A 72,089-nucleotide genomic window follows, 5' to 3' on the forward strand; every position below is an offset into this window, starting at 1 on the left:
TAATAAATAATATTATTAAATATTTATTTACTTATTTATATTTTTAATTATATTTGTTTGCAAAACAGGCTCTAAAATGCATACAATAAATCTCAGAATATCAGCTCACCCAAAAAGAAAATATGAGCTAGATGTACGCAACCTGTCTTACTTATCTTGGTATCTTGACGGCAATGAGAAATCTTTAAACATACTGAACATAAAATCATTTTCCATACACGTGTTATTCAGGCAAACAAGCAGTACAAACATTCAATTCTGTCAATCCTGACATAGAGTGACATAGAAGGAGGGGAGAATAGAGAGAGTAAGGCAGACAAAGAGTGCTCCTGGCATGAGGAGCAACAATTTTTTGTGGAGAGGAAAGCCTGGCTGAGCCAGATGGGCCGGCCTGTGATATGGAAGAGCAGCAGATGTCCAAAAAAGCTTTGGCATGGCACTCATACAACTGCAAAGCCTCATGGTCCAGCCTGCACATGGGCATCACACACCTGAGCCACTCCAGATCTCTCCCACTAATGACATTCATGGCAATGCAAAGCTCTTGTTCAGTCGGAGTATAACTGTTGAATTTTTATTGAAACTAAAAACAAAAATATACTGGGACAAACAAATAACCAAATATATCATCTAAATTATCTAAACATACCCCATATTATGCTGACATTTCAACAGTTAAACTTAAAAAAAAAAAATAAATGCAGTAGATCACCTAACCCTTAGCAGAGACAAGAGTAGGTCTACTTGGTTTCCCGTGCCAAGTGTTATTTCCATACTCTTATCTAACACACAGATGCAGAGAGGGGTCAGGGCACTATTGTACTATTGTAGACTGTAGAGCAGATGGGGATTCAGTGCATTGCTCAAGGGCTAATAATCAGAGGAAATGCCCTGAGTCACATTACATCACGGCTTTTATCATTGCACTACCCCTCACTGCATTTCTGCCAAAATCCCCCTCAAGTATTAAAAATATTGGGTGCAGACATCCCAATGCCATCCTAATGTGTTAGCCTTAAGACTGATATGATAAATAAAATGGCTTATTATGGAGTGGATACCGTACTTGTATCTTTTTTGTTGTCTTTTGATGTCAAAAACTGTGTCCAGTTAATCTCTACTTACTTGCTCAAAATCATCTGTCGTTTTGTAAAAGCTGTCCAAATTAGAGAAATTCCTACATGGACAGGTTGCGTAGCATCTCCTCTTTCTCAGGAACCATGAGCAAAACAATGCAAGGTGAAAGATAATATGACCCAGTCCGCATTAAATACATATTTACCAACGTTTTGTCCCTCCAGGTGTTCTGTGGAATGAATTACTTGCTGCAGATGTTAATATTTATTATTATAGTGTGGTATGGTATGTTTACTACATGCTATTTACTGTTCTGAGTGTCATTCCAGATGATGGAAGCAGAGATGCCTGTGGATCCTGATGCCTACGAAGGAAATGGGCCTTTGTTTGAAATTTGGCTGGTAGGAAGGCAGAATTTAAATTTTTTTTGTTAGCATAATACTGTTAAAATATTAATTTTCAGAATGAGAATTCTTGATAAAATGCACAACGCGTTTTCTCTTTAGTCGAGTTTATAAAAGTGGTGAAGTAGCGCCCTCTGTTGAGCATCTCAGAGCAGCGCACCAAACTGTTTTTAGGTGCAGTGCCGTTTCTGCTCCAGATTTCTTTTCATAAATTTACCTTTAAAAAATCTGTCCATAAACATACTTAATAAATTGAACCAATTCCATCATTATTACCCAGAAAAAAAATATAATTTGCTTTTGCATACTTTGTAATAATATGCAACAACAATAGTGGGGCATGTTGTCACAATAGGAACCCATCATCTAGGGCATTACAGACACATTTAACGAAGAAGAAAATATAAAACAGAATATACAAAGATATAAAACCCCTACTAAATATACTTCTATGTAATATCATTCAAATTTGTATTATTCTTTCGGTAATGACTTTTTTTCCAAGCACAAAAAATCCCTTTAGTTAGCAATTATTACTAATATCAAGGTTTTCTTAAGGAGTTTGTTATAAAACATGCTCAAATCGTAATTTTACAGTGTAGGTCATTCTGAAAAAAATGCCTTTTGTCTGACAAGCATGACAGCTGCAATTCCTGGCAGGTCGTAGCTAGTTCATATTTACAGAACACTATCATATTGTCATTTACAGAGATAAGCAGACTACCTTGAGAAGCTGAACTTGATTAAAACCCAACACAGTGTAACAGAACAGAATCCCTTTATTCAAGTATGAAAATGTAAAGCACAATTTAATTGTAGCATACAATTCAATATGTAATACAAATCAACATAACTATAAAGGCAAATTATTTAATTTGAACAATCAGTCATCTGAAGAGGTCTATTTCATAAATCTGATTTTGAAGTGCATAGAATTTTGCATGACAGAAACACTTAAGTCCTACAAATCCTGATTGAATTGGTCCTTCATAACATAAAGGTGAGAGTAAGAGAATATGGTAGCAAAACAAAACACAAATCTGATACTATTTTCTGTTAAGTGATACTGTAAAACATAAGCAACCTCTAACAACACACACAAAAAAAACATAACACAAAGTAAATGTTTTGGTTTGTGCAAAACAATTTGAGACCTGATCAACGCTTTTGAAATTATGATGCATTTTGCGTAAAGCTGAAAGACTGCTATAAGGTTAATGCTTCATATTGATCAAACACTGTTGAACCAATATCAACAAGTAATGAGTACCGTTAGTTATAACAGGCTGTGACCTTTAGCAGAAGGCACAATAACATTTCAATGAGAGAAATACAAAACAAATTCGATAAATCTGCTTCATGGACCACAGCAGCCTAGCATACAGTATATTTAAGATATCTGGATGAATCTCACAAAACCTAGGTCATATCTCCCAACAAAATCAAAGGAAAAAAAAATAAAGTTAATACATTAGGCTTTTATTGTGGGTTTTGCATGGTATCATATATTATAAATGTATTTCAAAAATGTTATTTTTAGCTATTTCAAATGAAATGCAATTATTTAAATTAAGTCTTTAACTTGTGCTAAAAATAAAACAAATTAAGTGCATTACTGTTTTACCGTAAAATGTGTTATAGTAAAGAAAATTATAATTGAGAATAACAGATATAACAAAAAATAATTATTGAAATATGGAGGAAAATTTATCCCAATTGAATCATGAAAATATTATCAGAAAATAATGTTACATGAAAAAAATAAATAAAAAAAAATCTTAATACAATCTTAATAAAATTTCTCTTTTTTCTTTTTGATTTTGGGATTAAATGTGACCTGGACGTATTTTTGTGAGTCATTTGCTGTGTTACTGAATTATTTTCTACTTCAGCAAATTTTTTATGGACAATTTTCTTCAAAATAAACTGAGTGCTAGGCTTTGCTCCAAGTCTGAGGCATAAACATGATGGTTACAGCAAAGTTTAGAGCTATTACATTTTAGTTTGGTTTAAGTGGTTTAACGCCCTTTCGTTTTGACATCATTTTTTATATATATGTGACAGAAGTTTAAACTCAAAAAACAGCCTAAAAATACAAACTAGGGAAAACGGAACCCAATAAACATAAAGCAAAAAAAATATTACTTTTTATGCACATCATACTGAAATAAACGACAAAAACGAACATTATAAGTGATGAAAGCTAGGACAAACTGAAATCGAGCTTATAATCAGAAAAGCCCACAAATAACCTCTCTAGTTCCTGCACTCTGGAAGATCAGGCAGAATCCACTTTAAATTCTCATAATAAAAAGATTACCTCCATCACAAAGTGCCTCTTAGTGCTGATTACTAGAAAAAAAGGTTGTATGGGATTGTCCCAGCTGTACCCATTTAACTGTGCTATGCCATTTGTCTTACCATTAGCTGTTCTAAAGGATAGTTTGGATGGAACAAACTGAGTTAGAAGAGGAAGGCCAGCAGCCTAGTGATTCTAACCTGAAACAGGGTAGAGGAGGCTTGTACTGTAGACGAGGAATTGTGTACACCTTCATGACATTCACATTTTAGCAGTCCAGTGGGTATCTTAAACTCAGCTGAGTACACTGAACAATCTGTCTCAGTAAAGTGCACCCCAGGTTTGTACCAAAGAAAATAGTGTATGTGAGAAACACTGCCTACACTCAAGTAAACTAAAGAACAAAGCTAAACATAAAGACTGAAATGAAACATTGTGAAACCGCGTCCTGATCAAATCAATGCTGCAGCAGATGACTGTGGCTTGACTCGACAGTGTGTTTGTGAAGAGACTGTGGTCAAGCGCACACGTTTGCCATCCTTTTGAAACTTCTCAAGTGCTCAACACAAATCAATCAGCTGTTATTCCTTTCTCTCGCAGTTCCTCTGTCACCCGAACAAGGTATGTAGGATCTGGATAACCAAAGCTGAAAAAAAGTAATATTAAGTTAAAGCGAAAGTTGAAGTTCAGCTAAATGTTTCTCTGGCCTTTTCATATAAAAATGTATTAAATAAATGTATAGAATAATGTATGAGTGTACGATACGAAAAGTTTAGAGTCAGTAAAATAATTTTGTTTTGTTTTTTTCAGCAAGGAAGCATTAAATTGATCAAAAGTGGCTGTACTATAGATTTCCATTTTAAATAAATTATGTGAACATTTGAACATTCTTTTCCATCAATAAAAAATGGCTTCCACAAAAATATTAAGCAGCACAACCGTTTTTAATACAGATGATAAGAAATGTTTCTAGGGCAACAAATCGAATGATTTCTGAAGCATCGTGTGACACTGCAGACTGGCTGCTGAAAATTCAGCTTTGCCATCTTAGCAATAAATGACATTTTAAAATGCATTCAAATACAAAACAGATATCTCAATTTGTAATTATATTTCACAGTATTACTGTTTTTACTGTATTTCTATCATGGAAGATTTTAGCATGGTAATGGATATGACATTGTTTATGTATTTGGTCTTGGTGGAATAGATCTGCAACGCTGCTATTGGTTATTGCTGTAGATTATTATTGCTGCTGCTGCAAACAAGTACAGGAACTGCTACTACATACGGTGATACAATGCTGTGAGTATTTAAGACACACTGTTGCTGCACAAATAGCATATAAAATAACCCGTAGCAGATCTATACAGGTGGAGCTGGGGAAGGAGGAGGGTTTCTCTGAATGCATGCTGCAAAATTCTCAAGTGGATGCTAACCAGTCATTTAAATGTAAAGCAGTAAACTCATTGGCTGCATATGCAACAAGAACCAATCAGTCTGTGCCAAGTCAGTTTACGCTGTAAATATCATCAATTACGTTAAGAACCAATCAGCCAGCTCCATCTAGAGTTTCATGAACAAACTTGCCATTTTTGATCAATTAATGTAATGGGATAACTCCAAATTTTGACTCTCACCCAAACCAACGGCTTTAAATTTTAACGTTTTATGCTCAAGTCAAAAAACAATTCCAGGGAAGAGATGCCTGTGGTATCACTGATTCCTCAGTTATAATTTAGCAAGCAACTATTAAACTGCATACCATCGTGGTCCGCCCCATATGGAGGTCTTGTGGTGAATATCATTCCAGGTAATAACATTATGCATGCCGGTGGTCATGGAGGTGCCTATGGTGAAGATGAGGCGCTGCTCAAAGGCCCGCCGCAGCATACGGAGGACACGGTTTCCCTCAGGGCTGTCTGGCAGGTATGCCACTCGGTCTGTGCCTGGATACCTCACCCCAGGGTTTGGATGCTCTCTGAAAGAATTTTAAAACATAACAGTGTGTGATTATAGATTCCGTGTGGAATTTTTATGCGGAATATAATGAAAGCTGTTCTGTGGTAATCTGAATGCAAAACACGCTGCTGTTATCTGCCTGTAAGCAGTACTTACCGCTTGCAAACCGGGAGGGAAACTGTAAATAATGCATATGCAGCCATAACCTTCATGGCCAGGCAACTCCAGGTCTGGGTCTCTTTCAACCATCATGGTCCCACTGGCCGGTTGGTTACCAATAAGCTGTCCATATACCAGCCTGCACACAGGACACGCTTTTTTGACCTGAAATGCCTGTTCTAAGCAGGACCGACAGAACGAGTGGCCACACTTGTCCAGAGTTGTCTTTTCCACGATTTCACCCATGCAGATAGAGCAAACGGTGCTCTCTTCTTCACGAGTGATGGCTAATTCGGCGCCGGTCCTTGCTGCGGCCTCATGTTGCATGGGTAAAACCATACAGGTGTCCATGTCTGCATTTTTCCTGTATTTCTGCTGTTGCCTCTGCGAGCGCCGTGGTTGAGGGGGAGGCGGAGGCAACAAGCTCCCTTCCCCGTCGGGTTCCATTGCCGTCATGCATGGTAACAGCGAACGTTTCCTTTTAGGAGCCGCTTCTTGTTTGGTCATCTCTTTCCGGGCACAACGGCATAAGTCTATGAAAGCTTTCCGTGTAACAGGAGAAACTGGCCCCTCCATCATTCCAGCCCTGGCCCTGCTGCTGCCCTCCACCGGGGAGAGCCGCACGGCACAGCAGCCACCACGCTCCCCGCGCCGGATGATGTCCGCACTCAGTCCCTGCTTGTCCTCGAAGTCGACCAACCAGGGTCGTCCTGCGGCTGCAAGGTAATCCCACACCGCCTGTGACACCAGCACCTCGTCACTGCCCTGCCCCGCTCGCACGCTCATCTCATCAGATGAAACTGTGAGGAAAAAAGATCCGTTTGCAAGAGTCAACATGAGGCCACCATGAACATTAAAAATTGCGCAATTATTTAGTATATTGCTTATCTTCTTGTGGTAAATATGCTACATTTGACACTATACCAAACCCCCAAAAAATAAATAAAAATAAAATTATTAGTTACTTGAATTTTTTGGAGTATTTTCAGACACACAGTGTAAAAAGTAAATAAAATATTTTTAATTAAAAGATTTATTATATGTAATCTAAATCTATCTATCTATCTATCTATCTATCTATCTATCTTTTTTAAAGAAAAGTGTATATTTTAGGTGACTGATTATTTCCTCAGATTTTTACCTTTTTAAATAACCATTTAGCTTTTTAAATCTTTTTAAATAGTTTTATGCAGTCTTAAGAATAGCATAATAATTCTACAAAGAAAATATTAATTATATATATTATATATAGCTAAATATATAATAAAATTAATACATATATAATCATATACACCACCAGTCCAAAGTTTTTAAACAGTAAGATTTTTAATGTTTTTTTTTTATAATTTTCTGCTCAACAAGCTCACATTTATTTGATCCAAGATACAGCAAAAGCAGTTATATTGTGAAATATTTTTACTATTTAAAATAACTGCTTTGTATTTGAGTGTACTTTAAAATTTAATTTATTCCTGAATCAAATGTAAATTTTCCGCATCATTACTCCAGTCTTCAGTGTCACATGATCCTTCAGGACTCATTCTAATATGCAGATTTGCTGAAGGTTTTTTATTATTATTATTATTATTATTATTATTATTATCATCAATATTTAAAACAGTTGAGTAATTTTTTTTCAGGATTCTTTGATGAATAGAAAGATCCAAAAATCAGCATTTATTGAGTGGTGGTGGGGGGGATGAAATTAGAAATTAGCAAGGTTGGTTTAAATTGATCAAAAGTAATGATAAAGACATTTATAATGTTACAAAAGATTTCTTTCAGATAAATGCTGTTCTTCTGAACTTTTATTTTGTTTCTATTTATTAATTTTTAAATCATTTTATGTGGTTTTCCAATTAATATGAGGTCTTAAGAACTGGGTAATAATTATACAAAAAATAATTCAAAATGCTGATTAAACTAGTTTTAGATTAAATATAGCATGTCACACTACAGGACACTGCTGTGGTTGATTGGTGTATATTAACATATTAACTAACCAATTCCAGTAATGGTAAACCTTTAACCTTATTACAATTTTTTTGATTAAATATTAGCTTGCGCTTGTTATCAGTTCACACTTTTCATGTCAGGAGAAACATACGATGAATAATGTGTAATGAGTCAACCCTGCATAAATTCACAATACTTCACACCTGACAAGAGCTGCAGGGTGGCATGCAAATTCTTCTCAGCCAGATCTTACGAGCTCCTTGCGCTTAATCTCTTATAAAAAGGATTATATTATTAGGTTTAATCATCATAATGCCATTTAGCCTTTCACAATCCAATCGATTTGTGGCTGTGCAGCAGAAGGGTGGAATATTCTAGACAATGAAGTTTCTTGCATGAATAGGCTGTGCTGAGTATTGCTCGTTCAACACCAACAGGCAGCTGTGCAGAATCACATCAGCTGCTCTGAAATGTGTTCACTGTATAAACAAAGGATCGTCCTGTGTTGCTCTACCTGCTCATGAATGTCACTTGATGCTTGCAGTGATTACGTTATTGAAGCTAAATTACCTTGTGATCCCATAAATTCTCGTTAATTGCAGTAACAGGCCTATTTCCCTGTTTTAGAGAAAATAAATATACAAGTTAGATCAAGACATTGTTTATTTTGCGGATTGTCCAGCAACCTGACAGATGAAGAAAAGGGTGGCAGTTGCCTTAACCTAAGCATTTGCTAAAATTAAAAACAATAATGTAAACACACATTGGGATGAAGCCTATTGTGTTCGTGTAATAAATGAATTCACCTTCTGTAGTGACTTTGCCGGAAGAGATGAATGTAAAGGGAACCTACTGCAACTGGAGAATGCCTTCCTCCACTCGACGAAGAAGTCAACAGACGACCGCTGCATTGAACGTGATTTAAAACTACGACAATCCTGGCGAATTAATGCTTGGGATATCCTATTCAAGTTCGGATGACACTTTGCTCGATCAACACACGGGCTCAGTCTCTTTGTGGTTTTCCAATTCCCCGTCCTTGGCCACAGGAAGACAACAAGCATACAAAGAACATCGTTGACTGTCACGACGAAACTGTTTCGCCTTGAGCTCCTTCGCGACACTCACTCGGCGTCTCTATGTCATATTTCGTTATCAAGTAGTTCGCTTTTAGTAATTACAGTGAAAAATCCCCTGAATACAAGATAATGTAGGCAGGAAGTTCGTCATTCTAGTCTGTTGGCTGAGCCGGATTAGAGATTACGGGATGTGACCACTGTGTGGCGCTCTTTTAAGACCACATCATAAAACATCTTGTAATTTTATTGTCTGACTTTGTGTTTTTATTTATTTATTTATTTATTTATTTATTAACCCTGTCTGTATAAATTAACGGGAGAGACAGATATTTTAAATTGTTAATAATTATTAGTTATTATTTATTATTTTTTTTGTTTTTTATTATTATTATTTTTTTTTTTTTTGTTTTTTTTGATGACACTTTTTTGTGTATTTTGACAATATTGTATGCAAATCATCATTCCAATAAAGACTTGATAGATAGATAGATAGATAGATAGATTTAATTAAATAATTTGCAATTATCACTTTAACATTACTACCATTTATTATTATTATTATTATTATTTCTTTCTTTTGTCTTTAATCATTTAATTTATTTATTTACTTCACCTTCTTTATTTTCAGTACTATGCTTTGGCCAAATTGTAATTGTTGAGAAACTTGACGAAGTTTAATTTTGACTCTAGATAAGATAAAAGTAACGAAAAGAAAAGATAATACAAGAAGAAAAACAAGTTTATTATATATCATATTATTATAAATACGTATGATTCCTGCATCAGCTGACATCTTTGCAACCTATAACAGTCGAGTCGTAGGGAGGTTTGCGTTACTATGGAGACGCATTGGCTCAGAGTATGGAAGGCCATAAGGGTCAAAACACGTGAATTTTAACACGTCAACATGTTAAATATGCGTATTTCACGCGTATTTCACAAGTATTTCACACGTTAAACACATGTTGTTTGCACGTGAAAAATCAGCGCATTAAATATCTGTATTCAACATGTATATAACGTGTTAAATACGCATTAAAATCAGTTTGAATGGTTCAATAACATTGGCTGCTGAAGACTTGGGTCAAACCATTTCAGTGAGCTTAGGGGGGTGTACCATCCATTGACTAGGCTACTACCATTTAACATGTCTTTTTTTGTATAGCCTATATAAATAATATTTTATATAATATACAGTTTTATGAAAAATTATATAAAAATAAAATCGCCTCGTTTTTCTACATTCAATACCTATTTATAAATAAACACATTAGAGGACATTCTAGCTTTAACAGTGATCAAACTTAAGTTAGCATTAAAGCATTAACATTTGTGTGGGATAATCAGTTACAGTGGCGGTATGGAGGTAAACAAAAAATGGTTATAGAGTTAAAATACAGTTTCAGACCAGCTCCAACACACCTGATCCAGCTAATCAAGCTCTTCAGGACAGTGGCCCGCCAGGAACTGAGTTTGACATCCCTGCCCTATAAAGTCATAAAAACTGCACATACGTTGCAATCATTCACAGCTCTAAAACAATATAAGGCTGGTTTTGTGAATAGAAAGTCTGTTGTACTGTAGTTCTATTGTACATGTGAGCTTTCAGTGACATCAATTTTGATTTTGAATATAAATAAATGTAACACACTGACCTACTATACATTTTATCATGCAGATGATTTGTATGAATGTATAATCAAAAGCTTGGATGTCAACTGGGCTGGCTCAGTCAGAGTCTGTGTTTTGTCAGTGCTTGAGGAAGGTAAAGTAAGTGGGGAACTAAAAAAATGAGCTAGCATAAATAACACAGACTCATTTGAGTAAACTCCTGGTTAGGTTTGAAACCCACCACCCCCTCAACAAGGCCAACACTGAGTTGTTACACTGAGGGGGTTGAATTATATTTTCCCTTGAGCTGCTGCTAATAGCACTGAGTTGTTGCAGGGGTTTGGTTAATACCTTTAAGGTCAAAGTTGACAGAGAAAGTTCATGAGCTGCTTCATGGCATTAACAAATCCTGACTGCATTGGTTTGGTTTTGTCAACTCAAAACTTTCCCTGTAACCCTGAGTTTGTTTAGCTACCTTCATGGAATAGGTCCTTAGGCAGTTTGCAGTACAATTAGTCTTCTGTTCTGGCGTTTTAGTACTTTCAGTAAGCCAATTAAGTCTGTCACATTGCTAAAAACAGCTACTTAGTATTTTTATGTTTATAGTTATTTTGTTTTAGTATTTTTATTATGTTATTTAGTTTTGTCACATTGCTAAAAACAGCTACTTAGCAAAAAGTTCATGAAGTGCTTTAAAAAATTAACTCATCATTTCACAGAATTTCAGGTGGTGTATCTCAATTACTAGGACTTTAGTACAGTAATACTTATGGCTATCTGGAAGGCAATAGTTCAAGTTTACATCATTTCACAGAGTCTTTCAGGCATGACCTGCTAGGTAAAAGCTTTCAAAGTAATATTGAAATTATATTTATACTTCAAGTTCTTTACAATGTGGACAACCTGAGTAAATTTTTAAGCTTTTAAATTAACTTTGGGAAGTTTGATACAAGTGATTTCTAAACGATTATACTTCTGTTTTAACTTAAATACTAAGCCATTTAAAGTGCATACCCTGTGCCTAGCTAATTACTAGTTAGTTAAAGTATGAAGTGCATAACTGCTATCACAGAACAATGGAACAAAGAGGGGAATCTTAATAAGCCAAACCTTAACCTGCTGCTGAGTAAAATATCTTGAAATTCTTATATAAAGTCTTAAATACCATATTTAAATACTTCAAGCCTTTAAATTAATATAAATGGATAACATCACCTGTGTATCTAATTACTGTTTGTCAGTTGAGTGCATAATCTCTGAACGAAAAGAGGTATCAATAAGCACCACCTGCTGGCAATAGCTGTAAATGTAAGCACAATAAAAGCTCACATTGTTTTACAAAGACAGATCTGGATTACAATGGTATGTATCTTAAACCTGCATTGATTGCTTACCTCATCTGTAACTGATTTCCCCACACAAATGTTAATGCTAACTTAAATTTGATCACTGTTAAAGCTAGAATTTCCACTAATGTGTTTATTTATAAAAAGGCATGAGTGTAGAAAAACGAGGCAATTTTTTAAATAATTTTTTTCATAAAACTGAAATTTAAATATATTATTTATATAGGCTACACAAAAAAGGACAAAGTAAATAGGCTGAATAAGCTGATCTATAGCATGTTAAATGGTAGTAGCCTAGTCAATGAATGGGACACCCCCCTAAGCTCACAGAAATGGTTTGACCCAAGACTTCAACGGCCAATGACACTGACCCATTCAAACTGATTTTTAAAGGCTGATTTATACTTCTGCATCAGAAATACACCGTAGCCTCTACGCCATAGGCTGTGCGTCAGTTTTCATTTATAATTCTGCGTCGGTGTCCACTTCGATGCACAGTACACATGCAAACCACTAGTCTGCAGTGTCCACGGGCATGTTGCTTGTGTAACCCGCAGTACCATGACAAAAGCCGAAGAAGAAACAGCTTGTCGGAGAAGCATCAGCCATGACTAGGGCAAATAAATATCAAAGACCAGATATTTTATTTAAAACTACAAAAAAAAGAGACGTCAATGGAACAGCAGAAGATGGCATTCTTTCAATATCCACAAGGACTTGTAACGTACCATGGCAGAACAACTGTTTGACGCAAACAACAAAGTGATGTAATGCTATGTTTTACATTAAATGATAAGACACTTGTTCTTTGCTTGGTTTTATTTTAAATAAGAAGGTGTAACATTAAAATATATTAAAGTGCAAAAAACACACACAAAACTCAAATACATATGGAGGGAGGGGTACGAGCAGACCAATCACAGCGCTTGGAGTCTGTGTTGATTTGACGCTGTGACATTTTTGAAGAGGTGCATGTCATGCTATGCCGTAGCCTGCACGTTCTATGCACAACCTACCACTTAGTTTCTACGCAGAAGTATAAATCATCCTTAAGGCGTATTTCACGTGTATTTAACACGTATTTGACACGTTATATACGTATTTACCACAGTGATTTTTTTATGCTCAAACAACGTGTATTTAACGCGTTGTTGACGTGTTAAAAATCACTGTTTTGGCCCGTTTGGCCTTCCATATCAGAGCGCGCGCGTGGCCCGGACTCGGAGCGCGCAGCAGAAGTCGCTAGAAACGTTGAGATGATGCGTCACTGCGCGCGGTGCCAGTGAGTAGACACGCGCGGATCCTTTGCAGGTTGACAGAGCGGAGCATAAACAGCTAGCTTCCGTCTTTATGCATTCCCTTTGATCTGACAGCACAATTTCCAAACACTACCGCAGGCGAGAGGACGCGAGTGGCAACGCAGATTTGGGTGAAAACTGAAAGAAGCTATCGACATGTGAGTTTGGCCGGCAGTGGTTAAGGATGCACTAACTTATTAGCTAGTTAGCAAGTGTGTTCATAACCTCTATCAGGCAAACATCAGATTTTCTCACGTAAGGCTGTTATTAGACATGGACATTAAGGAGAATACTAGTCATTCTCAGGAAGACCGTTTCAAATAAAAAAAAAAAAATCGTAATCGGAGGTGAAAATAGCGCACATTGTTCCCACAGCAGAGCTTAGCTTTAGCAGCTAAATAGTTTAGGCCTGTAGTTACTGCACAGCTAACATCAGAGCTGCTGCTCAGTTTACTATTAACGTTACATGATTATTTTTATTTAAGCTGCATTACCGTAAAATGTACTTGATATTTTTACGACCTTGATTAACCCTTATACAGATCAGGACATGCAGGGTGTTCCCTGCTGGAAAAAAAATACACATTCTTAATCCAGCCTAAGTTTGCTGGTTTAAGGTGGTCTTAAAACCTGGTCATGCTAGTCTTTCAAGCTGGTGCTCAGTTGGGTGGCCAGTTGTTCAGCTGAAGAGTCTTCGTTTGCTGTCCAGGCCTAATCAGGCTGGAATGTTGGATGGTTTTAAAAGGGTTTGGGATACTGTTCATCATACTGTGTGACCACCCAGCCTTCAGTATAAACCAGCTGAGCATCAGCTTGTCTAGCCATAGAAAACATTTTAATCCAACTTAAAATTGCTGATGTAACTTAGTTTAAGATTGCCGCAGAAATTAATCATTATGATTAGAATTTCAACATAGCCAGCTTGACATATTAACCATCATTTATCGCTCCTTAAATAAAAATGCACTTATTTGCAGGGAATATACATTACCATTCAAAAGTCTGGTATCTAAAATTTTTTTTTTTTTAAACAAATCACTTTATTATGCAAGGATGCATGAAATTGATAGAAAGTGACTTTAAAGACATAATGCTCTGAAAGATATTTCAGCTAATTAAAATTTTGAATTAGGATTTGTATGGGTTTCGGTTTGCAGAAGAGCTTTTTTTTTTTTTTTATAAATAATTAGAAATGTTTCTTGAACAGCAAATCGGAATATTGGAATGATTTCTGTATGATCATAAGACACTGAAGACTGGAGTAATGGCTGCTGAATTGAACAGCAAATCCATCACAGGAATAAATCGCATTTTAAAAAATAATAAAATAGAAAACAGTTATTTTAAATACTAATAATATTTCACAATATTTCTGTTTTACTGTACGTATGATCAAATAAATGTAGTCTTGGTGAGCATAAAGACTCCTTTCAAAAACATTAATATCTTACCAAACATTTGAAGGTAGTTTATGTCCTAGGTGTGCCAGGTATTACACTAGTAGGCAAGTATGTAGGGGCTTGGCTACTGCTAGCATATCCCTACAATCCTTAGCCAGTGGTCATGCATTTAAAATGCAGTACATGATTGAATATTAATTATTACTCAATCACTTCCTTATTGCTAGGGCTTGGTTATGCCATTGTGATTATTATAGTGGTGAAGCCCTAAGTAGATTGCTAAGAGGCCATGCATGAGTCTGCCAATCGATGCAGACTGGTTGCCATGGTAACGTCATTGTTGCTCCGCCCCTGCCAAGACCTCCAGCTCGCACATCTTAATTTAGAGCTGCACTTTTAGTGTGGAGTTTGCCTTTTTAAAAATGCACTTAGCTGGTTGCTTAGTTCGCCATGTACCCCATTAGAACTAAATGCTTTTTTTGTTTAAATGTTTTATTGAAGTCTAGTTTGATGTTCTGCATGTTTTTCTAATATTTTAATTCCATTCGTTTTGCAGGCAGCCAGCAACTGCCAAGTGGTATGACAGACGGGAGGCTGTCTTCATTGAATTCTGTATAGAAGACAGCAAAGATGTCCAAGTTAAATTTGACAAAACAAAGCTTGACTTCAGGTACATTTTATTTCAATCATTGTTAAAAGTGTGTTTATAATCTGCTGCAAAATTCAGTTGTTATTAAATTGTCATTTCAATTGTCATTGTCAAAATATCATTATTCTGTGTACTGCCATGAACTAATTTTTAATATATGTATTATTGAAGTGTTTGATGCTATAATGTTAATGCTTGACTCTTAAAATAAAATATAGAACTATAGTAGTTCTTTCTGAATATGCTATATTTTTTTGCTTTAGTTGCGTTGGAGGAACAGATAACATGAAACACCATAATGAAGTAGAACTATTTGAGTCCATTGACCCAAATGTAAGTACACCACCTGATGGTTTCTGTTCTAATTCAGGTTGCATGAGCTCAATCTGCATGGCTCATGTATTATTGCGTGTCACAGAGAACGCTGTTATTCTTTTGCAGGAGTCTAAACACAAACGCACAGACAGGTCTGTGTTTTGCTGTCTAAAAAAAGCAGAACCTGGCAAGTCTTGGCCAAGGTTAACAAAAGATAAAGCAAAGGTCAGTGTTTGGTCTGTTTAAATGATTAAAATGTACCTTCATTTAGTAATAAGATCACATGTTAATTAATGTTTCTCAATGTACAGCTTAATTGGCTCAGTGTTGACTTCAATAACTGGAAGGACTGGGAGGATGACTCAGATGAAGACTTGTCCAGTTTTGACCGTTTTTCAGAGGTTTGTGTCTATATATATATATATATATATATATATATATATATATATATATATATATATATATATATATATATATATATATATATATATATATACATATATATACAGGTCCTTCTCAAAAAATTAGCATATTGTGAAAAAGTTCATTATTTTCCATAATGTAATGATAAAAATTTAACTTTCATATATTTTAGATTCATTGCACACCAACTGAAATATTTCAGGTCTTTTATTGTTTTAATACTGATGATTTTGGCATGCAGCTCCTGAAAACCCAAAATTCCTATCTCAAAAAATTTGCATATCATGAAAAGGTTCTCTAAACGAGCTATTAACCTAATCATCTGAATCAACTAATTAATCTCAAAAAATTTGCATTCCTGAGGCTTTTTAAAAACTCCCAGCCTGGTTCATTACTCAAAACCGCAATCATGGGTAAGACTGCCGACCTGACTGCTGTCCAGAAGGCCATCATTGACACCCTCAAGCGAGAGGGTAAGACACAGAAAGAAATTTCTGAACGAATAGGCTGTTCCCAGAGTGCTGTATCAAGGCACCTCAGTGGGAAGCCTGTGGGAAGGAAAAAAGTGTGGCAAAAAACGCTGCACAACGAGAAGAGGTGACCGGACCCTGAGGAAGATCGTGGAGAAGGGACCGATTCCAGACCTTGGGGGACCTGCAGAAGCAGTGGATTGAGTCTGGAGTAGAAACATCAAGAGCCACCGTGCACAGGCGTGTGCTTTTGAACCAGAAAAACAGCAGCAGAAGCGCCTGACCTGGGCTACAGAGAAGCAGCACTGGACTGTTGCTCAGTGGTCCAAAGTACTTTTTTCAGATGAAAGCAAATTTTGCATGTCATTCGGAAATCAAGGTGCCAGAGTCTGGAGGAAGACTGGGGAGAAGGAAATGCCAAAATGCCTGAAGTCCAGTGTCAAGTACCCACAGTCAGTGATGGTCTGGGGTGCCATGTCAGCTGCTGGTGTTGGTCCACTGTGTTTTTATCAAGGGCAGGGTCAATGCAGCTAGCTATCAGGAGATTTTGGAGCACTTCATGCTTCCATCTGCTGAAAAGCTTTATGGAGATGAAGATTTCGTTTTTCAGCACGACCTGGCACCTGCTCACAGTGCCAAAACCACTGGTAAATGGTTTACTGACCATGGTATTACTGTGCTCAATTGGCCTGCCAACTCTCCTGACCTGAACCCCACAGAGAATCTGTGGGATATTGTGAAGAGAAAGTTGAGAAACTCAAGACCCAACACTCTGGGTGAGCTTAAGGCCGCTATCGAAGCATCCTGGGCCTCCATAACACCTCAGCAGTGCCACAGGCTGATTGCCTCCATGCCACGCCGCATTGAAGCAGTCATTTCTGCAAAAGGATTCCCGACCAAGTATTGAGTGCATAACTGAACATAATTATTTGAAGGTTGACCTTTTTTGTATTAAAAAACACTTTTCTTTTATTGGTCGGATGAAATATGCTAATTTTTTGAGATAGGAATTTTGGGTTTTCATGAGCTGTATGCCATAATCATCAGTATTAAAACAATAAAAGACCTGAAATATTCAGTTGGTGTGCAATGAATCTAAAATATATGAAAGTTTAATTTTTATCATTACATTATGGAAAATAATGAACTTTTTCACAATATGCAAATTTTTTGAGAAGGACCTGTATATGTTTTTATCATTATGTGTATATATATATATATATATATATATATATTATATATATATATATATATATATATATATATATATATATATATATATATTAATAATATAGATATTCTTTGAATTTTGTGAAGGGAAAATAAATAATACTAATAATAATGTTTTTATTTGATTGTTTTCTTATAGATGATGAACAACATGGGTGGGGAAGATGACCTACCAGATGTGGATGGTGCAGATGATGTAAGAGAATTATTCAAGCCATAATGTTGTTAAACTGGCCAAAAATATATAGTTATTTTTGCCATATTATCAGCTCATTAGGCATCCCTTTATTTAACTACATTCATTAGTTATTTATTAGTTAATAGACTAATAAATGCTGTGCTAAAATGTTTTTATCTCATTCCAGGAGGAGTCTGCAGATAGTGATGATGAAAGTGCGTATTCTTAAATTATCTGTCCTCTGTGTGACGTTTGTTTGTTCATTGTATTATTTTGAAAATCAATACATATGAACAATATATATGTTAGCTGTTATAATGTTATGTAGTATTAATGAACCGTATTTAAAAAAAAAAAAAAAAAAACTTGACCTGTTTGTTTAAAAACAAAAAAAAAATACATGTAATTAAAATATAAAAATATTTATTCATTCATTTACTATAAATTTTTTCCCCCCAGAAATGCCAGACCTTGAGTAAAGGAAGAGCTACCGTCATGCAGAAGAGAGCAAGAATATTCACTTAACGCTTAAATGAAAAGAGAGACTAAGTTTGAGTTGGTAGCCATTTAAAAACTGCATCGTTTTTGAAACTGTTTTTCAAGGTCTTTCTGCAGAAAGTCACAAGGGATGAATTTTTACTGTTGTGTTGATGGCAAAGTCAGCCCCTTGACAATACACTCTTTACTTTTCTGTTCTGCATGGACAATTACGAGCTCTCAATGATGTATTGTGGACACCATTTATGCTCAGTTTACTCAATGGCTTTTACAGTCTTGGGCTCTTCCCTCAGTGTCAGTGAGGTTATTGCATCATGTAACGTATACATTGTAATTTGTAGTAATGGAAAAAGGACATGGATGACTTTATCAACATATTCTGCCCTCTCCCTCTCATTCAAACTGTAAATTTTATTTAATTCTATTCTTTTGTTTGTTTGTGTTGAGGTTCCGATTTCCTCGTGTCTGAGCGAAGGAAGCATTGGCACATATGCTGCTTCATTGCAAATATCAGCCAAGATATTTGATTTTCACTAGTGCTGCATTTGAAATCAGAATGTCATATCCAAAGCCCTTGCACTGATTCATTGGTAAACCCATGTTTTATGTGTTTTAGCTGCAGTTTTGCCCCTTGGATAGGTTTATGTGTTAATCCAACATGTTCAAAGTACATAGTCCTGTCTGTACACGCCGCTTTATGAAATGATTTCAGGTTGGCAGTTAGTATTTGTTTTGTATCACACTTAGATGTGTAGCAGGCAATTGTACACCGGTTTCTTCCATATATGTAAAGAGAAGTGATTAAAAAAAGCATATGCCTCACAGTTGTACAGAACAAAGGGTAACTTATCAATAGATGACCAATTTGTGTTTGCACTCTTAATATCAGTGCAGGTGTGACTAAAAGATGAAAACCATGTTGTGACCTGTCAGTTCAGGTTTATACATTTCAGTTTGTTAAACGCAGTGAGGTTTTTGTCTACATATTTCTAATAAACTGTCTCTAAACAACACTTTGAATTCTTTGTCCTTTATTTGTACATCTGAATCAAAGATCATTTACAGTAGTGTGTGTTATTTCAGACAATATGTTTATGAAATTATTGGAAGCGGATTTATTTATTTCCTTTTTTTTTTTTTTTTTAATAAACCCTTTCTACACTTGGATAAGATTTAATTACAATTAAAAATTCTTACCCAGCTTTTCTATTTTACAATATAATGTTCTTACTGTTTCTCATAAAGCATGTATAATTACCCCAATTCTAGATATGAGATTGATCGTGAAAACTTAAAGCTGATATTGCATTATAAAATATAGATTTATCAAATCGATGACAGGACAACATCTGTCGGTGCGTACCTAAAAAAAAACGGCTGCAGAAATTCCGGAACATTCTGTCCTTTCTCATGTACAGAGAACAGTCCTTCCGCCACAAGATGACGCTGTAGTTCCAATTTCCGTATAAACATACCTGGCAAGAATGAATTAGACCTTTTTGAGTTTTCGAGAAGTGATACCGCGTTCGACGAGACAATGTCTGTTTAAAAGCTAAAATTCAGTTAAATGCCTCTTTGAAAAGAGTACTAGCCTCAGAATAATAATTTATATGATAACTTAAGGTTTGTGCAATTGAAATAATCATCACTTTTCACTGCTAGAATAATTCCTTACGAAAATTAGCTATGGTTTTATCATGTTACAGTGTATAACCAAGGTTTTTTTTTACTACCGTATTGACTACCATTTGTACAACCACAAATTTACAACAAATACCATAGTTACACTATGGTTAGTGTAGCAAAACCATGGTTAAATTGTGGTTCCAGCACCGATCTGCATAATATCATCCTGATGGTTTGAGGTCTGGGTTCTGATTGGACGAGTCTAATTCAGAAAGGTAAGGGTTCCACTGACCAGACTAGAGTCCAGAACAAGGGGTCCCTCAAAAAGTTTCATAAGTTCCTCAGAGAACTGCCCTTTTTTAAACCAGATTTATTGTTTTTCTGAGGATATGATATCTTGGAAGCTTCAAAAAGCAGCAATAAACCAGGTGCTTTGATGATACAGCTACTTAATACAGCAGGTGGAGTCACTCATAAGGATGGATGAATAGTGGAGGGACTGTATGTTTTGATCAACAGTTGCCTTGTGAGGCCTGGTATGTTTTAGGGGGGTTGAGTTCCCTGAGCTAGCATTTTGTTTAAGACAGTGGCAGTATGGGAGGTCGGCAAGGGTTGTGTTGGTGTCAGCAGTATGTGCTAGAGGTAATAGAAAAATCCTCATGCAAGCGGTTTTAAGCTATCTCTCCTGTACGACAAAAGGCGGCTTATGGACACATCAGCAGGCAATGGTGTGGAGTAATCCTGCACACAATGGACGTACACAAAGTTGGTTACTCTGAGCCGGCCTCGCAGAGTTTACCATGACTCGTAACTCAGCTAGAAACACCTGCTTCCAAAGCAAACGCCACTGGCCTGGTCGGTTATCTTGCCAAAAATGAAGCTGGATAGAGGCAATGACAGATATTTGATACCTAGTTTATTTAGGAGGTACCTCAACTTAAATTACCTTATTTAGGGTGAAGAATGTTTGCTGATTCAGGAATGATTGCAATTCAGTGTTGTTATTATCTGAGATTGTTTTTATGCCTAAAATTAATATAGAAAGTGTTAACACTTGCCTGATAATTCACACCTAAAATTCTTGACTAAACAAAGTTAGAGTGTGTTTTCCATGGCTTATCCTTCAGAGTAATTATCACGCTGCTATTTTGCAAAGGACCACTTATGCAGTAGTACTAATTGCATATAAAAGCTCCTATCATTTGAGACAACGGCCAAACCGCACCATAAAAATTTTTATCAAAGAAGGCAACAGAAACTGTTGCTGCCAGCATTTTGGTTCATCCCAAATGAAAGAGCAAAAAACACAAGCGAAGCAGTATTCTTTCACTAGTCTATAGCTCACCGTGATTGCCCAGAGAAGAGGCTCAGTGTTGCCCCCACCCCACTATCACCTCCTGCCTCCAAACATGGATTTTCCAGAGCTTTATTGGGCCTCAGGCCAGCAGTCCTGCCAGCACACACAATGTAAAACTCTGCCTAATCAGTTCTGCACAGAACCACCTGGGTCTGTCCTGACCAGGGTAGGGGGTGCTACGGCAAAGCCCTCATTGTGTGCTGTGGAAAAGTCACTCTTTCATGCAATTACAGTGAAAATGGTTTTCATATGTGATTTGTGTGGGATGCTATAGATTTGTTAATGTAACAGAAATATTATTATATTATATGATATGGCTGCACAAGGTGTTACCTGCCTAACATATCAAAATCCAAACAACTGATTGACAACATTGTAAATATTATATAACACCAATTATATTCTATTTACATTTATGCATTTGGCTTATATTATATTATATTATATTATATTATATTATATTATATTATATTATATTATATTATATTATATTATATTAATGCATTTGCATGCACACTCATGTCTAACATTTAGTTTCATTAATTTATTATAGATTTTTCTTAATGTTTTTACTAAAAGACCTGTGGGACAATATCTCTGTAGGGTGCCTTTTGGTGTCCTGTACATAAATAACTCATTTGCCATGATAACTTAACATAAAATGACTATGAAAGGGTGTGTTATTTTATTATGATATTTTTTTATTTTTATAAAAAGAGTTTTTTTTTGCTCTTTAGATGAATTTTCTAGATTTTTTTGTTTTGTGTAAGAGGATGCGTATTATTTGGCTATGTCCCATGCACTGCTCATTAACTTGAATGATAGTAGAATATTGCCAAATCATAAAAAATTATCCTATTAATATTTAGTTAAATAAGAGATTACTCAATTTGAGTGTACTGATCATTTGGTAAAAAAAAAAAATTATTTCATAAAAAAGAAGTGTTTGTCCATGTCCCTTGAATGGTTGTCGTATTGGGGAATCCGCCCCTTTAAGAAAAGGCCGTCCACTTTAGTGACATCAGAACAACAGATTTTTTGTCTCTTCAGTGGCGGGAATTGTACTTGAGTGTCTACTATTTATGATATGACGTAAAGCGAATGGGAAATTACAAAGAACATTTTTGAGTATTGAAAGTCATCCTATGGTGATACTGACCCCCATATATTTTCTGTCCTGTGCATGTGGGGTGGTCAGTTATGATACGTTACATCTGTGTGAGGCCTCCTTCTGTTGTATGAGAGGTATTGTTTCTTTGTGTCAGTACTTAATCCACACTGTGAAGGGTACTAGACCCTTTTAGGGGCCCTGGTGTTGTAGCCAGGGATAGAGAAGAGGCAGTTCCTAAACACCGTTCCCTATCGTGAGCTGGAATGGGACAGTTGTCGTCTGTGGCTGTTCTTTGAAATGTCATCATGTTCCCATGTCTGATAAATATGCTATTTCCCCTTTTGCCTCTTTTATGACCTTTCTCCTATAGTATGAGATAAGATTTTTTTTTTTTTTTAGCTAAACAAAAGTTTTATTATTATAAAAACTCTAAAAGTTACATTTCCCACCAAGATATGTTTAACATTTTAACATCACTCAATTACAAATTTGCAGGCAGTATTTTAAGCTTTGGTTTGACAACCATAAACTGAAAGTGGGAAAAGTGGGACAGAAAAGGGTTAATAATTTTTTTTATTTGATTTGTTGTATTGTCTGCAGCCCCCTCCCACAATTCTGCCAAAGGATTATAGTGTCACTGAGGGTCACAGTCGTTATAAATACCCCTCTGGCCTCTCGCTTTCCCATCAGAGAGGTTGAATGTCTGCAGGACATGCTCATCATTTGTCTATCCGTGTTCTTCTATTAAACATCATCTAGGACTTTCACATAGATGCAGACATCACCTGCCAGAGTCACACTTAAGGTTTTATGACAAAAACCACAGGTTAGAAATCAATGGGACAGATGATTTCAGACTTGTGAAGAAGGGCTGCTCTTGGCGCAAACTCTTTAGGTTATAGAAGCATTTATGCTTGGTTTTCCATAGTTTCTACGCCTTTGTTTTTTTGTGTCCATCCACAAAAAATCAAAGGGAACACATCCAAGAAGCTCTTTTTTGGTTCTTTTGGAGGTTCTTCTCCCTCTCCCACTCATATCCCTCCATTTTTTGGCATCGCCTCTGAGTTATCGCAGCCATGTGGGAGTTCCGGTCCATGTCTTTTTGGCGGGCTGTGTTTGCAGAGTTCTATGGCACCATGTTCTTTGTGTTTTTCGGGCTGGGATCAGCTCTGCGTTGGACCACCGGACCACACAACGTGCTCCAAGTTGCCTTCTGCTTCGGTCTGGCAGCTGCCACACTCATCCAATCTATTGGTCACATCAGTGGTGGCCACATCAACCCGGCTGTCACGTTCGCCTACCTGATTGGCTCCCAGATGTCCCTGTTTCGTGCGTTCTTCTACATCTGTGCTCAGTGCTTGGGAGCTCTAGCTGGAGCCGCTGTGCTGTATGGAGTCACGCCAAGCAATATGAGAGGCAATCTTGGCCTGAACACGGTAAGAGTGTGTTTTAGTGAGCTCATTAGATGAAATAATGGATTGTTAACTAGTGACGCAAAATGATTGATCAATGTTTGAAACCATAGAGATCATCAGAGGATCTGTTAAAGGAAGACTATTTCACATAAATAGTGGACAGTAAATGTATTTGGATAACTATTTTTACTGTTGTTTGTAAAGTGTATGTGTTTATATGCTTTCAGCTTCAGCCAGGCATCAGTCTGGGAATGGCCACCACTATAGAGATATTCCTGACTCTGCAACTCGTGGTTGTGGTGTTTGCTGTGACGGATGAGAGGCGAAATGGACGACTGGGATCTGCTGCCCTGTCCATTGGCTTCTCAGTGCTTGTGGGCCACCTGCTGGGGGTAAGACGGCATTCCCAAAGACTGAGATTCAGTCTTAAAATCAATGGTTTTCTATTGGCCCATATTTTACCATGCAAAACAGCACTAAAATGTCAACAAAAACTCCTGCAAATAAACACTGCTGCAGAAGTTCTTCATATGAAATAGACTACGTAGAAAAATTGTGGAACAAACACTAGGCCAAACATTAAGTAATTAACTGTTTTAAATAGATAGTTCACCTAAGAGTATAAATTTCATCATTTATTCACCATCATGTTATTATGAACCTGTTTGACATTCTTTATTCTGTGTAACACAAAGGAGATATTAAATATTATTTTATTTTTTATTTTTTTGCTTCTATTGTATGGACAAAAATGGCTAAAAATTCTTAAAAATATCTCCTTTTGTGTTCTACAGAAGAAGTCATTCAGGTTTGGAATGACATGTTGGTGAATAAATGATGACGCATTTTTTTGGGGTGAACTATGTCTTATACTGTAGAGTTTGTTTCATGACACCTGTGAACATTTTCTCCCTTTTAAATGTTAATAAGCCTATCTCGTTTTTCATTTATATTATTGAACATGATTTTATCAGTATGATTTTTGGATCAAGACCCACCAACTGAAGAGTTGTGACACTACTGGTTATGTAAATACCTATGAAATGCACACCGTTTGAAAAATATTTTTTTTTTTTTTTTATTTTTTATTTTTAAATGTTATTATTTTTTTGTGTGGATTGTTATTATATTATTGCCTGGCTCCTTATTTTTTTGAAAATTTTTTTTTCTTTATATATACTCTGTATATATTCAGTATTGTGAAATATATTGTATAGCACATCTCAACTGCTTGATTGCTTGTATCATTGCAAAAAGTAAACTCCATTATCGACCAGCCCTAATCTGCTAAGCTGCTTTGAAACAATGTGTATTGTGAAAAGTGCTATACAAATAAATTTGACATGACTAGACTTGACTTGACATGAATCTCTTTGCAGATGTATTACACTGGAGCTGGAATGAACCCTGCCAGGTCTTTTGCCCCTGCTGTGCTTTTCAGGAACTTTATTAACCATTGGGTGAGGCACATATCCACTGTATTCAAATGAAGGAGCATTTTGCTAACTAATTCATAAATGCAACAATTTTCTATCTGTTCTCTCCCACTTTCCGGTAGGTGTACTGGGTGGGCCCTATGATCGGCAGTGCTATGGGTGCTCTGCTCTACGACTTCATGCTCTTTCCCCGGATGCGCGGCCTGTCTGAGAGACTGGCTGTCCTCAAGGGCAACCGACCTCCTGAGGCCGAAGCCCAGCAGGAGAACCGAGGGGAGCCGATTGAGCTCAAAACACAAGCCTTATAAACACTGCCAGGAAACTTTGGATCCCTGACGCGACACATACATACGTACGATCATTTCTCACACCTCATCCTCACACACCTCTTACATACCAACCGAGTTTTCTGTAGGGAGAATCACACACACTTCCAAAGGCAATCGAGACACTATAACCCCTTCCCAAGGACTATGAATGAAGGTAAGAAGAGGACTTCCTGTTGAGGACTGCGCTCTGTACCGCCAGGTATAGGGAGTGAGATCAGGTGGCTAACGCCGTTCAGGGGCACCTCTGTCGTTTCTAGTCTACTAAGAGTGAAATACACTAGAAGTGGACTTCTGCATGCTTTCCAGTTTCACAGGGTTTAAATCTCACACTTTCATTTCAGTTTATTTTTTCTTTTATTTTTCAGAGATGTGACACATGTACTATATTATTAGCATTTTGCAACCGATTTCTTTACATTCTACTTACAGTCGACATTATTCATTTGTGCGTGATGTGTGTGTGTGTATTTTCCGAGAGTTTTCAGTTTGGCTCTTCCATTTCCACCATTCGCCATGTGTTTGTATTCATGCAATGTTCTTTTTTCTATCTCCCGAAATGAAGGAAGCATTCCTTTGAACCTTGATTTAGGTGGATGTTAATTCACGACTAAAATCTTTATAAATCCTTTGGGATTTTGGATCCCTCTATGAGTCTGCTTTAAACTGTTGTATTGTTTAACTGTGGCCTAATGGCCCAGCATGTGTTTCTTTAAAAGAAGCACAGTCACACCATCATTCATATAAAAAAATAAGCCCGCAAAACACAACTATTGTGATACCCTAACTTTTAGCTTTTACCTGATAAAAGCACTTAATTTTCTTCCCGTCGTGTCATTTTCAAAACTTGAGTTTATACTTCCAAAAGCATTATGGAGTACATTTTCACTGATTCATACAGTTTCAGGCATTTTCATTGAATTTTTCTGCCATAAATGCATGCATAGATGTCTTGTTTAGATTAGAGGGTTTGGCATTATTTTGTGTGTAAATAGCTGAACCAGACAAAAGCAATGATATTTTGTCTCAGGCAAGAGAATATACAGTATGTGTAATTCATTGTAAAATAAATTTTAAGTGACTAATGTGAGCAGACCCGGTTCCAATTGTGTGTAGCTGAACCAGACAAAAGCAATTTACTTTTTTGAGAGTTGAAGGTTGCTTTGAGAGTTGAAGAGGGCTTTCTCTTTCCCCTGGATTAGATGATTGCTGAGCGACTGGGATGTCTGGATTTAAATGTACATTTATGTTCTTGTAGCATTTGGATCTGATGGAATGAAAAGGCGATCGCTACACCCACCCTTTGCCTCTCTGCACTCTTTCCACTAGTGTCTTCTTATCCAAGATCTGACTGAAGGGAGGCCAGAGTTGCATGAAAGGTCTTCAAACCTCACCATTGGGCTCTGTAAGCAAACTCTTTTTGAAGCCTTTTAATTAAATGGACTCTCTACATATGAACATCAATGTTTACGTGAAAATTAGACATAATTTTGTGCTCAAACTCTTGTGTAAATTGTTAAGATTTGCTTTTTTTAATTTTAAATGACTGTTAAAGCTAGCGGAGTATAATTATTTTAAGTTAGTGAATGTCTCTTATTTGGTAGTTTCGATGAGGACTATGGAGTGTGAAATAATGCCACATTGCTTAAATATCAACAATAGTCATTTTTTATCATTTTTAAATTAAAACTTAAATTTGTTAATTGCCATATTACTTTTTTTAATCTAATGAAATGTGAGAGAATCATATATTCTGGACAAATCCTTAACTATTTAATACTCAGGCAAGAGACTCTGTCATACATGGATTTTGACTTTATTTATCAGATTTAAAACATTAAAATATGAACATTTCTTTTTTTTTTTTAAATCTTATATACCTGCTTTACAAATTTGGTCACATGTATTAAAAAAGAAAAATGGCAACTTTTACATTTTTCATAGATAAATGCATAAGTGCTTTATACTTCTCTGTGGCAGGTAACAGCAATATGACAAGATTTCCGGTTATCGATCAGGCAGGTGCATAACTAGCACATTCATCAGTTAGTGCTACAGAAAGAACATCTGAATAGACAACAGAAACAAAACTGTGTGGAACTCCCTTTCTAGACTAAATACATACAGACAGTTACTGATGGCACCTTTGAAAAACATCCCATTTGATATATTTTCATATTCAAAGCACTAAGATGAAAGCTTACTATTTTACAAGATACAGAACAGTATTTGTTGGACGGCAAAAATCAAAGTTTACAGAAGAGACACTGTATATTACATTTCCATTTTAAGATAGTTGACGACTTGTAGTACTAAAGACTAAACACAGAAAAGGTGCACACAGAACACTGTAGAGTAGGTAGAGACAGTATTATGTCTACATCTGACATAAAACCTTACTGTTATTTTGTGCACATGATATGTATTTTACATGATTTATACTCATCAATGATGTAAAGAGAGGTTTACAGGTCTGCAGTAATAAAATTGAGCTCATTTTGTGCAAGTGGAGGAACAAATGATACATGATAGAGTAAAGCAAAACTCGCTAGTGATTTTAGATTTAAAAAACTTTAATTTTAGCTTTATTGGCCAAACCTGACTGTAGTCTGTAGACAAATACTGAATATTGAATATGCAATCACACACAAGTCATGCAAATCAAACAACCAAATAAAAAACTGTCTATATGGAATTTGGCACAAAACATATTTGTATCATTTCTAAAAGGTCTAGAAAGTATCATTGTCTGCATCTACAGACAATACATTTCATTCAGGACAGTGGGAGTAAAAATCACCTATATACCCTGGTCCCTGGATATGTTTTTCTGCATCAAATGTAAAGGAAAAAAACTTCTGGCAGACAAAAATGTGTATTATGTTAAATCTATTTGGTCTCTTTTGATAAAACCACCTGATAGCAAATAATTTCCTGTTTCACTTGTCAGTTATAATGCTACTTTCAAGAGCAGTCATAAGACCGAAACAGGGAACCACTTGTGTTTATGTACTACATGCTAATAAGACTCTTATGCCAGAGGTTCACCTGCTTCTCATAGAAATTTTATTAAAATGTTGATAGCAAGCATTCACTATGATTGAGTGAAACACACTGTTCCTTTGAACTGCACATTTAGTGTGTTTATGCAAGAGAAAGCGAGTGTGACATTGAGTTGAAAACAATCCATGTGATAAAAACACCCACCACCCAATGATTCATGGAAATTAATTTAAGAAAACTGCATTCCTACTGATACACTTGTTTTAACAACAAATGGGTAATATGTCCTTTGGGACTTGTGAGTTGTGCTGGATGTCCTTAGAGCACCAAGCCATCCAATAGCCTTCGTCCAAGAAGAACAGAGGGTCTGCACCTCTAATGAAGATCTTTGCTAGTCTTTTTGACAAATTGATGACAAAATTCCCTCCAGTGCTTCCATGTCTATTTCTTCACTTGAGGGAGCTTGTGGCCTGTTAAAGAATAAACAAAGTTGAGAATGGTAATGAACAGATGTGCGAGTGTGTCAGCAGAAAGTGAGGCTGATCCATCAAATATACCCTAGGAATTTACAGGAAACCTTACTGTGGCTGTGACTCACATGGGTGATTGGTAGAGTGGTCCTTGAACAGGTATTTGCTCTGGCATATATGGGGGTGTAGACTGAGGAAGTCTAGGACAGGGCAACAGAATCACAACAGTCAGTTGTTAAACAGTCATTTACTTGGGTGCTATTGCTCTATACTTAATTCTAGTGAGCTGCCTACCTAGATAGCCAACTCAAACTATGCTATCACATGTGCACGCAGTGGTTAAGCCACTTCCAGGATGCACTGCTAAGGCTCAGTTAAAATGATCATTCAAGATGGCAGACAGATCCAAGAAAAATGTTAATTATAAAAAGACATTAAAAGGTTTTGGGTCAGTAAGATTTTTTTTGTTAAGAATTTAATACTTTATTCAGCAAGATTCAGCATTAAACTTATCAAAAGTGACAGTAAAGACATAATTTTATAATAATATTTTCAACTTTCTATTCATCATTTCCATAAAACTATTAAAGCAGTTTACAGAAATATTATTTGAGTAGCAAATCAGCATATTAGAATGATTTCTGAAGGATCATGTGACACTAAAGACTGAAGTAATGATGATAAAAATTCAGCTTTGCCATCACAGGAATACATTATGTAAGGAATAACTGACAATGGCCCGGAGTCCTACGGTTACCACACCTCAAGAAATCGATCAGATGATATATTTAAAGGGATTTGTCCGGTTTTTGTACTTAAATCGCTATTGGGAGTAGAATTATGTCTTCCGCATCTCATCCAACGCCTCTTTTGCTGGTTCCAAAATGTCATTTTAAAGCTGGTAACAGAGGCTTGAGCCGTTGATAGCATTCTAACGCAGTTATTAATGAAGTTATTAGAAAGAGAGCGAGAGAAACAGACACAGAGAGAAAAAGAAAGAGAAAGTAAGAGAGAGAGAGAGAGAGCTTGTGTGAATTAGGCTACCTCTGTGCGTCCCTCCACAGTGTTCTGCAGCAGCGCCTCTAAACAGCGCTGTTATTACCTCGCTAGTGAGAAATGTCATGTGTATTTACTTTCGGAAAATCGTTGGTCATGTTGTTGTTTTTGTTAGTCCTGTAATTTCCGTTATTATAGTTAACTATGCAAAGTGATATGGAACTGTAATGCGGTCGAGAGAGCTGCCTGGAACTACGTTCCCCATGCGTTTCCCAGAAAATAATTGCACACCTTAGAACGTTCGTCAGCCAATCAGATTTAAGCATTCAACGGCCCCGTAGTATAAATTTGAACACAAATCAGAATAATTGTACCTGAGATGTTAATGATTAAACAACTATTTTAAATTCTAAAAACATTTCACATTATTACTGATTTAACTCTATTTTTGATCTAATAAATGTAGCCTTAGTGAGAATACGAGACTTTTTTTTCCCTAAAGGATTTTTACAAATCTTGGACTATTTCACTCAACATTTTCTGAGGCCTGGAATATTGCAATTTTAGCTTAGCGACGTGTGCTAATGTCTGACTTTACTGAAATCATCAGCAACTAGTATCGACTGTAGAACATTGTCTCATGTACTTAATGTGTCAATTATCACTGTTAAAGAGACTATTTTGGTTAGGATGTTGCCTCAAAAGCCATCGATGGCTCATTTTACAATAATGTCCTCTGATCAAGAAATATAATCAGCATAGTGCATCTCCTCTCCTACTTTTTCCATATGAGCAGATAAATGTTAATATGAATGAACTTTACCAAAGCCAAATTATAATTGTACTTACGGGGAGAACATGCCCTGATTCCTGTTGAGGGAAAATACATATTTTATATACCACATAATAAAGACTTGTAAAATACTGTGACAGTGTGTATATCTGTGGCTTAAATTATGATTAATACGCACATGTTTGACCCATAGACATTGCTCATAGGTTGCCCGTACATATCCATAGGAGTTTCAGTTGGTATGCTGGCAGTGGAGGAACCCTGGTCTCCTCTGAACATCAAAATAAAAAATTTAACATTGTCAGTGCCTATTACAGTAACAGTTAAATGACCTGAATACATTTTCCTGTCATACTTAATGTAGAAACAGTTATTTTTATATACCCGGAGTTATTTTAACATAACGGCTCTGTGTGTTAATAAAATTATGCTTTAGTATATCATATCTTCAAGGTTTCTTTATTAATACCTTAGGGTAAATTTGATGACATCTTGAAAAGTGATATAAATTTACAGCAAAATAATTGCACTTACGGGTTGACTACTGTTGTTAGCTTGAATGGCAGGTATCCATCAGGATTAGGGGGAGAAGGTACTGTTTCAGTACAAAAGAAAACATATGCATATTTTTTTATGTTTCTCTTATATTTAGCATAAAATACATCTTTTTTTTATATTAATATTAAAATATACAGATTTTTTTAAAACCCTTAGTGAAACCTCAGTATACAACCACTGTCTTTAAAAGATCTGGTTACATACCTGTAAAGAATTTCTTAAATACTTCATTCTTTGGTAAGTCTGGATACACGTGAGTGATGCAGTTAATGTCTCGTATGCGATCGCCAAGGCCAGCTGAGTCCAGATCCTTCTTGGTGAAGGGTTGGATATTCTGGATTTTCCTGCCTCCATCTGAGAAGAAGAAAAGAGTGACACAGAACAAACATTTTATTGCAAATCCTCAATGGATCAATACATTTGAATTAATCTTACTGATCTATATTACATGGACATATATACATCTGGATATAATAATAATAATAATGATAAATAAATAAACTTAAGGTAAGAAAAACCTTTTCCTTACTCCAAAAGCTCTTTAAAGGTGTCAAGGCACACAAATACTAATTTACCTTGATCTTTTGGCATATAAGAGATCTTTATGCCATTAAAACATCCTGCAAGTTTTATAGCTTAAAACTTCCTTGTCATTATAAACAAAGCATTTATTTAATCAAGCTCCAAAAATGGCTCGTTTGGATCTGAGTTGCCAGATGACATCACTCGAGCAAAATAATTTGCATAAACACTGCCTCCAGAGCAAGATGTTGACAAATAGTCATCTTCTCAGGCCCCGCCAACTGGAGTTAAGTCACTTAATGGCTGACACATGATTATATTAAATAGGACTGATGCGTTGCATCAAAATCAAATAGAAACTACATTCACTGCTGCTATCTTGTCTAAACTGGATATAGTATACAGATGTGCGTTGGCTTTCTGACACAGTCCACGCAGTTCAATCTGTCATTAATAGGACAAATGAAGTGAAAGAATTTCAGATATCAGAATGATCCAAGCGTTAGGAATAAGTGGATAGTTTATTTTTAATGACATCCCAGATAATGTCTGATGATTGATTGCAAATTTTTTTTTGTAAATGAGGCAGAGTGTCACAGAGAGTTCACAAAGAAACATTTGTTGAGAGATGAAGCGGTACTAGATCTTACTGCAGCTGCCTCACAAACTGTAAGTAAATGATTTCTTAATGCTTGGTCTGGAAATGACCCTTTCAGTTTGATTATGTTGTCAAAACACTCAAAACATGCAATAGCATGGGGGCGTTAACCTGTTTTCTATGCAATGAAGTTAGCCAGTCATAACAGTGCCCACTTAATGACAAGCCTTAAAGACCCGCTCATTAAAACATGTCATTTTAGACAGAGGGTCAGAATGAGGGTTGAAATTTTTTTTTTTTTCATTTTCTCACGTTAACCTCGTTCCCTCATTGTGTCCAGTGTACAACACTAGGAGTCACTCTTGGGAGCCCAAACACCACTTGCATATTTGAGAAAAGTCCAATGAAACTGGGTGTGCAGAATTTGCATAGCTGGCCACGCCCTGGACATCCGGGTATAAATAAGCCAGCATGGCATCTGCTCACTTGTTCTGTTTTGAGGGTTCGAGAAGCATCTCAAACCACTCAGAGGCAATTCAGAGTTGTGGCATGAAGTGTCAAGTGTACGCCACTAGAGGTCACTATACTAAACCCCACAACTGCCAAACTGCATCACGAGTCTACGGGGGCACAGATGTTTGAAATCTTTGATTTAACAGGTGACCAGATGTTGACGTCCTCGTAACCTTCCAATGCCCAAGACTTAAGACCTCACTCTCCAACATCTAGGAGAGCCACCATACAGGCAGAGGTCCCCTCAGCCGGAGCCTTTTCCCATAGTAATACTCACCACAATATAACACCTGAAAAGTATTGGTAGTAACATTAGGACAGTGACTATTCCCTCTAGAGAAAAAGGCACTATGGAGATCACATCCTATCTGTTGGGGAGGTAACATGTGAAGATTCACCTATGGACTTACAGAGGAAGTACCACATAGGGAAAGTACTGGGGTGGGCTCCGCGTAAGGGGAGATCTACTAAAACCCAAACCTATTGACAGAATGTCTATCTAGGGGAACACTGAGCCTCAGGGGCAATGCAGTGTAGAATACACACATGGGGCCTCAAGAGGAGCCACTACATGTGGAGCACTAACCCAATACAAAAGCTCACTCAGGGGAACCTACCTCATAATAATTTCTAATAGCAAGTTCCTCTGTCGAACTTCGCTAAGAAAAAGCTTATGTGATGGAAGGGTAGTCCATGAAAGGAACCTGAGCTGGACTAAATATGCGCATAATTACCCCGGGGGAGTGGAGCTGGTAGCAAGCTCTACACCCAGCCAGTCTCCGTTCAGAACTCTAGAAGAAACTAGATCCATTCGTAGATTATAAAATCTAGCAAATGTATTAGGTGTAGCTCAACCTGCAGCTTTATAGATATCTGCTAGAGAGGACCTGTTCGCCAGGGCTTCTGATGGCAATCTCCAGGCCATCTTCATAGAGAGGGCACTGAGCTCAACTGACTGATGGGGCTCAAACGGATCTGCAAGACCACAGTGATATCCCAAGAGGGAATGAGACTTGGCCTCGGAGTGTTCAACCTCCTGGTGCCTCTGAGGAACCCAATAACCAGATTGTGCTTCTTCACAGATCTGCCTCCCATGGTGTCGTGGTTAGCCGCAATCGCGGCCACGTATACCTTAAGTGTAGAAGCAGACAGGTGCCTGTCCAGGCCTCCTTGGAGGAAGGAGAGCACAGATCCGATGCCACATCTCTGAGGGTCCTTTCTCTGGGAAGAACACCAATTCACGAAAGCGCATCACTTCAGGTCGTACAGCTGAGTACAAGCCTGAGTAATGGTATTCACCAGTGCTGGTGAAAGATCTCCGAGTTCCTCCTTGTCGTGTCCAGGGACCAACATGAAGGTTCCAGAGATCCGGGCGAGGATGCCAAATTGTGCCCTTCCCATGAGAAAAGAGGCCCTTCCTCAGGGGAATTTGCCAGGGAGGAACTGATACAGAAACGGGCACACCTGCCCGTAGAAAAGAGATGTCCTCCCAAGGACCGAAGGTACGGCGACACAATTGTGTGATGTTCACACAGTGTGAGCCGTGATGCCATGCCCATCTTTGGACTCGGGTACGAAGCCAGTGCTGAAGCGGTCTCATTTGCATCAGTCCCAGCAGTGTAACTGAGGACACCATATGCCCCAGGAGCCTCTGAAAGTTTTTGAGAGGGACTGCTGTTCTCTACTTGAGAGACCTCAAGCATTTCAGCACCAACTGAGCATGATCCTGAGAGAGGTGTGCAGTCATCATAACAGAGTCCAATTCTACACCGAGAAAAGAGATAATCTACACAGTGGAGAGTTTGCTCTTTTCCCAGTTAACCCGTAGTCCCAATCAAGCTAGGTGGTCGAGGACCATGTCCCTGTGTGCACAAACCAATTCTTGCGAGTAAGCTAGGATCAGCCAGTTGTCGAGGTAATTGAGAATGCGAATGCCCACTTCCCCGAGAGGGTCAAGGGCAGCCTCCGGGATCTTTTTAAAAATGCGAGAAGACAGGGGCAGCCCGAAGGGAAGAACTTTGTACTGATATGCCCGTCCTTCGAAGGCAAACCAAAGAAACAGCCTGTGCCTTGGCAGGATTGAGACATGAAAGTACGCATTATTCAGGTCTATTGCCATAAACCATATGCTTGAAGGTTAACATTCTGAACGGAAGCTTGTGAAGGGCTTGGTTCAGAGTCCTCAAATCAAGGATTGCTCTGAGCCCCTTGCCCTTCTTGGGTACAATGAAGTATGGTCTGTAAAACCCCTTCTTCATTTTGGCCAGGGGGACAGGCTAGATTGCATCCTTTTCGAGAAGGGTTGCAATCTCCACCTGAAGAACAGCTGCATTCTCGCCTAGTACTGATCGCTCTCTCCACCTGGGGAACCTCTGTATACCCCCTCGCTGGACCCCCATTGAGGGTGGTGAGGGCAGAAGAGCCGGTGTACCGTGTTCTGGCCGAAAAAGGGGCCTTCCACGGGGAGACCACTCCAACCTGATGCACTTGGCTGCCCGGGCAAGCACGGCTGCAATCTCTGCATCAGGCTCAGACTGAGGCTCAGTGCCAATAGGTGCTTGTTCAGCAGAGTCATCTGCTTCCAATGGCTCAAGCCCGCCCTCCGATTGCTGCGTTCGACAGCTCATCCTGCTTGTCAGCACCGAATGACAGATTGAGCCCACCCAGGGACAGGTTACAAACTTATCTGGAAAATCGACCAGTAAGCACAAAGCAAGGGAAGAACGGGAAGCTCGCTGGGATTGCCCCGGCGAAAATAATCCCTCCTCCCCATGCCCTTCCGCGGCGCACATCGCTGCACACCCAATTTCATTGGCCTTTTCACGAAGATGTCAGAGATGATTGGGCTCCCAAGAGTGACCCCTAGTGTCACTAGACAATATGTCGTAGTGAACGGCATAAAGGAAACTTTATTAACATTATAGGTAAACCTTAAGAAACATATTAAAACAATAAATCTGTCATGAACCCGTTAAAATGAAATAATAAAACTCTATTTCAACTAAATGTTATTTTTTTAGAACTTTCTATTCATCAAAGAATCCTATAAAAAATATATATCAAGGTTTCCACAAAAATATTAAGCAGCACAACTATTTTCAGATATGTTTCTTGAGCAGCAAATCAGCTTAGAATAAATTCAGCTTTGCCATCACAGGAATAAATTATATTTTAAAAAATATATTAAAATAGAAACAGTTATTTTAAAGTTGCAATGAAACAGAAGTAGCAACTGGTCCGAGTGTAACAGTCTACTGAAAAAGAAAAAATTGTAGGGCAGGGACTTGTCTATGCATCGAATATTGATTGGATTTTGAGACATTGGTGTTGCATTCAAAAATGGAGGAAGATAAACCCAAAATGATCCTGTTTATGTCACCAGACATTTACAAGTAAATGAATGAGCATTTCATGCCAACTTTAAACTGTAACGATATTTCACACTATTACTACTAATAAATGCAGCCTTGGTGAGCAAAAGAGACTTGCAAAAACATACAACTTCCCAATTCCAAACTTTTGAACAATAGCGCATCATGTACAGTAGTATAAATATTTGATACTTACTATCAGTGGGACCCACATAAGCGATGGTGATGCCACCAATCTCTGAGTCACTAAAGCGCAAAAGAAAGGTGCCGCTGGGTTTGTTTTGCAGGATGACATGGAGATGCTGTTTTCCAATGAAGCCAAAGATCAGTCTAGAGGGGGAATGAGAGGCAGTTATCTAGTTCTCTTTATTTCTTTACTTATCAAGTCTTTTGTAGTTCTCTATAAAGTGAATAACAAACTGTGGAACTGTAACTGTACCCATCACTCCAATAGTCTCTCAGGCATTTCTTTGTAAGATCCATCACCCCTTCAAACCACTGCCAGAAGGTGAAGTTTCGACCAGGCAGAACTTCCTGTGTTAAAACAGTCACAGAAATAATCATTCACACCATTTCGCCAGTCAAACCTTTCGTGAATGTTCCGTAAATTACGCTAGGGTCTGAAGAAACATATTTTTAGGGTTCATGAGACATAGAAAAATTTTATAAATTGCAATGAATTTAAAGACACAACAGTGTGTAAATGTGTTTGTATGCTACTACTCAGCTGTAAGACAACACATGCTCATAATATTGTATATTAATGCACAACAAATGCATGTTAGTGGTACCTTGTTGAACTGAGCCCAGGACACTGGCATATTGCTAAAATCTTCAGAGATGTCTGGTTGGTCAAAGATCTTCTGGGCGAGAAAGTGAAGGTTGTATCTGTCCAAGCACCGCTGCGTCTGCACTTCAGACATGAACTTACTGCTAAGAGCTTCACACATCTGCTTCCAGGGTACACGCTCCGGAACAATGAAAGGTATCCTGTTCTGAAATCATCCCAGCACAGAGCACATATTGTCAATTTGTTTACAAAACACTGAAAATGGTCGTCAACAGGAAAAAGACATGTGATGGGGTCTTTCCATGTTACTCACAGGTTCAGAAAAGGCACAGTCCCATATTATGGTTGCCATAGCATTGATTTCCTGACTACCATGTACAATTACAACCACAGGAAGAGAGATTGCCTGTAGGATGAAGAAGGCAATAAGTTACTGTTGTAAAAAGTTACTACACACCAACATACACATTTTTTATGCAATAAACCCTCCAGGATTTTGCATTTGCTGAATTCAGTGCAAACTCTGCATTATTTATGGCAATTTTCCAGTAAAAAAAGTTACCTTAGGAGAAGTTAGCTCATTATAATCCATAATTCAGAGCCCAAACAAATAAATCAATACACGGTCAACTGTCCTGTTGCTGTATTGCAGTAAATGCCTTCGTAAAGTGAGCAGGGATGGAATGACACTGAGACTTAATCATAGTCAGGTTTATACACAAGTGTTTAAAAGGAAATAAAAGTTTCAATATTTCATATTTTCAAGTGATTTTTTGAAATCATTGATTCGTGGCATCATCAGGTTTCTATGCAAAAGTTTAAAAGGAAATAAAAGTTACAAAATGTGCAACGGAGAAGGTAATGTTACATATTTCACTGCAAAGCGACACAAAAATTGTGTACATAATTTTGATAGCATCAAATTCAGTCACTTTGGGTGGCAAAAATCATAAAGTCCTGTAAAATCCTGGTGGGACTGATGTACGAATCTAATATTTTCAAGATAATTACATCTGATTAAAGTGCATGTCCTGATGACTAAATGATAAACTGAAACAATCCATTGGATTAAAATAAATTAGTTAAGCAAGCACCTGAATGCTATAAGGGGTCTCACAGCCTGTGATGGTTATTTCTGTGGTAAACAACAAAGCAAACTTTTCCTCTGTCACTGACTCAGAGCCCTTCCTGTCAGCTCGTTTGATCTTCCTTATGGACTGAAGAGGAAGAAACATATCTTATTAAAGCGATAGCATTCTGGAAACCATTAAGGTAACATGACAATATCAAGACGAATCAAAAAATCAACATTCTCAAAGAGCTGTTTGTGGCAAGACCCACCATGTTTCTAAAGGTAGCACATGTGCTCTTGCTTGAAGTGTTGTGCTCTAATATGGCCGTGCTGTTGATAAGTTCTCCTACATTTTCACTAAGTGAAGAAAAACAAAGAGAACGATTATAAAACATTTGCATATTTTATAAGTGTATGTTAGACCTCTTAAATGTTGTATTGCCACTATATGGTTAACAGCTCAACTGAAACCCTGATTCTGTTTGCTTATCTTGTTGTGCCTCCACTTCCTCTTTATGTCTGAGAACTGCAACAAAGACTGTCAAATGTATGACATGTATAAACGCTTGTACAGGCAGATTTCAACATAAGGCAACAAAGGCACATAAGTGGGATTACAAAATAACGACACTTAAGTTGTAGATCAAGGATGATATTGCACACATGCAACATTTTTCAGTAGCATATTTTCTGTTCAACTTCGGTTTCTTTGGCATGTAATGGTAAAATGACTTTTAATCTCAGTTAAAGATAATAAATTCAATATTTCATCACCATCGAAAGTGCATAAGTGAAAAACACTTTGCAGTTGTTTAGCGTTTGTGAATGACAGCCTACAAAACTGTCTATAAACTAACAATGAACAATACAGCATTTATTAATTGACATTAATATTAATTTACAAATACACTATTGTTCACTGTAAATGTGTTTGTTCATAAGTTAATACATTCGTTTATATTTATTCATTTATATCTTGAAATGTTAAAAATGTATTAGTATACACTACCTTTTAATAGTTTGATTAAAATATTATAGCAATTTTAAACAACTCTTTTTTTTTTATTTTGATTTATTTTAAAATCTGATTTATTCCTGTGATGGCAAAGCTGGATTTTTTCCTTTAGAAATCTTTTTAATATGCTGATTAGATCAAAGTTGAAAACAATCATGCTGCTAAATATTTTAGTGGAAATTGAGATTTTTTTTCAGGCTTATTAAATGAATAGAAAGTTCAAAAGAACACCATTAATTTGAAATAGACATTTTGTAACATTATAAATATCTTTAGTTTCACTTTTGATCAATTTAATGCATAACTGCTGAATGCGGTAGGGTATGTAAAAATGAACGTATTATAATTTATATATATAAAAAAACTGTAATTATTAATCAAGTATTAATTCAAGATACCTAATGCTTTTTTGAAAAAAAAACCCCACCTTTTTGAACTTTATTGCAAAGTGTTTTTTAATCAAAACATTATTACAAAAATTAGTTAATGATTAATTTTGTTCAATTTATAATTAAAAAAATACAGCAATAAAACAATAACTAAATAAAAAACAAATACATTTTTTTGACAATATAATTAAATAAAATGGCCTTTTTCTGTAAACATGCTACTTAATAGAGACTTGTATGTGTGTATTTAAAAAAGACAGAATGCTTACTTGGGTACGACACCTTGCTGACCCAGGTTTCTCGCTTGAGCCTCAGTAATAATCTGAGCCTTCAACAGGACAGGTTTCCCAGGGGCCATCTTCTCTCCCAGCAGATACCGTACAGTGGTGGAAAACTTGGATTGGGTTTTGATGACCTGGGGAGGCTGCTTATCTACTACCAATGAACTGAGTTGCCAAGACAAAAAAAGTACAATATCAAAAGCCAGAAGAAAAAGCACTGACATTTTTCAAAAGATTGCATAATCATCTGTTGTGATTGCATGATGTCTAAGTACGTTGCAATCTGATCTTTCTCAGATCTGAAATAGGCCTGCATACCTCTGTATGAGAGTCTGGAGCAGATGTGCCAGGCTTTCCTGCAACGTGTGAAACTCAGCCCCTCCGTGGTCTCTCTTCACCAACATGAGCTCCTGCCTCAGGTTACCATTTACTCCAAGCAACTGCTCACACCTGCCAACGAAAAAGTAAAAAAAGAGAATGTGGAAGACATTTAGGCCAAAAGGCTGCATGACATGCGTGACATCAAAAGTGTGAATAAAACCAGTCAAAGCAGTAGAAAATATGACCCACGGTACATTAAAAACGATCAACAAAGTTAGCGCCGCAATGTACAGAATGTGTATTGTGTGTTGAATTATTGTCTGTCAATCTGCTGAAATTGAAGAGCCACAAACCTAACTGTCAAACAATGAAGACCAGCCTGTTGAGTTTTTAAAAGAAAGCAACAGGACCTGATTACAACATATTTTAACCCTCCTCTTGTGCTCAAAAACAACTTTTGTGAAAGAGGTCAAATTCCCCATATTGGTTTCCATGCAATTTGTTAAAAATATACATAAAACCATTACAGATTCATGTAAAAACAGAATCTTTAGTAAAATCCTCTATTGTAGCTTATCAGAGACTTTCAAATATAAAATTAGTAAGAAATGTAATAATTCCTATCTATTTTGTGTCATTTCTATAGTGGTCAATTTGACCAACATATTTGACCCACAAAAAAAAAAAAAAAATATGTATGTATTATATATATATACATACCAGGATTTTGATTAGGTAAAAACTAACTTAAAATACAGCTAACTTACACAATAAAACACAATAAAAACATGATAACAAAATAAAAAACAGGGTTACCTGTTTTTTATTGTAACTGGTTTTAGTTTTATTTTGGCTGATTTCTATTCCAGAATTTCACACAAACTGTATTGCAATCATTTCCCAAAATTTAATTTGTGTGTAAGTTTTATGAGGTCTGTAAAGAGGAGAAAATACTGTATCAGGCAGATCAAGCTCACTGTTCACTATGCTCAAAATATAGGAAGACAAATATGTGGGGGTTTATACTGTATGAATGTATCTCTGAGAGGAACTGACCGTCTTCAGAAATGTATCAATGGCATTTTCTTTTCCTCTTACCTCCATATAATGCATTTTTAAAGTAGTGTTTATATGCGCAGCTGCTTTGTTTACAGCGGTAACCAAGCTGCTGTACCATAAGCGCCACCTGCTGTCAGAGATTAAATCTGCATTTTCATTCAGTCAGTCTGCTGTTTTTTTGTGCAGGCGTCTTATGTAGCATAATTTCAGAAATCTAAAGTCAGACCATTTTGTTTTTGCCTTAAATCTTGAAATTATACAATCTAATTCAAATAAAAAAAACTGCTCATGCTACATGTATGTAGCACTACTGTCTTTATATATATATATAATAAAATCTAACATTATTAGTTGTACTTCCTCTGCCTTTTTCTTTAATACTTGTCTAAGAGTCTAGTAATTGAGATTAAAAAAAAATACACAACCAAAAACCTTTGACAGATTTTTTGACTGTTAAACTCAAATAGATGAAGAATTTTAGAAGACAAGTTTCAGTTTCAAGTAAACTTTATATCCTCTTTAAGGTCTCCTGTATTTTATATTTTAAGAGTTTGAGAAAATTGAGTTTACCACTATCCAATTTGAATCCCAAACTAGTTTAGAAACACTGATCTCTAGGCTTTGGATTAGATACAATTCTCTTCATGCTCCACATTTCAAAAACGCTTGACTAAATTATTCAAAAACTGTTTAATAATACATAAAATAAGTGGAAAGCGGGTCAATTGGTAGATAACATTCAAGAATAGACATCGACAAAAAGCAGTGATAGAAATAATGTGACCATGAAGAAAATATGTGTGGCAAGAGCCCAATGTTCAAAAAGGCAGAAGAGGCAAAAGTAAATATGACAATGAAAGGAAATCATATTAAGGGGAAAGGTTTAGCTGATATCATTCATGCAGTAACACAAATTAAACAAAAACGTCACCATGTCTGAAGAGGGCCAAGGTTGTCATCAAAGTGCACGCCAATGGTTGCTCGGTGCTGTTCCCACCTCCAGGACTTAATTCTGAGAATAAGACAGGACTGGCACTGCTCCAGAGCGCACAAGGCCTCGTGAAGGAGCTGCACACGCTTCTGTAAACACACACAGACACATACAAACCATGAAAAACAGCTGAACTCTACTCAAACTTTATGTATAAAGCACTTTCAACACCACGACTGGAACCAAAGTGCTGTACAGAGAAAGAATATAATAAAAAAAAAATAATATAAAAACAAAAGAAAAATAATAATAGCAAAAAAAAAAAAAAAAACAGCTCCAATGCAACTGCTTTTTCTTCACCTTTCTTCCATATCATGACCACTTTATGATGCATTTGAGCATTTACCTTTGCACAGACTGAATAGTTGTATTCAAGCTGTTGTATGCGAGTCTGTCTAGCGACCTGATCTGAATGCTGTGGATCCAGCTCATTTTGACCTGTAGGCAGACAAGGAAAAATTCATTAGATATACTGGTATGCATGTTTGCCTGTGTGCGCATCAATTAAATCGTTATGTGAATGTTATCATTATGTTAAGTTCACTGATGTTGTGGTTCTTCATGATCATTTTATGTTCACAAATTTATGTAAATGAATAATCTCTGGTTCTCACCTACTACAGAATATAGTTTAAAATGTTGTTTGCTTATTATATCTGTATTAAGATCGGCATCTGTGCTTAAAGACATCAAGCCCTCTTAAACTCTCAGCTGACTCCAGTGATGAATCCTTTAAAAAAGCTCACATAATTTTTGGTCCGATTTGCTTTTTGCTTCCTTTTCCTTTTAAGATGATTGACGGGACGTGCAAAAAAGCCATCTGACTGGCCAATCAAAAAATCACTTTACTGTTCATATAAATACTATGGTTGTGATATACAGAATTTTTCAGTGATATCTCTTAAGCATTATGATAATTTTCTGCATATGAGTTGGTAAAAATCTGCTTACAGTACCTTTTAATGATTGCTCACCAATATGTTAATATTGGACAAGTACAAGTTTTAAATGTAATAAACAGAATGTAAATAAAATCAATAACTGATTACTCCCGTGATTAGTGTTATGTTTTTGTTAAAACTAAAAATAAACAATTTATATAAATATTAAATATTATAGTATTATATACAGTTCAGGGCTTGACATTAACGCTTGTCCGGGACAAGTGGATTTTGTGAAGGGGCAAGTGAAAGAGAATTTTACTTTCCCGACCAGGAAAGAATTAATTTGATTTCATTACTTTCAGTGTAAACGGTGACTAATAACGGATAATGTATTGACAGTATCAAGGTCGCGTCAGTTGAGGCTTGTGCAGCCTGTCTGACTCGCAGAGAAATCAAAACTATGAGTGCAACAGCACACACAAAGAAATGAACAAGCATACTGGGAAGGTGCGTGTGCAGTGAGCGAGGCTCGTGAAGCGGAGCCAGGCGAAAGTATAAATCCCGCTTAAAGGATTAAAATCACCCCTTAAAGTGATACTCCACCCTAAAATGAAAATTTTGTCATTAATCACTTACCCCCATGTCGTTCCAAACCCGTAAAAGCTCAGTTCATCTTCAGAACACAATTTAAAATATTTTTGATGAAAACCGGGAGGCCTGTGACTGTCCCATAGACTGCCAAGTAAGTTACAGTACACTGGAAAGGTCCAGAAAAGTATGAAAGACATCATCAGAATAGTCCATCTGCCATCAGTGGTTCAACTGTAACGTTATGAAGCGACGAGAATAGTTTTTGTAAGCGAAGAAAACAAAAATAACGACTTTATTCAACAATTCCTTTGTCAACAGTCTCCTCTGTGTCTTTCCATATCACCGTATGCTGCATATGCTCTTCTGTATCAGCTGCGCCACAAGGAATTGTTGAATAAGGTCATTATTTTTGTTTTCTTCGCTTACAAAAAAAGTGTTCTCGTCGCTTCATAATGTTACAGTTGAACCACTGAAGTCTTTCATACTTTTCTGGACCTTGACAGTGTAACTTACTTGGGAGTCTATGGGACAGTCACAGGCCTCCCGGTTTTCATCCAAAATATGTTAAATTGTGTTCCGAAGACGAATGAAGCTTTTACGGGTTTGGAACGATATGGGGGCAAGTGATTAATGACAAAATGTTCATTTTGGGGTGGAGTATCCCTTTAAGTCCACAAGACCGAAAGTGCACGTGAAGTGTTCCATTTGGGACAGGGCCTAAGTGAAGTGAGTGACGTGACATACAGCCAAGTATGGTGATCCATACTCAGAATTCGTGCTCTGGATTTAACCCATCCAAAGTGCACACACACAGCAGTGAACACACACCCACACAGTTTACATTCTGCCCCCCAAATTTTGCACAGTTTACATTCTCCCCCAGAATCCTTCTCTAGTGTTATCAATACAAAACTTGCGAAAAGGGAGAGCATTACGATGCTTTTCTTTTTAAAGGTGCTTTGGAATAATATGTATTGTAAAAAACAATGAATACTACAAAAGTATGATGATTAGCAGTTCACAAATATCTTGATCATAATAATTGAATGTGCTTTACTGTTCGTAGAAACTAGGGTTGTGATATACAGATTTTTTCATGATCAAGAATATGCATGATCATTTTCTGCATATGAGTTGGTAAAAATCTGCTTTCAGTACCTTTAAAATGAATTTGCGTTAATGCGTTATTAACGCATTAATTTTGAGAGCCCTAATTATTAATACATTTTAAATAAATTAATTAATTAAATGTAAGATAATTTTTTTTCAAGAGTACCAAATTATGACATTTTAAGAATTACAAGATCTGTATAATGGATTGCATATATTTGCAAATGCTGAAGGCTATACAGACTTCCAATTCCAAAGAGCTGAAATTGCTGTTTTTCCAGTGCAGAGAATTTCACATATATGCACATTTAATCTGTTTTCAGTGCATTTCATACAAAGACTACTAAACAAAGATAAAAAAGTTAAACTGATAATCATATAAATTAACTCTTTTGAGCCTATGCTTTATAATGTATTTTGCATTGCTGTGCTGTGACATGAAATACTCATCAAAAAATTCAAATCAAGGCTAGACTTGTTGGAGCCCTTATGACAGAAACTACTATTTACACATCTACTGCTCTAGGGCTTGTCTTACTGTATTTCTCCCTCTGGCATTGCTGCATAGCTATGCGTTAACCATATCAAAGCAGCTATGTAGACAGAACCATTGCATGGACTGTGCCAAGTGTGCAACCACACAGTGCCTAATGCCTGGCCTGCAATACTACATTTATTTTTATTTTTTTTACATATGATTCTTATGATAAATAAAGATGTCTGTGTGCTCGCTCTATCTCATCACAAGAAAGAAGGCGCCACAAGTGCATAACCAGTTTTGTAAACATGACTCATGAGGAAAAGTTTAAAAATATAAGATTTCAAAAGAAGGAAGAATTCCAAAAGTCACTGTGAGGATCGGTTGATAAATTTGTGTAAACTTGACGAGCACCCCCCATGATGGACCTGTATGTAGACATGCACATGCATGTGTAGGGGTGTTTAGGACTATAGTCACTGGCTACGTTTACATGCACCCAAATAATCTGTTTGTAATCGGATTTTTTTTTTTTCGCGTGATAAATATGAGCAGCACAGCACAGCGGTTTAAATGTATATTTATCCATAAACAGGTAAATATTAATTCTGCTGTTAAAAACAAATAAAGAACCCGTGTAGGAGAGTGGTTATTAAGTGCAAACAGTGAGAAACTCGATTATCTATATGTAACGTTCACTTTTCACTTTCACTATTTGAGCAGTGTGCGCATGTCAAAAAAAATCTATTCCGATTTGAAGCTTGTGACATAAACGCGGACATCAACCCGATCACTTTATTAAGCGTTCATGTAAACACGACAATCAGAATCATCAATCGGAATAAATTTGTGCCAAAAAGTGCTCATGTAAACGTAGCCACTGTTTCCTAAAGATTGTCAGAGAAAACAACCTTTAGTTGGAAACTTTGCACATAGTTTACATTCTGCCCCCCAAATTTTGCACAGTTTACATTCTCCCCCAGAATCCTTCTCTAATGTTACCAATACAAAACTTGCGAAAAGTGAGAGCATTACGATGCTTTTCTTTTTAAAGGTGCTTTGGAATAATATGTATTGTAAAAAACAATGAATACTACAAAGTATGATGATTAGCAGTTCACAAATATCTTGATCATAATAATTGAATGTGCTTTGGGAGAAGGAACCAATGAAAGAGGAAAACACGTTAAAAACTGAAAAGAGTTTTATACACATGGAATTAATGACTGGCGAGCAGCACTTCCTCCTCTGTTTTCATTTAAACAAAAGCTTTTTAAAAGATGTGGGTTTGAAAAAGTATTTCAATCCCTTTGTTCTTTGAACAAGGCAAACTTGGCCTTGTGGAACTCCAGATGGATTGATTATTTCCTAATGTTTTAGACTATTTTCATCTTCATAATGAACAAGTTCATTCAGTCAAATGTGAAACACTAGTCTAGACTGATATTAAAAAAATGATTTAGATCTCTTACCTTGAATCGTCTCCATTTCTTGCTTTTCCCAGTTCAAATCCTCCTGAAGCTGATGAAGTGTTTGGCGACAGTTCTGAATTTCCAAAACTTTGAGCACCAGATTGTCTACATCAGTCTTCCCATCCTCCCTTGCAGGTTGTTGGGTGCCATTGATAGCTGGAGGACCCTGAGGAATTTGCTGGAAGGGTGGGAAGTTAGGGTGCATACCCTACAGACAAGCACACAAACACCAAGAACAATGACATACTGAACATTTCCATTATGCATAAGTTAAGATTGCTGTTGCATTTTCCCAACAGATGTAAAATATTGCAGAAAAAGTGGGTTTGTACTCACCGCCTGTGCTAATAAGTGTCTTTCTTTCCTTAGAATATCTCGAACTGTCCTCACAAGTTGCATGGGTTGTGGCTGGAACACACTCTGAAAAGCAGTTACACAAGGTTACATAGTAAATAGTCAGAAATACAAACAGTATGCTTTTGTCACAACATGAGTCAACATGGCAGGCTGCCAAGATTGAGAAATACAGAAATATAAATGTAAGAAAGCGATACATATGTGTTCACAATGCCAAAGAAATGTAACTCAAGATGAGGTTATATAACATACAATACACAATGACTTTTGGTCACACTTTATCTACGACTTTTTAACTACGATTTTTGCCTCAACAAACTCCTAATTTGCTGCTTATTAATAGTGAGGTAGTTGTTAAATTAAGGTATTGGGTAGGATTAGGGATGTAGAATAAGGTCATACAGAATATGTGCTTTATAAGTGCTAATAAACAGCCAAACTGTTATTAATATGCATGCTAATAAGCAACTAGTTAATAGTGAGAATTGGTCCCTATACCAAAGTGTAACTTGACTCTTAATTTAAAAACCAAAAACCAATCCTTATTGCATCATAGTGCAATAATATCAATATTAATGTTAGATACATAATCCCAAAGAGAATCTTTAATGATTCGATTTAAATGTACAAAATAATGAACCCCATAAACCCTCTTCAAGTCCCTATCACCCCACTTTAAAAACCCTGCATTAAAAGTCATTATTTTAACTGGTTATAAATGATAGAGTAGGATCATTCCATATCAACTCAACCAGAGATCCCCGGCTCAATTTTTTGATTTTGCTAATATTTTTTCTGAAGGAAGACATGATATATTTACTGTATTTAAAGCAGAACGTCTAACGTCTAAAGAATAAGTAATGTTTAAACTACGAATGCATTGTGTTTCCCTCTGTCAAAATTGTATGGGACAAGTTTGAGTGTCATAAATATTATTTTTTCCAAAATTTTCCTTTTTAAGACTCATATGGTTTAACCATGCAGCTCCATGTCCAAATTGTTGTATCCTACCATTTTCACACCAAATGTGGTTTTACAAAATAATGGATTACTCAGTAAATATTTAGCCATGACATCTAATATTTTAGCTTTCATCACTACACATGTCTGTCTTTCTTCAGAAAAAAATATTAGCAAAATCAAAAATTTGAGCTGGGGATTTTTTTTTTTTATTTGGTTAATTTGACAAGGAATGACCTAGTAGCTTTAAGCCAGCAGAAATCATGAAGGGTAGGAATATTTGTTATGCACACCAAGTTCCGGCTGATATGTTGTAGTTTGACCCTCTCCACCACGTTAGGGTTGAGTTGGGCCACCTCCTGCAGCAAATGCACCATCTGATCCAACAGCCTTCGGGCCTGAGGCTCTTGCTCCATGTTATCGACATCAAAGGTCTCCCTAAATAAGACATTACAAAGGCATGACATTTTTAAAGCCCTGCTGCATAGAATCATCCTTAGTAAATGTCGCAAACTGACATGGAACAAAGCCTTTCAAGTCTAGCTTGTTCTGTGATGTTCTCCAACCGTTCTCATTATAAGAATGATTCAGTTCCCTGTCACAGGAAATTCCTAAGCAGTGAACTACCCTAAATTATACGCCTTAGACAACAGTCGCTGATGTTTCTATTTCAGTTTTTTACTCAGTCACCAGTACATATTAAATGTGCACTCAGTCATTTGATCTTAATGAAAAACCACTATAAGAAATTAACTTTTGAAATGTTTAATATCAGAGTGGGTCACCTCGTGGAGGTGACCTCTTTGTCCTGGATAGGATTTATAAATTGCCTAAAATGTCCTGATTTTGGTTTTGTTTTCCTATTGCTGTGCTCTCTACAGTCCTCACATTATATGTACCCATATTTGCATTGCTTGACCGTTCTCTGTAGATTCCACCTTCTTACACACCACGATTGGTTGATTATGTACAATGCCTGCATGCTATTGGTCAAACTACTTTTCAGTCATTACCTTCAGCCTAATACTACTCACTTCTCTAATTGTCAGACACTTTCTTTATGGAATACATTAATCATGGCTAGGTGTGAACAAAGCATTTCTACACTGCCTGTGAAGTTGTATTCACGCAACTACTGTAGGTGTCAGTTCAGCACAAACTTAAGGTAAACAATACTGTGTTAATCTTAATACAACATAAAAAGCATCCATTTGATTTGTAACAGTGATGTCATACCATCTCTGTTCCTCTATCCAGCTTGCCAGATAGTGCCTGACGTCCAGAGGGAATGAGTCCGGGTAGAGTTCATTCAGTGTCTGAGTTGGCAGGTACTGTAACCGCGGAGTCATTTGCGCCCACAGCGCCATAGTATGCAAGCTCTGCAACAGTAAAAAAAAATTAAAAATTACGACATTAACACTCCACTGGATAAACTACATTTTCAGTTCTTTGAAACTGGAATTCTTCAGGAGTTGTTACTGAAAAAGATTACTCAATCATGTAATGTTACTGTTTGCTAAACAATAGCTTTTGTCCATACAACATCATTTAAAAGTGACCATATCAATCAAGAATAATAAAAAAAAAATCAGAAATAAATCAGAATCTGTTTAGCTCAAGTAATTTCACCTGTCTATCTTCAGAAGGAATTCAATATTTAATGATGCTTCTTTCTGAAAAATATGTTGTGTTTCATGTTTCATCACACATGAGGGTGAAACATGAAACAATTATTAATTTCTATTTTTGGGTGAAATATCCCTTTAATTCTGAAATACTACATTATTAATACCACTATTAATCAGACAATTCTGTTATGACACACAGATGACGACACACTAATCGGCACTAATGCCCTACTTACTAATGGTTTAACGCCTTTAACAAGGGACATCGACTACTGCTGTTGCTAGGTTTACCTATCATACAGGCTAGAAAACTATCCATGCATGTATTTAGGACAAAACACAAAACATAATTTTTATATAAAAACAACTAAACATTGAGTTTATCACAAGTTCCTTATTCTGAACAAACTGAATTGAAACACTGAATTCTTTAATGCAAAATGAATGACATTTACAGAAGCACATTCATAAATAGCATCTGATGGCTGGATAAAATTAGTTTAGAAAAGCCCAAGGTTTTATACCATGTTGTATTTCAGGCTTAATAGGGGTTTTTTTTTTATTTGGTGCAAAGAGCACAGGCAGATGCGTTGGGGAGAGAGCAGCATTTGTTATTAATGTTCAGACTTTTGTTTGGACAAGGGAGAAAAGACAGTATGCCTGCCTTATCTCTCACCAACATAAGGGGACAGAAGACACTATACCACAACACGCTTGACAACAACAGCCTGGCAACCCAACCATCACTAATATAACAAGTTTACTTTCATCATTTTATAATTTAGCTTTATGCTGCATTGTAAGAAAGTAGAAAACATATTTATTATGATAATGCTGTTTACCATTTTATTTCTTTAATGGTTCATAATGGAACTTAATTATTTTTATTTGTATGTAAGGCATACACATATATTTCTGTATGTTTGGATAGACAGTGAAACATAAAATGTAAATTTTCAGGATCTTAAATTGAAAACCTTCTGTTAAGAAACAAACCAAGTTACTGTATAATGTCAAGTTAGGTAAATATGTTAACTGTGTGAAGTAAATGTGATGCCGTCAAACATATTTAATTTCATGTATGACAAATGCAATAAAAACAATGCAATAAATATGTAAAAAAAAAAAAAATCAAATGCACTTTAAATACAAATTCCTCCAACATAAATGAGATCACACTGTTCTGATTCTAGTTGATGATGGATTCTAGTTCTGTCTAGTACAGTTGCCTACAAGCACATGGTGTGTTAGATTTAAGCAGTGAAACTGAATTGCACTCTAAGGCATGAAAGCATGCTGGATCATGTCTTTGTTAACTACTGACTATTGTATCACTGCGCACTTCTTTCTGAAAAAAAATGTTGATTTGTCTTGAACTTTAGCATACTATAATCTTTTTCTTTTACACTAAAACCTGTTAAGAAAAACAGCCTTAAGCTGTGTGTATGAATGTTATTATTAGAAAAGACATTAAAGATATGGCACTTCTGTGTTTTTTTTTTTTTTTTTTTTTACAAAGAACTTGAAGACCCATAAAACTTAAAAGGGCAGTTGATACATAAATGAAAATTCTCAAATGAAATATAGATATTTTGAAGAGCACTGGGGTCCAGACAACTTTGCACTTCCATTATATGTACAAAAATAGATTTTTAAAAATATCTTCTTTCGTAAACAATTCCTTTAAACTATATAGAAACACACATACAACTAAGGAGATAACTTCAGTGGTAACCATCTTAATAGATAATATGTACTTTTTTAAAGCTTTTTTATTTTATAATCAAATATCGATTTAATAGAAAAATAGAATGTTTTACTAACTACACTTGAGCCAAGAAAACTCAAATGTAACACCATGTCATTCTAGTAAAGATTTTTAATAGCCACCTACACACTCTCCAAGACCTGTCAAGGTTCATTAACCAGCTTCAAAATATGTAGTTTAGCCAGTACATTGTACAAGTGAGCAGAGGTTTCTATGATGCTCATTAGTTTCAATCTACACATTCACTGTAAAATCAAAGGGGGTAATCATAGAGTATTTAAAGTATTTTATATGATCAAAGATAAGACAATTCCCAATAAAGCTTTTTAAAACGATTACTAGATAACTAATTAGTGTAAATCTAAAGCTCATGACTCATCCTGTATTTGTGAATCCCTCTGTTCCAAATAATATTTCCTCATTTGTTTCTGGCTAATCTGCGCAAAGCCTACTAATATACTTGTAAAGGTATACCTGCACTAATGTTTAACAAAGGGATTGGAGCAGCGTAGGTGAAAAAGACCACACCTATATGCAGACATATTTTCTGAAGATAAATCATTCAAGGGAAATACGTCATGTTACACTAACATGCAGGAAAAACAGATGAACCATGGAAATTCAAGACCATGCTTGAAGTATACAATAACGACACGTATCTGATAAGTGACAACAGTCCGTTAAACTTGACCACTGTGTTGATCAGGTGTGTTAGATTGCTATTGTGTGAACACCGGAAGCTGTGCAGGAAAAACAGGTCTGGTAAAAAAAAAACAGTGCTTATTTCTGTAGCACGCACACTGATAAAAAAAAAATTAAAATAGTAACATCTAAATGGACTTGTTTACTTCAAGTGTAAAATATTACTTAACATCACTAAATCAACCTAAATGCATTGAGTTATACAAAAAGTAAAATAAAATAAAATATAAGAGGATCTTGTTTAAATAGGATGGCATATAACATGGAAGGGTTTTATGGCCTCTAAATAGTTGTATAGCAATATAAATGAGTCCTATAGCTTTGCTTTTTTTATCGCTTCAACACAACAGGTCATTGACAAAAGGTCAGAGGTATATTTTCTAACAACTCGTCATTATCTAAAGAACTTGAACCATAACACCGTATGCTGCGTATGCTCTTCTGTATCATCCACGCCACAAGGATACGCTGTTTCTATGTGTATTTAGCTTTGATTTGAAAGAAAACAGTGCATCCTTGTGGCGCGGATGATACAGAAGAGCATACGCAGCATATGGTGATATGGAGAGACACAGAGGAGACTGTTGACAAAGAAATAGTTGAATAAAGTCATTATTTTTGTTTTCCTGTCACTTCATATAACCCAGATTGCACGTCTGATGACTTCCATACCTTTTATGGACCTTGACACTGTTATTTACTTGGCAGTCTATGGGACAGTCACAGTCCTCCTGGTTTTCATCCAAAATATCTTAAATTGTGTTCCGAAGACAAACTGAGCTTTTACAGGTTTGGAACGACATTGGGGTAAGTGATCAATGACAAAATCTTAATTTTGGGGTGGAGTATCCCTTTAATAATGAATTATACATAAAGGCTTTAAGTAAAGTATTACCAAACTTTTTTGCTCATGTTTATTATCTCTTTGCATTTTATTGCATAAAACCATTTTCTTTTTCTGCACTGCGCTGATCCATATGCGCTAAGGACTGCAAAACAAGGTCATATTCTCTGAATCTTATTTAAAGACACACCGTGTGCAAATACATCGGCCACTGCTGAGAATTTTCTCCTTAAAAGTGCATTGTCTCAAAAATCTCCACAGTCTGAAAAATGTGTTTTGAAACAGCCCACAAACATGTACCCAATCCCATCAACTTGCAAGATATGGCATCTTATATTCTTAGCTGTCCCAGACAGAAAACAGGAACATGGTTTGTATAACATTATCAATTAATTATTAGCTGTTTGATAACATAGTTAAGCCAAAGGCTAATGATATCAACTACTTCTGCGTGTTCAACATGGTAGAGAACAATACATAAAAATGTATAACCATTCTGATACAACAACTTGTAGGTGACCATGTATAATTCATGTATAATCTTCCTTTTCTTCTTCTGGTTCAAACATATAGCAGAATTACTCCAATATTGCCACTTGCAATTGTATAGTGTTTACAACTTCGGTTAACCGATGAGGTAAGGGTGTAGAGTTTTAGTCAAGCCATTTTAAGGCATGAAAAAAATTATTTTCATGGGAAACACTTTTAAAATATGTCATTTTTATTATTAAAGATAAGTTTTAAGGGATACAATTAGTGACTGCAGGTGGACTTTATACAGCAATGCTCTATGTAATGCTTTTATGTATTTGCAGAGAAGACATTTTATTTCAAACATTTAGTTTAAAGGTCAAAAATACACACCATTTTGTCTGATCAGTGTGTCAAGCCTTTCAGTGTCTGTTAGCATTTCTCAGAGCTTGTTTTCACCAATTAAACATACTGAATTCGTGTTTGTAAGGTCTTGGAATGTCTAAGGTGTGATGTATTGTAATATAGTGAATGTCTGCACTGGTCGGTGTCTGTCAGTGCAGTGTGAATTGGTCTTAATTATCGCAAAGACTGCTCTTTCATAGTCCTGTCTTGTTAAGGTATCATCCTGGTCTTAGATGTCCTAAAATATACCGAAAGAAATAAAAAAGAAATTGAACAAATGTACGTTAAGCATCTAAAATGAATATGGAAGAGATAGCTCTGATCATTTGGGTTAGGAGAAATCTGTTCATATTGAAATCTCTGATGTTTGATTTGTGTATTTTCTTTCCTATAAAGTTAATTCTCTGTGATGGAAAACAGAAAGCAGTCTCTCAACATAAAACCTGCCTAACACTGAAACTTAGACAGCAGTTGGCACCTGACACATGGACCACTTTACCACTCATCCACTTTATTTTATCTCTACATTGAATGGATGACTGCATTCATAATGGTCATAATGTCATACTGCAGAAATGAACAAACTCATAGACTTTTACACTCATCTAATTACTGTTGATATTACTTGAAATGCTGTGACTAATAACACAAAACATGTAAGCAAATTAAACGACCTTAAAAACTGAGAAAGTATTCATAATTTCTTTGGAATACAAAAGGGAATACTATTTATTTTATTGCACAGAAGTGTGCATACAATCACTTTTTCCTAATTAAACTTAACATTATCCTTTATAATTGACTGAATCATTGTAATTAATCATTGCATTGCACTCTTGATCATGTCCACATCCATGACAAAAAACTACCCATTGACAAATGATTGACATATAGATTGATTAATTTACTGCAACTAATTCACTTTGCACAGAAATAAACACTTCGCTAGGCCTTTTTAGTGCATTTCAAAAGGCCACAGCAAAGCCACCTATTAGTATTCATACAATATTTATGACAAATAACAGCATGAGGGTGTTACATCCCAAAGTCTGAAGCTCACACAAGCAATGTCAGAACAACAGTGAGGAGAGTTTACAAAGAACAGACCACTCTCTAGTGCACACACAAAAAAAAGCGTAACAAACCAATGCCACATACAGCCTATGGGGAAGAGAAAGTAGGGCGTGAATTCGTGTAGGCGCTCGTGCTAAAAACTTAAGTATTTTCCACTATCAAACTAAAATATATATAACGTGACATTTAGCACAATCATATGGAAGTCCGCTCGCTATATAAGTAGGCCTTCCTCTCCTGCTATTTCCAGTAAAGTGAGTCAAATACAGGAAACTTGTTGAATATGTGAATTCACATGAAGGCTATGTCCCTCGCGTATTTTGTCATGGAGTATCCAGGCAAAAAAAAGGTTATGTCATTTTGGTGTCGTTTAAGTAGGCTAGTAGCCTATATATAATGGCCTAGCTAAACCGACTTCACAATCATACTGAGATTAAATTACTATAAAGTGAGATTTTTATTCGCAAGAGAGCTCTTTGATGGCTTTTTAGTCGTTTTTGCTCGCTCGCTTCGCACGATTGCGAATTTTCGTACAACAGTTACAGTAGAGGAAAGTAGGCTGTTACAAAACTCATGTTTCCTCCTTACAACAACACTAAGCGATAAACAAATTCAGTTCGCGATAAACTCACCGTGCGCGGTTTATATAGCAAATATACAATACTGTTAGAATATAACTTACCTGATTTCGACGCCAGCTCTTTAACACACGTAAAGAGATATAAGTCAGCGCCTTCCGTGTGCGTTTGTTGTTTTTTTTCTTTCTATCCACCTACTTTCACTTTACACTGACACTGAAGCTGCTGCTGCTGCTGCCTATTGGCCACCCTGATGCAGCAGTTCTTCTACCAGGTGAATGAGAAACTTTATCCGGCTTGACATTATTACATATATAGGCTATATATTATTTTTATATACACAGAACATTAGATATGTCATCGTTTTTAAATGTGCCAGAAAGTGCTTAATTATTTTAGTATGTTCAAACTTTTATCTTCATACATAAAGGGAGTATCTTCACACTTTTGTAAGTAGGCCTATCTTCGTTTTTATTGCCTTCCTACTTCAGCATTTTCCTTTCTAACGTCTTACTTTTGTGAGCCTGAATATTTTATTAAATTCATATTGCTTGTCCGCACGACGTCATGGTCTTAATGGTCATTCATTTCTTGCTTTAAGTTCATAATGTATTGCGTTTATTTGATTAACATTAATGGCACTTTATTTTTTTAAAAATATGCATTTAACCCCATTCTGTCAATGTGTTGTGTATGTATTACGTTTTGCAAAACAGTAATGCTAAAAAAAAAAAAACTTAAGAAAATGACCGAGAGAAAATCCTCTTCTTAAACACATAGGAATAAATAATTTACCAACAACGAATATATTGTAAATATAGGTATAATAAATTACAAATATAGGCCTAATATTCTCACTATAAATTCTAACTCACCTGAAAATAATAATATTAAAAAAAAAAATACAAGGAAAACGAATTAAAATGGTCAGATATCAAATTGTTGTAGGTAATATATTTAATGAACAAAGCTGCGCTACTGAAATTGTGCTGAAAATCAGTGAATCAGTGATAACTACAGAAGGACAAATTCAACTGTGGGATCACCACCAACGAGCACACGCAGACTAATATATCATCTACACATTCTCATTGGCTGTGAAGCAAAAGCAAGACAACATTTTATGCATCATGCTTGTTCATAAGAGGTAACTTTCTATTTATCAAGACACAACGTCACTTGTAGGCGGGGAAACAACGCCATTTCTGCTCGAAACGCTTGATTTCCAGTAAGAAGTTTCGAAAGAAGTTTCCGTTTTCTCAAATAAGCTCGATTTCTTTTGTGTTTTCATTATTCTGGTTTCTTATCTAAAAAAACAACAACAACAACAACAACAACGGAGGATATATTATATATTTAATGCACTAAAACAAAAAGCCAACAACGGAGGAGATATTATATATTTAATGCACTAAAACAAAAAGCCGGCAGTTCGGCAGTGTTTTAGAAAAAAATATTTTTTCATTGAATAAAATAAAATAAATAAATGTAATGTTTACGACTTTAAAACAGTTAAATTCATCAATGAATGTATGTAACAATATACCTCATTCTGAATAATTCATGAACATTGGACTCTCGTGAGGTGTTGCCTTTTCCGCGATTTATAAGCTTCTTTGTACGTGCAAGTTGCTTACATTTTTTTTCAGCTCCTTTCTCTAGAAGCATATAAATACTGAGTTTGGCGTATTCACGATTGTTGTTCTGTGAAGAAAGCCGCTAATTCGATCAGGCTACTTTGCTTGATTTGAAGTGGATCTGGCAGCAAATCATCGTTTAGATCAGGAAATGTTGAAGTCAGGAAACTGCATAGTCATTAGTAGGCTACGACTATATAGAATTATTTCTAATCTCACACTCACACAAAGAATAATATTTTCTTTTGCTCGCTGATATCTCTGAGAAATGACTAGGATAGTGTAGGCGTATAGAACATTAATAAAACAAGATTTTTACTCCTCCCAAAAAACATTATTTTGTGCTACCACTAGAGGGCAATGGGTCACTATGTGAAAAGCGAGCTGACCTGTGTTGGTCAAGTTAAGTTTTAATTTTGCAATAAAACTAAACGGTCAAAAAATAAAAAATTGTAAATGTAAAATAATTCTATATTTACAAGTTTTAAAGATTAGATTCAATCAAACTCGTCCCATATGGTCCATGTTCTTGCAGTGAAGTTTGTTTCAAGCTTCAGGCATTCCTCATATCAAAGCCCATTTCCTGACCGGTCATGATACATTTGGCCTGTCTGAGGGCTGTTGAGAATGCTGTATGAGCTTCAGGGGTTGTTTTTATGTCCAGTCTTAATTTAAACAAAGTCAGAGTTGGCTTGATCAATCTCCCGCTGATAGAGTTTGACAGGCCCAAAACGAAATTACGAAGTAACAAATGTTATCAATAAAAATTCCATAATAGTTGGGCAAAGTGTTTAATTTCTATCACAACAAACCATTTGCAGCTGTTTTGAAAAGTAACAACTGTGAAAATAAATAGGCCAATGGAAAGTAAAAAACTGTATAAGACGCTATCAGAAATTGTTCAAAAACATGAATGCATGAATGATGCCAGTTGATATTTTTGTGAGCTAATTTCAACTTAAAAATTGACAGCATAAAAACTGTGATAGAATATGTTTTTTTTTTTTTACACTTTAGTGGCCAGTTCTACCTGTAAATTAGTTGCTTTATTAGCATGCATGTTACTAGCACATTTGCTGTTTATTTGCTGTTTATTAGTACTTTATGTTTATCAGCACATATTAATGACTTATTCTGCACATCCATATTTTAGATCCCTTAATCATAGCCCATACCTAAACTTAACAACTACCTTGCTAACTAGTAATAAGCAGCAAATAAGGAGTTTATTAAGGAAAAGTCATAGTAAATATTGATTTAGTAGTGATACATTTTTCTATATATGTATATATATATATTGATAAGTAGTTATGGGGTTTATTTAGGGAGTTTAATTAGTGATACATTTTTATAGCACAATTATCAATACAATGATTCATATTTTAAATGGAAGGCATAAATCAGCAAATAGTTTGTGGATTGACCTCTTGTTTGTTTACTCTGATTTTTTTTCTCCCCTCATTCACAGCTTTTCATTATTTTGGGGTCCTCTTTGGTAAAGGCCTAGCGCTGAGTAGCACTGATGGCAGCACATCTGGAATCAATACAGCTGAACTGGGTAACTAGAGGGTTTTGGGGGGAGTTAGAGCTAAGGGTTGGGTTAGTTACGGTTTTGGCCCTGGGGGTCCATGTGTCCCTGACTCCTAAATAGACTTGATTGCTACCAGCTGGCAGCCTTAACTCACCCTGTGTCAGGGATCTCCTCTGATGTCAACCTTGTCAGTATCAAGGTAGACAGGACAAAGGAGAGTAAGACATGAGCAGTTATGAACAGAGGAGTAGTCAGGGTCTAAGCTATGGGAAATCTTGCTGCACTGCATGTGAACTCTCTGGTTTGCGTCACAAACATTTCTGCCTTTATGTGAAAAAAGGACAAATTCCATTTAAAAGATGTAATGCATGTAAAGCTTTTTGTGAGGACCTTAAAGCATAATATGCTCTTAAAAGGCTAAAATATATCAATATATCAAAGCTCAAATCACAGAGACTGACTGCAGAAGACATGACAAATTCAAAATGTGTCTGCATTTGCATTTTTCAAAAAAAAAAAAAAAAAACCTGTCATGTTTTAGGAAAACAGACAAAATTATTTGACCTTTAAAACATATATATATTTTTTAATTTGCCAAGACCACTCTTTGATGTAATATGCTGCTTTTGCTGTATGTTTTGGGTCATCATCCATATGAAGTGCCACCCAACTTTGCTCCATTTGACTGAATCTGGGCAGACAGTATATCCCTGTACACTTCAGAATTCTTCCGGCTGCTCAATAAATACCAGTAACCCAGTGCCACTGGAAGCCATGCATGGTCATGCCATCGCACTGCTCCGCCATGTTTCACAGATGATGTTGTATGCTTTGTTCCAAGCCTTTTCCATACCCTTTTTCTTCCTGTCATTCTGGTACAGGTTGATGTAAAAAAAAATTCAGCCGTCAAAAAAATGCCTTTCCAGAAGTATTCTGGCTTTTTGAAATGTTTTTAGGCAAAGTCTAATCTGGCCGTGTTTATACCTTGTGGTGAACCCTCTGTATTTGTTCTCGTGAAGTCTTCTCTTGATTGTAGACTTTGACAGTGACACCCCTGCCTCCTGGAGAGTGTTCTTCTCTTGGCTGGATGTTGTGAAAGGGTTATTCTTTACCATGGAAAGGATCCTCCAATCATCCACCACTGTTGTCCTCCGTGGGTGTCCATTGCTTTTTATGTTGATGTTATGATGGTTTTCTTTTTTTTTTAGATGATCTTCTGAGCATCCACTACTGTTGTCCAGGTCAATCTTCCTGCCATCTCTCTGATCTCTGATTTTGTTTTTGAAACCTAACAATTGCCTGTTTCACTTGTATGGATAGATCATTTGACTGCATGATGTGGGTTCAGAACAGTTCAAAATGCAAATGGCACACTTAGAATCAAATCCAGACCTTTTACTTGCTTGATGTAAAAATAACGAAAGAATACTGTAGAACATGCCTGTCCATGAAACAGCTTTTGAGTCAGTTGTCCAATTACTTATGGTCCCTTGAAAAAGGGGGGAGTTTATAAAAGAGCTATAATTCCTTAAACTTTCCTCCAATTTGGATGAAAATACCCTCAAATTAAAGCTCAGAGTGTGCACTTTAAACCCATATTCATTATATAACTGAACTCTAACTTGAATGTGTGTGTGTGTATTGTGTATTATGTACATAAGTTTTATATAATATATACTGTATATTAATACTCATCTAAATATAATAATAGAACATTGTATATAACTTCGATGGATTATAATATACTTTAGGGGATGCAATATTCTTTGCAAGTTTTTTTACAACTTTTATATTATATTCTATCTACAGCTTTCATTTTTCAGACTCTTGATGCTCACATCCACTAAAATATAGAATCAATTTAGCATTAATCATGAATATCATATGAGAAATTGCAGGGAGGTTCTTATGAAAGGTGTAAATTGACAGACTAGTTACAGTATGTAGGTGCAACTGAAGGATTTTACGATACACACTGAGGTATTCATATTAAGTATTATATTATTTTTATTGTTTTTATAATACACATGCACCTTTGTGTATTAGCACATATGAATGTTTATTTACTATCTTAACAGTTTGTTACATGCTAAACTTAACAGTCATTTTTAGCTTTTCCTTAACACTGAATCTGAACACTTTATCATTCTGTAATTTAGATTCTGCTGTAGCTCAGGAGTCAGAAAGGTCGAATTCAAGCTGACCAGGTCACATCACTCAGAGTGCACCAGCATGGATGGTTGCTATGGTGAGGGTTATGGTGGAAGAGATATGGGGATTGATGAGGAATTTTTGTTTGCTCAACAGGAAACAAAATAATTTAAGTAAAAATATAAATAGGAACTTCCAGAATTGCCCATCAGTATGTGAAATACAAGCATGTCACTGGATAGCCAAATAGAGGTAGAGCTAGAAAAAAATAATACTCCAGTCAACGCCTTAGTAAATGAAATTTTGGTGCTAATTAACATTATGTAAACATGAAAACTGATACTGAACAATCTTTCTTCACAGTCTGAGATCTACTATTTCTTAACACTAAAAACATCATTTAATTAAAAAAAAATTAAGTAAATAAAAAGCAGTGTATTTAGATATTCAGTGAGCTGTTAAAAAAATTAAATCATAATAAGTCCACAGTCTTATTTACAGAAGATACAGAAAATCTAGTTTCAGTGGAAAGGTAATATTTGACCTTCAAATTCGTATTATTAACCCTTAGTGCAACCACAAGGAGAGTGTGTTATTGAATGTATGAACTGAAGGACGTTATTTTATTCTACTGGTAGCTGAAGATTAATTATCCTTTAGATGGGGACTGGAGGGCAAGGACTGTTTATAACCCTGCATTATTCATCTTAATAAGAGACTTAATCATCAACATCCATCAGCACTTTACATTAAATATGAGATTAATCTCCATACTATAAAAATACATTGGACTTAATGAGGGTTATGTCGAGGGTTAATGTTTTGACGCATATCCTATAGGTTAAGACAACATTTGCAATCACTCGTAAGTAATTAAGTCAATTCCCATCATATCTGTATGGACTATATTAAATTAAAAATACATTTTGTAGCATTTCTTTTTGTACTATATTGAACCCATGATCACAGAGCACCTTTATTTGACACCCCTGAAGCCACTGCTGATTATTGGGCAGTGTTTAAATGTTAAACGTTGATTGAAATTAAACAAAAAAGTACTATGAAAAACTATAAAAAAAGATCCTTTTCATTTGTTGAACTATTCAGCTCTAACTGTCTTATGCGGAAGCTATAATATTCACTTATTTTTTTATATGCACACTCTCAGAAAAAAGGTACAAAAGGTTCACTTTTGTTCCTAAAGGTTCTGTATTTGTATCTAAAAGGTACAAAAGTGTCTGTTTCAAAAGGTAGTGTCTCAGTGACAGCTTTTTTTCGAGTGTAGATGACCCTCAACATTCCACAAAAATTAGTTTTAATACATCACTTGATAATCTCATTGATATTTTGAAATCATGTGCATGTAAAGTGAAGACAAGATGAACCATTAAAGTTTTTCAACATATTCTCTTTAATATTGTGTAATACTTTTTTTTCTTAAAATACAGTCTTTTCTGAGGTAGACCATTACAGTTCAAGAACATTATCATTTTTATAACAGACATCAAAAAAGACATGAAATAAATATTTTCATGTACAATATGCTGCAAAAATGAGGTAGAAATGGTTACAGAAAATGTACAAGAACAAGATCCAAGAACAAAGTTACTGTACTAATAGATTCAAAACAGCTAATTAATGACAATTTTGTTGGACAAACTGTTAAACTGCTCAGTATCTTTGTGTTCCTGTTTTGAAATCAGCGAAATATCTGTATTTGCCTATGATATCTTAATAAAAATGGCATATCTCAGTTTGAATGAATGGAAATTGGTGCTGAATTGTTCTACACAAGATGATGTATTTGTGCATGTTGGATGTTGGATGTCCCTGAGTCTGTCAGGTTCTGTAGGTTTTTGCCTATCCAGGACTGATCAATATGTGCTCTTGGGGTCATTTTGATTGACCTGTGTGGCATAAGTAAAGCCACCAGCTGTACTTAAAGAGCCGAACAGTGCTATAGGTCAGTCAGAATATGGCTTCTCCAAAAGGGTGTGTGTAAGATAGAGGAACGGGGGGTGGGAAATCAGTTCACCACATGGCTGTACAGGGCCAGCAACCAAGGGGACAAACCATTGTGCTAAGAGGATAGGGTGTGCTGGGGGTAAAGGAGTGATCAGCGGCTGTTAACTTTAATAATAAACTTAATAATCTCAGTTTCTTCAGCAGTGGTGGTTTGAAAACATCTGATCACTCCATGCAACTTTTATGTACCTTATAAACCAAAAAAGATGAACATTTTAAACATTGGTAGAGGCTGCTCCAACTTTATACACTACACATGATGGTATAACACAAGTTATGATTAGACATAATTAGCTGCCAATTATGTATGCATATATATATATATATATATATATATATATATATATATATATATATATATATATATATATATATATATATATATATATATATATATATATATAAACATTCTCATTCTGATCTTTGGGTTGTTTCTTTTTTGCTCCTCAAGTACTTACATTGGTTGTTTTAGAAGGGCACTGACATATGCTTTGTACCTTGGTTTCTGAAAACAGTTTGTCCAACAAAATCAATTGTCTTGTTTGCCATCTACAATAACACTTCATGAAGACAATCATCACTCCATCAAAAATCTACATCAAAAATAAAGGGTAAGGACAAGGGAAAATGTTTTCATAGAGAGTTAAAAACATGGATTTATGGCATCAGATATTCTCTGAAATACCTGAATTACATTCATTGTTTGTCTTTGTAGCATTTTCAAGTTTTACCTAAGAGGTAACAGCACAGATGCAGTGTGTTTACAGGTCTGTGTTAGGTCTGTTGCTCACCTCCAACATCAATGCTTACTACTAAGACCCTAAGATTACATACATTCTTTATTTATCATTTCTGAGGTAAAGAAATTCTTCCTGAGTATTTCAAACAAGACTACATATACTAATAAAATAAACTGAGTAAAGCAGAAGAGAGAAAATAGTCATTCACGGGCCCTTGCTTGTTTTTGTGTTTGAGGGTCCTGCACAAAGGCTCTCACAAGTTTGTGAGGAATGTGATTGGTTGTTTACATATTGTTGTATTTGGGGAAATATGTATTATCTTCAACAAAGTGTTCTGAAAGAAGTGTACCAACAGTAAAAGTCTGTCTTTCTATTATCTGAGTTTCTATGGATTAGCATTTTAATACTTTTTGGGTAGCAATGCATACTCTTTTGGTAAAATGACCATTTTGACAAAGTGCACAAGATTTGACCGCGGCCTAACAATCAGCTTTGTAAAATACTGTTGCTTTCTTCCCTTAGAGGTTGCATAACAGTAAATACATTTTGGTGAATGCTGTGACTCGGACATTATAATGTTGGTGAGCATTTTTGGTACAAACAAAGTTTTGATATATCCTAAGCCCTTTAACACCAAATGATCAAAGTAAAATCAACACAAATAAAACAACACCACTGGAGTGGACTGGCAATAAATAGGATCCTGAGAGTTGTAATTAATGGGGGTATTTTTCAGGAAAAGTCAAGTTATAGATAACCTCCAGGTTTAGTCCAGGATCAAGGCTAATTGGAATTACAGTGAAATTCCAAAATATAATTCAGACTTTCTATCAGATATGCCAAGCAACTAATAAATGCCCCTTCAAGAAAGGCCTAATATTTCATTTCTTTGGGAAAAAAAATAAAGTATATGTATATTTATAGAAAAACAACACACCATGGCATGTTCCCTAGATTAAATGCATTCAATCCAAAATGCCTCCCCACCATAAACTGTCATTTCAAGTCCCACTCTTTTGGCTGCAACAAGTAGTTAAAAAAAGAAAAACATTTAGCAGTCCCCAACCAGTGGCTGACTAGGTTCTCAGTGGCTATAAACCTTGCTCCACTCCATACAAGTGTCCATTTCTTTGGGGGTGCTGTGAGGCCGTACCTTGCAGAAAGCATTTTCAAAGTCTTGGAAGGTAGGGGAAGAAAGTGATGAAGGGAGGCCGTGCAGGGGCATGGGTGCAGAGGCAGAAGCTGATGCCAGAGCCTGCTGGCAGAGCTGCAGCAGCTCCCAGATGGAGAAGCCTTCTGAACGCTGCAGTACTGCTGACATCTCCCTTTCGCCCAGACTGCAGCCTTGGGGTGCCAGCGCCTGCAGAAGCACATGTCTGCGTGTGTTTCCATCTGGCAGGCCTATGTGGTAACGCTTGGCGAAGCAGCGCATAAGGGGATCTTTGATCAAATCAGGCCGTCTCGTGGTGCACACAACCAGAACCAGGTTGCTCTGACCATGTTGAATCTTCTCTAGCTGGGCCTGCAGTTGCTGTCTGAGACCTTCCTCCTCAATGGCCTCCACTTCGCTGAGCAGCACCACTGCAGGTTGTCGGGCTGTTTCCACCAAGAACAGAGTGGAAAGAAGTTGCTCTGCTTCTCCTTTCAGTTTAGAGGCCAAAGTTGCACAACTCAGCCTATAGAAGGTAGCACCCAGTTGAGATGCCATGGATCGTACCAGTGTGGTTTTGCCCCCTCCTTGAGGACCAAACAATAGGACGGTTCTGGGTGGGCGGATGGCAGGGTTGGGTCGCAGGACAGGCCACAGCACGTCCTCCTCCAGTGCTGCTTTGATGTGACTGTTCCCAGCCAGTTCACTCCAAAGCAAAGCTGGACTGCAGTCTTGCAGATCCTGGCTTACTAGCTCCAGCATTTGGGGCTCCATGCTTTTCATGGGATCGGAACACTTCTGAGACCGATGCTGGGAGAAGCTTTGCTCTGCACTTCCGTTCTTTCCAGTCATGGCTGCTGGTGGACTGTAGTCCCCTGCGACTCCATACGTTGGTGAAACCAAGGACTTTAGCCCACTGTACTTCCCCACTTCGTCTCCTTCCAGGCTCGACTGAGATGAAGGTTTACTAGGCTTAAAGGCTTGAGGATCTGTGTTGCCTGTTCCAAAGCCATTTCCACGGCACTCAGCTTTATCAGTGACCCCATATGGAGATTCTCCCCCAGCTTTTACAGGGTCATAGCTATATTTCCTATAGCGTGAATTGTCTCCATCTTCCTCATCCAGGGTCATCTCAAATGCTTTTCTCTTCAGAGAGCCACCAGGCTCTGAGCCCCCTAGACTGCTGTTCTGATAGCCATAGCTGCCACCAACCACTGTGGGTCTCGATGGAAGTGGAGAAGGGGCGGCTATGCCCGAGGGGATGTAAGGGCCTGTTGGATGGGTGTAGCTAGGAGCAAGGCTAGTCTGGTGAGGGTAGGTGCTAGGGGGGTAGTTGTAAATAGGGGTTGAAGGTGTGTAACTGGGGAGAAGTGTGGGGCTAGGCTGAAGGGCATGTAATGACGCTGGTGGAAGTGCTGAACTAGGTTGGGTGCAGTACCCTGATGAGAGGTAGGTGCCATTATAACTGGGCGGGTAGTCACTGGAATGGGGCCCACTGCAGGAGCTGCTCCCACTGTATCCCGAGTCTGAAAGGTTGCTGTTAACTGCTGACACGTTGCCCGAGCCTGGTGGACCTGCTGATGTGGGAACCACCTTTGGTCCCGACAGACCATCATGAGAAGGAGGCACCAAGGGATACCCCCCGTCAGTGCTGTGCGTTAGAGGCCAAGGTTCCAGTTCGCTTTTCTGGCCTCCATTAAGGGCCCCAAAGGCTCCAGGCTCAGGGTATGTGCCCACAGCAGGGCGTTCATATGGTGAGTCTAGCATGCCAGAGTATTTCTCAGCATAGCGCTTCAGAAGGTTGGAGGCAGTAAGGGCTGAAATGTCATCATTTGCCCAGGCATAGCTGTAGGGGCTGCGGCTGGGGTAGAGCTCAGACTTGTGGGCAGGGGATGAGGTGGTGGAGGACACGTCCAAATGCTGCTCAGGCCACTGGCTCAGGGACTGTGCATGCTCCGGGTTCCAGTGCATCTTCAATAGGCCTGCCGGAGACAGCAATTTGTCAGATTGTGCAAGAACTTGATATATATATATATATATATATATATATATATATAGATGTTCAAAAACTGTTGTCTGGTGATATATATATATATATATATATATATATCAACAGCATATGTTCATACCATTCATAAAAATCAGTCTTAGATCCAGTGATTTTCTTTTCTATCAAAGAATTATAAGAATAGGTCAAATGACTAAAGACACATTATGGCTGATAGCAGAGCTTTTTTGTTGTTTTGTTGTCATTTTGCTTGTGACAGGACTCTTTTTGTATTGTGCATGCATGCAGAGGGAGTCTTTCTTTTTCTGCAGTATGTGTAAAAGAAAAGGGCTGTGAATTTGCTCCTTTCATGCCCTCAGCCATGTAGCAGCCTTGTGTTGCCATCTGCAGTTCTCCCAGAGGAGAAACTGTTATCAGTCTGTCCATGTTTCCCTCAATACATCCCCTCCCACCACCACAGTCCATCCACAAAGCAATTCTCCAAAAGGCCTCTGTGGCCAGCTTGACAGAGGGAGGGAAAGAGAGGGAAAAGGAACAGTGGGGTAGAGGGAGGGGACGATTTGGGGAAGGGGTGGGGGGAGTTGGGACTGGTGGACAAAATAGTTGTGCTATTCATTGGCCATTTCCCATAAGCACTGGGAGTGTGGAATGCCCTTTCCTCTGGCTATCCTGTGATTAATTATGCTGGCCTAATATAAAGGGGATCTTAATGCACGTGAGGAAAAATAAAAAAGTATTATTTTCCACATCCAGTCTCTGCCCTGTCCCTTCCCCCTCATAAAACAAATGAGCTTTTCTAAGCTTCTAAAAGTGCAATACACTTGACAGCATCTCAGTTCAAAGGCACTTCATAAGAACATTAACTAAAATGAACCATCACAATGAATCAAAATGCATCTTAACAGCATAAGAAATATAATTATTTCGCAGTATGCATAATTTATGTCTGTTATAATAGTAAAAAGATTTAAATCCTTCAATATGAAGTACTTTTTTTTTTCTTGTTCTAGAGAATTTCAGGGAGCAGAGAATAGTTTTAAAACCAGCCATTTCATGAGGGTCTGCAACTGCTCCTTCCAGAGGCATTGGCTAAATTCCACACATAGCTTGGCATTATTGAACTGTCAGGAATCAGCCTGGGGTGAGGGCTACAGGGGGAAATGAGTAGGTAAAAGGAATAAACTGCAAATCTTCATCACTGGCTGCAATCTGAGGAGAAAGTGATGATTAGTTATTCACTCTTCTGTCACAGTGTGCAAGCTGCTGCTTTATTGCCATTTAAATCAAGTTTCAGTCCTGTGTGCTATGTTCCACCTCACTCTTTTTCTCCCAAAAACTCGGCCCTCCCCCTTTGTGTGCTCTTTCTGTTTCTTGAACTCTCGCTCCTCCCGTTGGCAAACCTTCCCATGTGTGTCTTCAGATTACGCCTGCTATTTATTCCAAAAGATCACATCAACAGACCAGATGGCCATTGGATTACCATGTCCTTCATATTAATTTCTAGAGCCTTAAAACTAGCACCTTACTGCTATAGCTGATTTAAAATATAACTACAAGATAAAAACAAAAAAATCCTCAGAATTTGTAAACAAGATGAACACAGGTAAAGCATTTGGTCATTGTAAAATCAGTAGAAACAGTATATGTACAGCAGGACAATCCCACTGCAGACTGGTTTGTGAGGTGTTGTATGGAGCACAATAATGGGGCCAGTGTGTGACAGAGATGGATGGCAGCCCAGGGGAGCTCATAAAACCTGACACGGGTAGAGAATGAGGAGGGGGAGTGGACAGCAGGCGCTCCGGCCACTGTGTGTGCATGTGCATGCACACACATGAGTCTATCTGAGAGGATGGGGCTTGACATTAGGGAAGTCATTCAGGCGGCCAAACTGCTGTCCACTCCATCAATTTACATGAGTGTGCATGCACCAAGACACATGGGAAACTGCTGCCAAACTGGACATGGAAGTGCCATTTGGGGCAGGCAGCTTCAAGAAGAAAGATTTAACCTTAATTCCACAGTTAAAAATGCTATCCATTAGCATGAAATAAACCACAGATGAGCTGGTCTGCAATTAGAGCTACGCCTCAGCAGGGACTCTAATAATCTAGATGTGATTTAATCTGTGTTTCTATTTAAATCACAACAGCTGCTGAGATTAACTCATTCTGGGCATTTGAGAATAGATGGTCCAATTACACTAGTAGAAGTGCAAATGACCACTGAAGGCCATTTATTTCTGTGAACAAATGACAGAGAAAGCCAAGGAATCATTTATAAAGTATGTAATTAAAGAGTGAGATGATACGTTTTGAGAAATATAGCTGCAGTCACACGAGAACAAAAAAATATTCTGTTAGGTCTCTTAAATTCTCTCAGTTTACATTTTAAGGTTATTTATTGGCATCTGAAAACTGTACATTTGTCTTGCCCAAACATTTGCAGCATAAATATAATAAGAAATTATGCACTGTAAAATAAAGTAAAATACTGTTTATACTACTGATTATAATAGCTAATATTAATAATATTAATATTAATTAAACAAATTTAAAAGTAGTGCAAAACATTTTATTTTAGTTTTTTTTCTAAAATATGACTTTATTATTTTTTCTTTTTTTTTGGATTTTGTACAAAGAATGTAGCAATTGACTAACTGAAAAGTGTACTGCACTGAACGTTCTTTTATAATCAACATAGCAGTATAATTGAAAATTTTCTTTATCAAAACTTTCTAGTTGCAATAAGCCATAACTAACTCATTCCATTTAAACTTAAATAATGAGTGAAAAATTATGAAGTGCGCCTTAAAACAAAAATAAATAATTGGAGAAAAGAGAGATTTCATTGATTAAGTAATTAAGACAGATAAACAAAACGGCAAAATACTGTATGTTATGAGTTTAAGTATTATGCTGGAGAGTGCAGCTTTGTCTCAACATGGTTTCATTCTCAAGGGCCATTTAAACAAAACTTCATTGTCCACATGGGAGCTCCTGGCCATTGCTTTGTTTGAACTGCGACAAGTGGTTTGCCGTGGTGGCTCTATGCGGTCCGAGGCTGACAGGGAGACAGATGTTTCCACTGGTCGTCTTACTGTCTGTGTGTCCATTGTTGCACAGCCCATCCAGTGCACGTCCTCCTGGCCTGATAATCCTGTTGGTCCTGAGACAAAAGCTGAGGGATCCTATTGTCAGAGGCCTGCCTAATTATGGAAATCTTATTAATCTATTCAGCAGCAGTGCGCTGACAGCCTTTGTGCCGTCCTGGGATTTATTGAGGGCTCTTTTGTAAATGTGCGCGTGTGTTTGTTTGTACGTGCCATCTTGAGTTCACAAATGTGAACTGAATAAAATAACTAATCAGTTAATATCAGTAGATAACAATAAAGTGCTGCTAGGAAGTCAGGATAACCAAAATATTAGTTATGATTTTGACTTGACCACTATGTTACTACAAGCAGGTTGCGGGAGCAGAAGGTTCTGCAATGTGAGAGCCGAACAGGTCTGGCTGCCGTAGGATGCTCAGTTTTTCACAGCTCCCCAGGGGTCCATGTGCACTTTCAGGCAGCGTCACTTTTGTTTTCCTGCCCTGAGGAACAAAACCTACATGGATGCAACAAGCCTTCTGGGACACGGGGCCATTAAACCAGGCAGATTGCACAGGGGCCAGTTGTAAACAGGAGCAGCCTGAATCAATCCAATCAGGCATTATTGTGGGCACCCACTCCCTAAACCCCACACATTGATTTAAGTAGGTTTATCTACAAAAAGACACCCTCCTCATTGCATATTCAAAAATAAATCTACAAACACAGTTTGTGTCTTCAACTTAACGACACACAGACAAGAGTGTACTTGCATTTATCTGCCCTAAAACTGTTGAAATAGGAGACAACTTTAAAGGCAAGCGATGAGAAATAACAGCACACACGAGAATTTGATTAATTACGAGCCATCTCTGTCAGTAAAACATCAAAACAACCTAAAAGAGGTAGTTGTATGGTTGAACAGTGAGCATCCTGTTAGGAATGATGTCCTGAAACCTCAGCCCACAGTGCTGGTATGTGTGGAACTCCCTTTGAAGGACGCAGATGCCACAAAAGAAGGGCTCTTTCAAGAGAGAATAAAGATGAAGGAGGGAGAGAGAGTGGGAGAAAGATGAGAGTAGATCTGGTTGAAAAGAGTGCAGAGGGACTCTACATGAATTAATCACCTCACTGCAGATAAGATGGCACCCTGTGTTCTGATCATCAGCTTATTTGTATTCCGTAAACAGACATCTCTAAATCAATGCTTTAGGCAGAGGGACTGCAAAATGTCAATGATGAAGCCTATTGGACACTTTAAAGTCATGCAGATCCTTTACAGTAGTTATTGAAAATCAAATACAGGGTTTAATTGTATACTTTTTAATGATAATTATAATTCTAAATAAATAACTAGCATTGAGATATACAATATTTACATATTTCAATATATTGAACAGAAATCGTAATTTAAAAAAATCACAAAAATGGTTTTGAATATCCAGTTTTCAAATATCTTTGGATGGAAAATAATAAAGAAACGAGTGTGAGATCCTTCCTCAAAAATCCTGACAACAGATCCTCATAATTTACAAGGCATGCATAATAGGCCATAACTATGACAATATTTATAAAGTGATGCATTAGTTACAGAAGTGTGGTTAACATGATCTCTCTGTCTCTTTCTGTTGCTCTTTCTTTCTGCTCATCTGCTCCCTTATCATGCGCCTAAAAACATGTAATAGCAGAAGAGGCGTTGGGCCTTATGAGTTTTCACACCTGCTCCTCAGCGCACTGCCAGACGCCATGGCTCTTTTCAGCCAGGCCCCGTGGGGTCCCTAGAGGAAGAAGCCTATCTGCTAGAGTGGCAGTGAAGGATCTGATTTTTTTTCTTCTCTCTCTCTCTCTCTCTCTGTCACCAGTCCTCCATTTGAGCTGCAGTCCATAATCTTTGAGCTTTGAAGTTGTTATTGCGTGGCCTTTTGGGACACTGTAAGTGTTGCAATCTGTGGGTTCATGTTGATGATGACTACAGTAAATATTGACAGCATAAGAATAATGAAAAATCAGCAATATTACAAATGTATTACGTAATGTAGGCTATTACTCATGAGAAAAAGATTAAAA

General features: G+C 36.8%; 5 protein-coding genes across 7 annotated transcripts in view; 2 read left to right on the forward strand and 3 right to left on the reverse strand.

Annotated features, from left to right (window-relative positions):
• Nucleotides 1-2,242: 2,242 nt before the first annotated feature.
• Nucleotides 2,243-9,130, reverse strand: LOC109062562 (probable E3 ubiquitin-protein ligase DTX3). Its single transcript, XM_042750385.1, has 5 exons — nt 8,664-9,130; nt 8,428-8,475; nt 5,895-6,701; nt 5,546-5,759; nt 2,243-4,426 (listed from the first exon to the last, which is right to left on the reverse strand). Exons 2-5 carry the CDS (start codon nt 8,438-8,440, stop codon nt 4,351-4,353), a joined length of 1,110 nt encoding a protein of 369 aa, XP_042606319.1. The 5' UTR covers nt 8,441-8,475; nt 8,664-9,130; the 3' UTR covers nt 2,243-4,350.
• Nucleotides 9,131-13,115: 3,985 nt separating this feature from the next.
• Nucleotides 13,116-19,367, forward strand: LOC109062555 (prostaglandin E synthase 3-like). The gene is made up of 8 exons (XM_042750507.1): nt 13,116-13,349; nt 15,148-15,261; nt 15,504-15,573; nt 15,682-15,780; nt 15,867-15,956; nt 17,818-17,874; nt 18,044-18,071; nt 18,316-19,367. Coding segments are annotated over exons 1-8 (480 nt in total). The 5' UTR covers nt 13,116-13,347; the 3' UTR covers nt 18,336-19,367.
• Nucleotides 19,368-23,122: 3,755 nt separating this feature from the next.
• LOC109062560 (lens fiber major intrinsic protein) lies at nt 23,123-26,715 on the forward strand. Its single transcript, XM_042750973.1, has 4 exons — nt 23,123-23,884; nt 24,091-24,255; nt 25,243-25,323; nt 25,422-26,715. The coding sequence occupies exons 1-4, from the start codon at nt 23,525-23,527 to the stop codon at nt 25,605-25,607; spliced, it is 792 nt and encodes a 263-aa protein (XP_042606907.1). The 5' UTR covers nt 23,123-23,524; the 3' UTR covers nt 25,608-26,715.
• Nucleotides 26,716-27,425: 710 nt separating this feature from the next.
• On the reverse strand, nt 27,426-55,952 carry LOC109062563 (signal transducer and activator of transcription 5B-like). Its single transcript, XM_042750911.1, has 21 exons — nt 55,794-55,952; nt 49,456-49,598; nt 48,513-48,657; nt 47,239-47,322; nt 46,903-47,110; nt 42,714-42,805; nt 42,308-42,456; nt 40,315-40,446; nt 39,985-40,161; nt 38,581-38,668; nt 38,334-38,456; nt 37,553-37,645; nt 37,241-37,444; nt 36,889-36,983; nt 36,646-36,779; nt 31,650-31,799; nt 31,422-31,482; nt 31,066-31,158; nt 30,944-30,964; nt 29,227-29,298; nt 27,426-29,098 (listed from the first exon to the last, which is right to left on the reverse strand). Exons 2-21 carry the CDS (start codon nt 49,584-49,586, stop codon nt 29,020-29,022), a joined length of 2,331 nt encoding a protein of 776 aa, XP_042606845.1. The 5' UTR covers nt 49,587-49,598; nt 55,794-55,952; the 3' UTR covers nt 27,426-29,019.
• Nucleotides 55,953-63,433: 7,481 nt separating this feature from the next.
• The window catches only part of LOC109053032 (fidgetin-like protein 2), a 15,306-nt gene continuing 6,650 nt past the window's right edge, over nt 63,434-72,089 (reverse strand). For all 3 annotated transcript variants that reach the window (XM_042750913.1, XM_042750912.1, XM_042750914.1), the window contains one exon: nt 63,434-66,905. In XM_042750913.1, coding sequence (XP_042606847.1) covers nt 64,858-66,905 — 2,048 coding nt within the window. In that variant the 3' untranslated portion in view covers nt 63,434-64,857. The remainder of the gene's footprint in view (nt 66,906-72,089) is intronic.

Source organism: Cyprinus carpio, chromosome B23, assembly GCF_018340385.1.
Source record: "Cyprinus carpio isolate SPL01 chromosome B23, ASM1834038v1, whole genome shotgun sequence".
In the NCBI taxonomy this organism is placed as follows: domain Eukaryota; kingdom Metazoa; phylum Chordata; class Actinopteri; order Cypriniformes; family Cyprinidae; genus Cyprinus; species Cyprinus carpio.

Bases quoted from the DNA above. Each gene is read 5' to 3' on its own strand.
- LOC109062555 (XM_042750507.1), top strand. The intron at 15,574-15,681 runs GTAAGTACACCA...ATTCTTTTGCAG, and splicing joins TTGAGTCCATTGACCCAAAT to GAGTCTAAACACAAACGCAC. The intron at 15,957-17,817 runs GTTTGTGTCTAT...GTTTTCTTATAG, and splicing joins GTTTTGACCGTTTTTCAGAG to ATGATGAACAACATGGGTGG.
- LOC109062562 (XM_042750385.1), bottom strand. The intron at 5,760-5,894 runs GTACTGCTTACA...ATTCTTTCAGAG, and splicing joins TCCCGGTTTGCAAGCGGTAA to AGCATCCAAACCCTGGGGTG. The intron at 4,427-5,545 runs GTATGCAGTTTA...ACTTTTTTTCAG, and splicing joins ATATGGGGCGGACCACGATG to CTTTGGTTATCCAGATCCTA.
- LOC109062563 (XM_042750911.1), bottom strand. From the start codon at position 49,586: ATGGCGCTGTGGGCGCAAATGACTCCGCGGTTACAGTACCTGCCAACT. The intron at 38,669-39,984 runs GTAAGCATTCTG...TTCTTCACTTAG, and splicing joins CAGCAAGGTGTCGTACCCAA to TGAAAATGTAGGAGAACTTA. The intron at 31,800-36,645 runs GTAAGTATCAAA...TCTTCTTCTCAG, and splicing joins TTATGTGGGTCCCACTGATA to ATGGAGGCAGGAAAATCCAG.
- LOC109062560 (XM_042750973.1), top strand. From the start codon at position 23,525: ATGTGGGAGTTCCGGTCCATGTCTTTTTGGCGGGCTGTGTTTGCAGAG. The intron at 23,885-24,090 runs GTAAGAGTGTGT...ATATGCTTTCAG, and splicing joins GCAATCTTGGCCTGAACACG to CTTCAGCCAGGCATCAGTCT. The intron at 25,324-25,421 runs GTGAGGCACATA...ACTTTCCGGTAG, and splicing joins GGAACTTTATTAACCATTGG to GTGTACTGGGTGGGCCCTAT.